The 66245-nt window shown below is 43.8% G+C and overlaps 3 protein-coding genes across 3 annotated transcripts; 1 reads left to right on the top strand and 2 right to left on the bottom strand.

Annotated features, from left to right (window-relative positions):
- Positions 1-14350: 14350 nt before the first annotated feature.
- On the bottom strand, positions 14351-15152 carry LOC120039672 (dynein regulatory complex protein 9-like). Its single transcript, XM_038985089.1, has 2 exons — positions 14883-15152; positions 14351-14548 (listed from the first exon to the last, which is right to left on the bottom strand). Exons 1-2 carry the CDS (start codon positions 15098-15100, stop codon positions 14386-14388), a joined length of 381 nt encoding a protein of 126 aa, XP_038841017.1. The 5' UTR covers positions 15101-15152; the 3' UTR covers positions 14351-14385.
- Positions 15153-30584: 15432 nt separating this feature from the next.
- On the top strand, positions 30585-45834 carry LOC120039675 (DISP complex protein LRCH3-like). The gene is made up of 7 exons (XM_038985091.1): positions 30585-30630; positions 37333-37369; positions 37660-37773; positions 38933-39033; positions 39322-39459; positions 39788-39865; positions 44834-45834. The coding sequence occupies exons 1-7, from the start codon at positions 30628-30630 to the stop codon at positions 44972-44974; spliced, it is 612 nt and encodes a 203-aa protein (XP_038841019.1). The 5' UTR covers positions 30585-30627; the 3' UTR covers positions 44975-45834.
- A 6302-nt stretch (positions 45835-52136) lies between these two features.
- On the bottom strand, positions 52137-56719 carry LOC120039674 (dynein regulatory complex protein 9-like; the record flags this gene model as incomplete). Its single annotated transcript, XM_038985090.1, has 6 exons — positions 52137-52499; positions 52672-52773; positions 54108-54239; positions 55256-55330; positions 56216-56377; positions 56638-56719. Coding segments are annotated over 6 exons (661 nt in total), but the record flags the coding sequence as incomplete, so codon positions are not given.
- Positions 56720-66245: the final 9526 nt, after the last annotated feature.

Raw genomic sequence — 66245 nt, 5'->3', positions numbered from 1 at the left:
AGCTAGATTGGAAGAATGAGACAAACAAGGTGATTTTTTATTGTGTTGTTTAACTCCTGAAAGTATAGTCTTTGCCACAGTGGGCTATAAAGTCTTTTGGAGGACATATTGACCAAATTCAGACAAGGGGGGGGCCACAGCCCACGGAAAAAAAGCACTGAAGGCTCTACACTACCAGTCAAAACTTTTAGAACACCTACTCATTCAAGGGTTTTTCTTTATTTTTACTATTTTCTACATTGAAGAAAAATAGTGAAGACATCAAAACAATGAAATAACACATATGGAGTCATGTAGTAACAAAAAAGTGTTAAACAAAACCAAATATATTCTTCAAAGTATCCACCCTTTGCCTTGATGTTCCCAGGTAGCCTAGTGGTTAGAGCGTTGGACTAGGAACTGAAAGATTGCAAGATCAAATCCCCTAGCTGACACGGGGAAAATCTGTCATTCTCCTCCTGAACCAGGCAGTTAACCCACTGTTCCTAGGCTGTCATTGTAAATAAGAATTTGTTCTTAACTGACTTGCCTGGTTAAATAAAAAAATGTGTATTATTTTGACCTAAATTGCTTTTGTTTTAGAGATGAGTATTGAATTGGATTTAAAATTGTCCCATACAATAAGGGGACCTTCTATACCTATTAGAGGTCGTCTGATTAATTAGGGCCGATTTCATGTTTTCATAACAATCGGTAATCGGCATTTTTGGACGCCGATTACATTGCATTCCACGAGGAAACTGCGTGGCAGGCTGACCAGCTGTTATGTGAGTGCAGCAAGGAGCCAAGGTAAGTTGCTAGCTAGCATTAAACTTATCTTATAAAAAACAATCAATCTTCACATAATCACTAGTTAACTACACATGGTTGATGATATTACTAGGTTAACTAGCTTGTCCTGCGTTGCATATAATCAATGAGGTGCCTGTTAATTTATCATCTAATCGCAGCCTACTTCGCCAAACGGGTGAAGATTTAACATAAGCACAATAGTTGCACGAATGTACCTAACCATAAACATCAATGCCTTTCTTAAAATCAATACACAAATGTATATTTTTTTAAACCTGCATATTTCGTAAAAATAAATTCATATTAGCAGGCAATATTAACAAGGGAAATTGTCACTTCTCTTGCGTTTTATTACAAGCAATGTCAGGGTATATGCAACAGTTTGGGCCGCCTGGCTCGGTGCGAACTAATTTGCTAGGATTTTACATAATTATGACATAACATTGAAGGTTGTGCAATGTAACAGCAATATTTAGACTTAGGGTTGCCACCGGTTCGATAAAATATGGAACGGTTCCGTATTTCACTGAAAGAATAAACATTTTGTTTTCAAAATGATAGTTTCCGGATTTGACCATATTAATGACCAAAGGCTCGTATTTCTGTGTTTATTATATTATAATTAAGTCTATGATTTTATATTTGATAGAGCAGTCTGACTGAGCGGTGGTAGGCAGCAGCAGGCTCGTAAGCATTCATTCAAACAGCACTTTCCTGCATTTGCCAGCAGCTCTTAGCAATGCTTGAAGGACAGTGCTGTTTATGACTTCAAGCCTATCAACTCCCGAGATTGGGATGGGAATACTAAAGTGCCTATAAGAGCATCAAATAGTCAAAGGTACATTAAATACAAATGGTATAGAGAAAATTGTTGACGCGTCATAATTTCTATAATAACTACAACCTAAAACTTCTTAACTGGGAATATTGAACCACCAGCTTTCATATGTTCAGAGCAAGGAACATAAACGTTAGCTTTTTTACATGACACATATTGCACTTTTACTTTGTTCCCAACACTGTGTTTTTGCATTATTTAAACCAAATTGAGCATGTTTCATTATATATTTGAGACTACATAGATTTTAGTTATGTATTATATTAAGTTACAACAATACTAAATGAACACTTTTATTTTAATTGTCATTATTACATACACATATATACACTGCTCAAAAAAATAAAGGGAACACTTAAACAACACAATGTAACTCCAAGTCAATCACACTTCTGTGAAATCAAACTGTCCACTTAGGAAGCAACACTGATTGACAATAGATTTCACATGCTGTTGTGCAAATGGAATAGACAAAAGGTGGAAATTATAGGCAATTAGCAAGACACCCCCAATAAAGAAATGGTTCTGCAGGTGGTGACCACAGACCACTTCTCAGTTCCTATGCTTCCTGGCTGAAGTTTTGGTCACTTTTGAATGCTGGCGGTGCTTTCACTCTAGTGGTAGCATGAGACGGAGTCTACAACCCACACAAGTGGCTCAGGTAGTGCAGTTCATCCAGGATGGCACATCAATGCGAGCTGTGGCAAAAAGGTTTGCTGTGTCTGTCAGCGTAGTGTCCAGAGCATGGAGGCGCTACCAGGAGACAGGCCAGTACATCAGGAGACGTTTAGGAGGCCGTAGGAGGGCAACAACCCAGCAGCAGGACCGCTACCTCCGCCTTTGTGCAAGGAGGTGCACTGCCAGAGCCCTGCAAAATGACCTCCAGCAGGCCACAAATGTGCATGTGTCTGCTCAAACGGTCAGAAACAGACTCCATGAGGGTGGTATGAGGGCCCGACATCCACAGGTGGGGGTTGTGCTTACAGCCCAACACCGTGCAGGACGTTTGGCATTTGCCAGAGAACACCAAGATTGGCAAATTCGCCACTGGCGCACTGTGCTCTTCACAGATGAAAGCAGGTTCACACTGAGCACATGAGCACATGTGACAGACGTGACAGAGTCTGGAGACGCCGTGGAGAACGTTCTGCTGCCTGCAACATCCTCCAGCATGACCGGTTTGGCGGTGGGTCAGTCATGGTGTGGGGTGGCATTTCTTTGTGGGGCCGCACAGGCCTCCATGTGCTCGCCAGAGGTAGCCTGACTGCCATTAGGTACCGAGATGAGTTCCTCAGACCCCTTGTGAGACCATATGCTGACACATGCACATTTGTGGCCTGCTGGAAGTCATTTTGCAGGGCTCTGGCAGTGCACCTCCTTGCACAAAGGCGGAGGTAGCGGTCCTGCTGCTGGGTTGTTGCCCTCCTACGGCCTCCTCCACGTCTCCTGATGTACTGGCCTGTCTCCTGGTAGCGCCTCCATGCTCTGGACACTACGCTGACAGACACAGCAAACCTTTTTGCCACAGCTCGCATTGATGTGCCATCCTGGATGAACTGCACTACCTGAGCCACTTGTGTGGGTTGTAGACTCCGTCTCATGCTACCACTAGAGTGAAAGCACCGCCAGCATTCAAAAGTGACCAAAACATCAGCCAGGAAGCATAGGAACTGAGAAGTGGTCTGTGGTCACCACCTGCAGAACCATTCCTTTATTGGGGGGTGTCTTGCTAATTGCCTATAATTTCCACCTTTTGTCTATTCCATTTGCACAACAGCATGTGAAATTTATTGTCAATCAGTGTTGCTTCCTAAGTGGACAGTTTGATTTCACAGAAGTGTGATTGACTTGGAGTTACATTGTGTTGTTTAAGTGTTCCCTTTATTTTTTTGAGCAGTGTATAAAAATCGTCCGATTTAATCGGTATCAGCTTTTTTTGGTCCTCCAATAATCGGTATCGGCGTTGAAAAATCATAATCGTAAATAGTCAGTTATAAATACTTCTGTCCTAGTTAAAAACAAGTTGTCAGGTGCCTCCCGGGTTGCGCAGTGGCCTAGGGCACTGCATCGCAGTGCTAGCTGTGCCACCAGAGTCTCTGGGTTCGCGCCCAGGCTCTGTCGCAGCCGGCCACGACCGGGAGGTCTGTGGGGCGATGCACAATTGGCCTAGCGTCTCATTGCGCTCCAGCGACTCCTGTGGTGGGCCGGGTGCAATGCGCGCTAACCAAGGGGGCCAGGTGCAGGTTCACGGTGTTTCCCCCGAGACACTGGTGCGGCTGGCTTCCGGGTTGGAGGCGCGCTGTGTTAAGAAGCAGTGCGGCTTGGTTGGGTTGTGCTTCGGAGGACGCATGGCTTTCGACCTTCGTCTCTCCCGAGCCCGTACGGGAGTTGTAGAGATGAGACAAGATAGCGATTGGATACCATGAAAATTAAATTTAAAAAAAGTTCTCATCCATTAGGCTTTAACTACATTTTCAATATCCTCGCCCACGTGGAAATTCTGTAAGAGTAATATATATGCCAAATATTTGATGCTCCGACTGCAATCTGTCCCCTATCAACACTAACTTTTGGTGCCAGAGAGAAAGTAGTCAAGACGACTAAATTGATTGAGCCTCTGCCATGTATATCTCACTAGGTCAGGATATTTAAGCCTCCATATATCCACTAGTTCCAATATATCCATGATATTCGGGATTTCCTTAAGTGTATGAAGGGGATAGTTTGTAGTGTCATTACCTTTACGGTCCATAGCGGTATTTAAAACCGTAATATAATCTCCCACCATGATAATACAGTCTTGTATAGCTTGTATGGTTGATAAACTATTATATATATTTTCAAAGAAGCGTGGATCATCATCATTTGGTCCGTAAAGGTTAATGAGCCATATCTGTTTATGGTCCAATAACATATTTACATTCACCCATCTACCTTGATGATCTGTTTGGACAATTTGCACATTCGGATCAAAATTACTGTTAATTAATATCATTACCCCTTTCGAGTTTCTTTGCCCATGGGAGAAATATATTTCGCCTCCCTAGTCCTTTTTCCACACAACTTCATCTAAAATAGTTGAATGAGTTTCCTGTAAACAATATATATTAAACTTCTTCTCTTTTAGCCAGGTAAATACTGATCGTCTTTTCTTATTATCTGCTAAGCCATTCATTATAACTGGCTATACTTATTTCACCATTTACCATATTGAGATACAAGTTTCAAATCTATTTATCATAATATATGTTTGTAAACTCACCATTTAAAAGTACCATAGTGATTGAGTGTCCATATAGCTATACCATGATATTTGCATTGCTACTAAGTAAACCTCCAATTGTTCCCCACTATTCAGTTGTTCCATCACTGAGCCCAACTCAAGAAAGAACTTGATATACAGTTGAAGCTGTTTGAGAAGGCATGCAAAACGTAGTAATAATAGGGAGATTTGATTAACCATTGTCACGTCCTAGCTGATGAAACTCAGCTACACCCCAACGGTCCCCCGTTGTGACCATATTCCCAAGCATCTCTGTGTTGTCAGACCTTTGCCACCAGGGCCACAATAATATGCCCCCTCTCTGATTGTCCGAGTGTGACCCCCTCCCCATTGGTTACTGCAGCTAGTGTTGCCAGCACTGCCACTGCCTGGGTGGGGACACCCCACTGGAATCTCCACCAGTTAGGTACAAGGTCTTCAAGGTTCTCATTAGCAGCTTTGAGAATTTCCTTGTATATTATGCTCTCCCATCAGGGGGATTTGGCTTTGTAGGACCAACCCTGCCAGGCAGGCTCAGAATCTTGAGTGTGTGGTGCTGCTTTAGTAGTAGGTCTCAGACCACATTCATCTTTCTGATTTGGCTGCGTATAGGCTACTTACGGTAGGTCCATAAAACAGATAAGGACTTCTCCTTAGCGTATGGGTCGCTCAGGTATAGGGTTGGGGATAGGCCAATAAATAAATCAACTACATGTATGATATATTTTAAAATGTATATCCTACATCTGCACAAAATTGAAAGCTCTCATAACCCCTGCTCACAAGCACACATGGGCTCTGGGATTTGCAACCACCATCCTTTTTCACTCACTCAACTCCACACTTTTCCAAACACAAAAACACACACCCCACCATCCATCACAATACTCCAGCACATACCCACCTACTGTGTCCTCTGTGTTTTATCTCTTCCATGTTGATTCAGTACTTTTGTGTTCCAGTTCCTTGTATTTTAAGATGTACAATTTAGTTAATTATCCTTTCTTCAATGCTATCTTATCAATTCATAAAATACAATAAATGGAAAGTCTAATACTAATTATTTTTCCAACATTCCCTACCTAGAATGGTATAGTGTAGTTGTAGTTTATTTATTTAAATTGTTGTATTTTATTGCTTTTCTAGATATTTTTTTAAATTACAATCCCGACCATGGCTAATATTGAGTGTTCCATTATTAGAATCCTCTATGGGAACTTTGTAATATTTAGAATAGCCATGGAGTAGTCTGTGTCTCGGAACATTTGGTTATCAATATACAGTTTATAGACTACGAGAGCTACACTTTTCCTTTTTAATATCTTCTCCTTGAAGATTGGACACAGAGCTTTGCGCCGTTCTGCAATTTCCTTCGGAACTTATCATTCATGCCTATTTTCGTGCCAGTGAGTCTTTTACCCAGGCTTTCAACCATTATTTTATCTTTAAAGAAAGCAAATTTGGCAAAGATTGGGCGCTCATATCTCGGGTCCTCTCTGTCCGAAACAGTGTACACGTTCAAGTTGGATTTTGTCAACAGCTTCGCGTGGGTTCTGAAGCGCTGTAAGAAGGAATTCCTTCACCACATTTTCAGGAACTTCTCCTTTTTCTTGGATAGCAGTAAGTACCATATTTTCTCTCATAGATCTATTCTGTATGTCAAGTAAGGCTTCTCTCAGAAATATGTTCTCCTTTAAGTTCATTTAACGTCCATTTCAATCTTATTGACTGTACCTTTAAGCTTGTTTGTTTCTTTCTCCATTGTCGCAGCTTTTTCGTCACTCGTCTCGAGGCTCGCCTTCAACTCCTTTATATCTTTCCTAACTAATTCAAGTATGCAGTTTGTCGTCGATCGATTTTAACAGATTGGTTTCCACCCTTACCATTCCCGGTAGTGAAAAGCATAAATCGTCTGTGTCCGTCAGTCTCATTTTCTTTTGGAGATTGGTTCTCCTTGTTTACTCTGTCATCTTTGGTGTTGCTTGTTGTTGTAATATTTGTCGATACATTTCTTAAGCCTGATGATTTGTTTTGTGTTATCCAGATTGAAGGTTATTACCCACGAGTATGTAAAGTTCTAATATTTAGTCTTACAGATATTGAATATTATGATTTTATCTTGAGGCAATCTGCACCTGTCACGTTCCTGACCTGTTTTCTCTTGTTTTGTATGTGTTTAGTTGGTCAGGGCGTGAGTTGGGATGGGCAGTCTGTGTTGTTTGTTCTATGTGGGAGTGTTGGTTAATTAGCCTTATATGGTTCTCAATCAGGGACAGGTGTTATTCATTTCCTCTGATTGAGAATCATATATAGGTAGGCTGTTTTACACTGTTAGTTTGTGGGTGATTGTCTTCCGTGTCAGTGTATGTTGCGCCACACGGGACTGTTTCGGTATGTTTGTTCGTTCGGTTTTTGTGTAGTCTATTTTCCTGTTCGTGCGTTCTTCGTGTCATGTAAGTTCGTTTGTTCAGGTCTGTTGACTGCGTTTGTTATTTTGTATATTCTCAAGTGTTTCGTGTTTGTCTATCATTTAAATAAATTCATTATGACTGCATACCTCGACGCGTATTGGTCCGACCCATGCTTCTCCTCTTCAGACGAAGAGGAGGAGAGCAGCCGTTACAGAATCACCCACCAACAAAGGATCAAGCAACGAGGGCGAAAGAAGCAACAACAAACGCAGGATTACAGGAATTGGGAGGAAATTCTGGACCGCGAAGTACCAGGAGAATATAATCGCCCCAAAGCTGAGCTGGAGGCAGCGAAAGCAGAGAGGCGGCGATTTGAGGAGCAAGCACGGAAACAGAAGGTGGAGAGGCATCTGGGTTATAATTCATGGGAGGAGATCGACAGATGGGCGATCGACCCAAGGAGAGTGCCGGAGCCCGCCTGGGATTCAATGGAGCAATGTGCGGAGGGATACCGGAGAGTGGAGGCAGCACGACGACGCGGTAGGAAGCCTGTTAGACAAGCCCAAAAATTTCTTGGGGGGGGGGCTTAAAGGGAATGTGGCGAAGTCAGGTAGGAGACCTGCGCCAACTCCCTGTACTTACCGTGGAGAGCGAGAGTACGGGCAGATACCGTATTACGCAGTAGAGCGCACGGTGTCTCCTGTACGTGTGCATAGCCCGGTGCGGTACATACCAGCTCCTCGTATCTGCCGGGCTAGATTGAGCATTGAGCCAAATGCCATGAAGCCGGCTCTACATATATGGCCTCCAGTACGTCTCCTTGGGCCGGCTTACATGGCACCAGCCTTACGCATGGTGTCCCCGGTTCGCCTACATAGCCCAGTGCGGGTTATTCCACCTCCCCGCACTGGTCGGGCGACGGGGAGTATTCAACCAGGTAAGGTTGGGCAGGCTCAATGCTCAAGGGAGCCAGTACGCCTGCACGGTCCGGTATTTCCGGCGCCACCTTCCCGCCCCAGCCTAGTACCACCAGTGCCTACACCACGCACCAGGCTTCCTGTGCGTCTCCAGAGCCCAGTTCCTCCTCCACGCACTAGCCCTGTGGTGTGTGTCTCCAGCCCGGTACCACCAGTTCCGGCACCACGCACCAAGCTTCCTGTGCGTCTCCAGAGTCCTGTGCATCCTGTTGCTGCTCCCCACACTAGCCCTGAGATGCGTGTCCCCAGAGTCCTGTGCATCCTGTTGCTGCTCCCCGCACTAGCCCTGAGATGCGTGTCCCCAGCCCGGTACCACCAGTTCCGGCACCACGCACTAGGCCTAATGTGCGTCCCCAGGGTCCAGTATGCCCTGTTCCTTCTCCCCGCACTAGCCTGAAGGTGCGTGTCCTTAGCCCGGTGCCTCCAGTTCCGGCACCACGCACCAGGCCTACAGTGCGCCTCATCCGGCCAGAGCCATCCGTCTCCCCAGCGCCATCTGAGCCATCCGTCTCCCCAGCGCCATCTGAGCCATCCGTCTCCCCAGCGCCATCTGAGCCATCCGTCTGCCCAGTGCTATCTGAGCCATCCGTCTGTCCCGAGCCATTAGAGCCGCCCGTCTGTCCCGAGCCGCTAGAGCCATTCGTCAGTCAGGATCTGCCAGAGCCGCCAACCAGACAGGATCTGCCAGAGCCGCCAACCAGACAGGATCTGCCAGAGCCGCCAACCAGACAGGATCTGCCAGAGCCGCCAACCAGACAGGATCTGCCAGAGCCGCCAACCAGACAGGATCTGCCAGAGCCGCCAACCAGACAGGATCTGCCAGAGCCGTCAGCCAGCCATGAGCGTCCAGAGCCGTCAGCCAGCCATGAGCGTCCAGAGCCGTCAGCCAGCCATGAGCGTCCAGAGCCGTCAGCCAGCCATGAGCGTCCAGAGCCGTCAGCCAGCCATGAGCGTCCAGAGCCGTCAGCCAGCCATGAGCTACCCCTCAGCCCAGAGCTGCCATTAATCCTGAACTGCCCCTCAGTCCAGAGCTGTCTCTCTGTCCGGAGCTGCCCTTCAGTCCGGAGTTGCCCCTCTATCCTGAGCTACCTCTCTATCCTGACCTACCTCTCTGTCCTGAGCTATCTCTCTGTCCTGAGCTACCTTATCCCGGTGCTGCCCCTTATCTCAACGGTACCCTTTAAATTAAGTGGGTGGAATAGGAGGGTGGTCATTCAGAGGGGAATACGGAAGCTGGGATTGACTATGGTGGGGTGGGGACCTCGCCCAGAGCCTGAGCCACCACCGTGGTCAGATGCCCACCCAGACCCTCCCCTAGACTTTGTGCTGGTGCGCCCGGAGTTCGCACCTTAAGGGGGGGGTTATGTCACGTTCCTGACCTGTTTTCTCTTGTTTTGTATGTGTTTAGTTGGTCAGGGCGTGAGTTGGGATGGGCAGTCTGTGTTGTTTGTTCTATGTGGGAGTGTTGGTTAATTAGCCTTATATGGTTCTCAATCAGGGACAGGTGTTATTCATTTCCTCTGATTGAGAATCATATATAGGTAGGCTGTTTTACACTGTTAGTTTGTGGGTGATTGTCTTCCGTGTCAGTGTATGTTGCGCCACACGGGACTGTTTCGGTATGTTTGTTCGTTCGGTTTTTGTGTAGTCTATTTTCCTGTTCGTGCGTTCTTCGTGTCATGTAAGTTCGTTTGTTCAGGTCTGTTGACTGCGTTTGTTATTTTGTATATTCTCAAGTGTTTCGTGTTTGTCTATCATTTAAATAAATTCATTATGACTGCATACCTCGATGCGTATTGGTCCGACCCATGCTTCTCCTCTTCAGACGAAGAGGAGGAGAGCAGCCGTTACAGCACCGCTGTGTAGAGTCTGCCATCTTACCTCCGTTCCCATCTAGTGGATTTTTTTTTAACACCGGCTATTTCTTTTCACTTTGTCATACAGGCCAGGAATATGGAGTGAATGCAATGTTGTTGATCTCTTTGTATTTCCAAGTATTGGGATCATGTTATGGGTATGCTTGTCACCGGCAGGAACTGAGGAGTTTGTTAGGATCAAAATAAATATGAAAGAAGAAAAGCCCAGTTAAAAAGTTACAGAGAAACCCACCTCAGTCTTCTGTGAACAACTACACAAATTTTTATGCAAAAGACACCAGAAGGGCTTTCCAAGAGGTGTTGACTGTTCCTGAGTGGTCTAGTCTCAGTCCTGACTTAAATCTGCTTAAAAAAAATCAGAGACGAGGTTTAAATATCGCTTTCCGTCAATGATCCCCAACCAAATGTAATGAACTTTCGCAATTTTGACAAAAACAATGGATATATTTTGCCCTAAGAGTTGTGCAAAGTTGGTAGAATTCACAGCTGTAATGTCTGCCAAAGGTGCTTCCACCAAGTATTTAAGATTTACGTCGGCCTCAGCCCGATCAAATCCTGCCAGTCTGCACAGCGCGATATCAACCCAGAGCATATCGGACTGATTTTTCTCCACGATATCTCCGGATTCCTACCGCAAGCTCTGAAACTTTACACCGGATCATCGCAGCTAGCTAGCTGCTATCCGAGTGGCTAAAACTGGCTAACGTTTATGTCCCGAAGCAAGCACCAGTTAGCCTGGAGCTAGCCTCGAGCTAGGCCCATCACCTGGCTAGCCGCAGAGATCCATCAGTCAATTTCTGGGCTACAATACCTCTTTTGCAATTTGGCCTGGACCCCTTTACTGCCGACACGGATCCACGCTGATCCATTACAACTGGTCTGCCGACGTAACCGTCCGAGGGGGTTTCTACAGGCTCTTCCGTTGCGACGTCCCCCTGAGGCCCATCTGCTAGCCTGCTAGCCCCGGCCTGCTAGCTGTCTGAATTGCCGTGTCTTCAGCTCGCCAACTTACTCAATGGACCCTATGATCACTCGGCTACACATGCCTCTCCCTAATGTCATTATGTTGGTTAGTGATTATTGTCTTATTTCACTGTAGAGCCTCCAGCTCTGCTCAATATGCCTTAGCTAGCCCTTTTGTTCCACCCCTCACACATGCGGTGACCTCACCTGGCTTAAATGGTGCCTCTAAGAACAAAACCTCTCTGATCGTCACTCAATGCCTAGGTGTACCTCCACTGTACTCACATCCTACCATACCCTTGTCTGTACATTATGCATTGAATCTATTCTTCCGCGGCCAGAAATCTGCTCCTTTTACTCTCTGTTCCAAACACACTAGACGACCAGTTCTTTTAGCCTTTAGGCGTACACTTATCCTACTCCTCCTCTGTTCCTCTGGTGATGTAGAAGTTAACCCAGGCCCTGCAGCCCCCAGCATCACTCCCAATCCCCATGCGCTCTCATTTGTTGACTTGGTTTCATGCATGTTAACATTAGAAACATCCTCCCTAAGTTTGTTTTATTCACTGCTTTAGCACACTCCGCCAACCCGGATGCCCTAGCTGTGTCATAATCCTAGCTTGGGAAGGCCACCAAAAATCCTGAAATTTCCATCCCTAACTATAACAGTTTCCGACAAGGTAGAAGTGCCAAAGGTGACGGAGTTGCAATCTACTGCAGAGAGAGCCTGCAGAGTTCTGTCATACTATCCAGGTCTGTGCCTAAACAATTCGAGCTTATACTTTTGAAAATCCACCTTTCCAGAAACAAGTCTCTCACCGTTACCGCTTGTTATAGACCCCTTCAGCCCCCAGCTGTGCCCTGGACACCATATGTGAATTCATCGCCCCCATCTATCTTCAGAGTTCGTACTGTTAGGTGACCTAAACTGGGACATGCTTAACACCCCGGCCGTCCTACAATCTAAGCTAGATGCCCTCAATCTCACACAAATTATCAAGGAACCTACCAGATACAACACTAAATCCGTAACCAACCTCTTAGATATCATCCTGACCAACTTACCCTCTAAATACCTCTGCTGTCTTCAACCAGGATCTCAGTGATCACTGCCTCATTGCCTGCGTGCGTAATGGGTCCACGGTCAAACGACCACCCCTCATCACTGTCAAACGCTCCCTAAAACACTTCAGCGAGCAGGCCTTTCTAATCAACCTGGCCCGCGTATCCTGGAAGGATATTGACCTCATCCTGTCAGTAGAGGATGCCTGGTTGCTCTTCAAAAGTTCTTTACTCACCATCTTAAATATGCATGCCCCATTCAAAAAATGTAGAACTAAAAACAGATATAGCCCTTGGTTCACCCCAGACTTGACTGCCCTTGACCAGAAATGTGCATCCTGTAGCACTAATTCCAAAAAGTTTTGGGACACTTAAGTCCATTGAGAATAAGAGCACCTCCTCCCAGCTGCCCACTTCACTGAGGATAGGAAACACTGTCACCACCGTTAAATCTCCGATAATCGATAGTTTCAATAAGGATTTTTCTACTGCTGGCCATGCTTTCCACCTGGCTACCCCTACTCCGGCCAACATCTCAGCACCCCCTGCAGCAACTTGCCCAAGCCCCCCCCCCCCCCCCCCCCTCGCCGCCTCCCCCACCCAAATACAGACAGCTGATGTTCTGTAAGAGCTGCAAAATCTGGATCCCTACAAATCAGCTGGGCTAGACAATCTGCACCCTCTCTTTCTAAAATGATCTGCCGAAATTGTTGCAACTCCTATTACTAGCCTATTCAACCTCTCGTATCGTCTGAGATCCCCAAAGATTGGAAAGCTGCCACGGTCATCCCACTCTTCAAAGGGGGAGACACTCTAGACCCAAACTGTTATAGACCTATATCCATCCTGCCCTGCCTTTCTAAAATCTTCAAAAGCCAAGTTAATAAACAGATCACTGACCATTTCAAATCCCACCATACCTTCTCCACTATGCAATCTGGTTTCCGAGCTGGTCATGGGTGCACCTCAGCCACGCTCAAGGTCCTAAAAGATATCATAACCGCCATCGAAAAAAGACAGTACTGTGCAGCCGTCTTCATTGACCTGGCCAAGGCTGTCGACTCTGTCAATCATCGCATTCTTATCGGCAGACTCAATAGACTTGGTTTCTCAAATGACTGCCTCGCTTGGTTCACCAACTATTTCTCTGATAGAGTTCAGTGTGTCAAATTGGAGGGCCTGTTGTCCAGACCTCTGGCAGTCTCTATGGGGGTGCCACAGGGTTCAATTCTCGGGCCTACTCTTTTCTCTGTATATATCAATGACGTCGCTCTTGCTGCTGGTGATTCTCTGATCCACCTCTACGCAGACGACACCATTTTGTATACATCTGGCCCTTCTTTGGACATTGTGCTAACAAACCTCCAAACGAGCTTCAAAGCCATACAACACTCCTTCCGTGGCCTCCAACTGCTTTTAAATGCTAGTAAAACTAAATGCATGCTCTTGAACCGATTTCTGCCCGTACTCTCCCGCCCGACTAGCCTCACTACTCTGGACGGTTCTGACTTAGAATATGTGGACAATTACAAATACCAGGTGTCTGGTTAGACTGTAAACTCTCCTTCCAGACTCACATTAAGCATCTCCAATCCAAAATTAAATCTGGAATAGGCTTCCTATTTCGCAACAAAGTCTCCTTCACTTATGCTGCCAAACATACCCTCGTAAAACTAACTATCCTACCGATCCTTGACTTCGGCAATGTCATTTACAAAATAGCCTCCAACACTCTACTCAGCAAACTGGATGTAGTCTATCACAGTGCCATCCGTTTTGTCACCAAAGCCCCATATACTACCCACCACTGCGACATGTTTGCTATGCTCTCGCTGGCTGGCCCTCACTACATATTTATTTTTGGGGAAAATGTTCTATAACTTTCTTTCACTTTGAAAATGTGGAGTAGGTTGTGTAGATCTATCGGAAAAAACATCAAATGTAATCCCTTTTTAGATTGAATTTTAAGGCAGACACTGTATGCAAGTCCTATAATAAGCAAAGACAAATTATAGCTCTGTTTTCAATCAAAATAAAACAGGCTCATAGAAATGGCTGGAACGGTATCATACACATCCATGCATTTGATACCATTCCATTTACAACATTCCAGATATTATTACAAGCCACCCTCCCCTCAGCAGCCTCCTCTTTGTGTGGGATTTGAAAGAATTTGACTATTGCCTGCACAGACAATGAATTATTAGCCTACATATTCATATTGACCATAACCTGACCTGATTATTATGTCCTGGAGGTTGGCCTTCCTTCTTTTCTCTTCTTCCACAGCGAAAAGCAAGCTGTGAAAGGTCCCTTTCTCTTGCAGCTCTGCCAACACATCAGCAATCACGTGACCCACAAACTGACTGTATGCCAGGAAGACAGAGAGAGAGAGAGAGCATGATCGTTATGTATGAGGTAGATGGCATACAGGGTACTTTTTGGATTCACAGTTAATACAGTCTGCTCTGCACCTTGGAAATGTTTGACAAATGTAAACAATGGCAATGTGTTTAGTTCAGTGGTTAACCTGAAAAAGATCCCAATGAAAAGTTGTCTCGTGTGCATAATAAATCATAATACATCTCTGTTTGAAGCACAGAGTTGTGGGCTTCTATTTTATTAAATTGTCTGGAACCTAGCTCTGGTCCAAGTCGGAACGTGCACTAAAGCCCCGAACAAGAGCTATCTGGAACCCACCTGTCTCTCTGCACCTTGGCCAGGTTGTCAGGGGACAGTGGGTCCTCCTCTAGCGTGCGGTTCAGTTCCTTCTGGGATCTGTGCAGCTCACGGGTGGCATCTGACAGTCTCCCAGACTCTCTCTCAAACTGACGGGCTGCTTTCAGGTTCTGCTCTGCCCCTTTCTGCTGTTCAAGGACCTGTCCAATGTCGGCTGACACAAACTTCCACAAAAACATATGAATACGGGCTGAATAGGAGAAAATTACAGCTTAGATAGCAAGCATACCATTAATTTGCTAAAGACGCATCATCGCTTGAAAAAGCCAATTGACATTAGCTCCGCGTATAATGTTAGCTGAGGATAATCAGATAATACCTTATCAGCTTCTGGACGACCCCTGTAGGTGTCGGGCATGATGTGACCCAGCACTGACAGCTGTGCCTCACAGTCCTGGAGCACTGTACACACGCTGAGCAGCTCTACCCCAGACAAAGGAACCGACATCCTGATGGTCTGTGAACACTGAATTCGAGCGAAATTAGCCAAGCAATTTACAACATCACCTATCTAGCTAGCTACTAACGATACCGTTTTCTAACTGTGACATTTTTGTGTTAGAAAATATCCTGGGCAAAATGCTCAATAACACAATCAACAGATTCGTAGCTAGGTATATTTCTTACGTGTCTTCACGGAACGTGTTGAAGTTTACTAGCTATATTTATGCACAATAAAAGGCCAGTAGTTTAACGAGAGCATAGTTTAGCTTGTCTAGCAGCACACTTGGTAGTTTACCCCGGTTACCCTGGTAACGCACAACATTTGATTATTGTTTTCAAAAAATGACAAATTCTTATCTACTTTGATTATTATGTTGTGTGAAACGCACGAGAATGCAATAAAGTGACAGTTAAATAGTTAGATACAAATAAATACATGTTTTGATTATGCGTTTCTGTCGTAACCGACTACGTGAATTTCCCAGCATTCCATTCCAATTTCCTTTTCTGCCATTTTTCTTACAGTGAAGGTGAGAATTACAAAAGGCCACTTTTATAAAATCGAAATGTCTATGTTATTAAGTCTACATTTGGCATAATGTAGTATAACTCACTCACACAAACACGAGTCCAGCTCTTTGGCAGATTTTCAGTCTGTGTTGTCTCTCTGTTCAGTTTTTCACAAATGTTTTTTGGCCTCCTCCACGTCTCCTGATGTACTGGCCTGTCTCCTGGTAGCGCCTCCATGCTCTGGACACTAAGCTGACAGACACAGCAAACCTTCTTGCCACAGCTCGCATTGATGTGCCATCCTGGATGAGCTGCACTACCTGAGCCACTTGTGTGGGTTGTAGACTCCGTCTCATGCTACCACTAGAGTGAAAGCACCGCCAGCATTCAAAAGTGACCAAAACATAAGCCAGGAAGCATAGGAACTGAGAAGTGGTCTGTGGTCACCACCTGCAGAACCACTCATTTTTTGGGGGTGTCTTGCTAATTGCCTATAATTTCCACCTTTTGTCTATTCCATTTGCACAACAGCATGTGAAATTTATTGTCAATCAGTGTTGCTTCCTAAGTGGACAGTTTGATTTCACAGAAGTGTGATTGACTTGGAGTTACATTGTGTTGTTTAAGTGTTCCCTTTATTTTTTGGAGCAGTGTATTAATACATGGCTATAATCAGTAGGTGTTATATGTAGAGTTAGCGACCAAGCCTATGTGTTGAGGTGCTCCCACAATAATGTGATTTGTACCACATCTAGGGCTGTGGCGGTCATAAAATCTTGTCAGCTGGTTGTCATGCAAAAGCTGCCTGTCTCACGGTAATTTACTGTTAATTAACATCAACACGTTTAACATTTCCAGGTATCCATGCAAACATGACGCCGATGCACACCTTTGGAACATCTACATTTAAAAAAACGTATAATAAATCAATTCAATATACACCATCACAGTAAATCCATGATTTGTTCTAGGCAGGTCTAAAGAAACATGATGATATGAAGAAAATGTATTTCAGAAGAACAGAACATGAGTTAGCCTACTGTATGTTATCTGGCTGTGAGCCATGCCATAGGCTGTAGGTTTGTTCATTTAGCAGACAAGATACTTTTGTATATATAGTGTATGTGGACACCCGATGAATGAGTGGATTTGGCTATTTCAGCCACACCCTTTGCTGACAGTTGTGTGAAATGGAGCACATAGCCATGCAATCTCCATAGACAAATATTGTCAGTAGAACGGCCTTTCTGAAGAGCTCAGTCACTTTCAATGTGGCACCGTCATAGGATGCTATGGCTATGTTGAGCATAAAAGTGATAATTTGAACAGGTCCTATACACTAGATTTAGAGTTATTTGGCAACGGTTGACAGCCCCTCTGCATGCTGGAGAAAGGAATGAAGGAGAGAGGGGAGGAGATAAACGCACGGTGGTGAGATTCTGTAGCGAATGGTAATGTAATGCCTATTAATTATGAAAACATTTTTTTAAATATATTACTAGCCTATTCAAAATCAAATACAAATTCTCTATAATTGTAGGGTAACGCTGCATTTATTTAATTTAGGCTAGACCAATTATGTACCAAAGATATCTTAAATCAGTATTTATTTGTATGTTTTTCTGCCATGTGTAATATGCGGTAGGCTATATTTTGTATAATGGCACAATCATTATAATTCAGGATTTTTGGGGGGCTTGGGCTCATATATAGGCCAATGCGTAATCATAAGCTCTAATATGCATATACAGTGCATTCGGAAAGTATTCAGACCCCTTGACTTTTACCACGTTTTGTTAGTCTTATTCTAAAATAGATTAAATACGTTTTTTCCCTTATTAATCTACACACAATACCCCATAATGACAAAGCGAGAATAGGTTTTTAGACATTATTGCACATTTATATAAAATTTTAAAAAACAGATACCTTATTTATGTAAATATTCAGACCTTTTGCTATGAGACTCGAAATTGAACTCAGGTACATCGATCACCCTTGAGGTGTTTCTAACTATGGTAAATTCAGTTGATTGGACTTGATTTGGAAAGGCACACACCTGTCTATATAAGGTCCCAGAGTTGATAGTGCATGTCAGAGCAAAAAAACAAGCCATGAGGACAAAGGAATTGTCTGTAAGCTCCGAGTTAGGATAGTGTCAAGGCACAGATCTGGGGAAGGGTACCAAAACATTTCTGCAGCATTGAAGGTCTCCAAGAACACAGTGGCATCCATCATTCTTAAATGGAAGAAGTTTGGAACCACCAAGACTCTTCCTAGAGCTGGCTGCCCGGCCAAACTGAGCAATCGGGGGAGAAGGGCCTTGGTCAGGAGGGTGACAAATCAAATTTATTTATATAGCCCTTCTTACATCAGCTGATATCTCAAAGTGCTGTACAGAAACCCAGCCTAAAACCCCAAACAGCAAGCAATGCAGGTGTAGAAGCACGGTGGCTAGGAAAAACTCCCTAGAAAGACCAAAACCTAGGAAGAAACCTAGAGAGGAACCAGGCTATGAGGGGTGGCCAGTCCTCTTCTGGCTGTGCCGGGTGGAGATTATAACAGAACATTGCCAAGATGTTCTAATGTTCATAAATGACCAGCATGGTCAAAACACAGTGGCATCCATCATTCTTAAATGGAAGAAGTTTGGAACCACCAAGACTCTTCCTAGAGCTGGCTGCCCGGCCAAACTGAGCAATCGGGGGAGAAGGGCCTTGGTCAGGAGGGTGACAAATCAAATTTATTTATATAGCCCTTCTTACATCAGCTGATATCTCAAAGTGCTGTACAGAAACCCAGCCTAAAACCCCAAACAGCAAGCAATGCAGGTGTAGAAGCACGGTGGCTAGGAAAAACTCCCTAGAAAGACCAAAACCTAGGAAGAAACCTAGAGAGGAACCAGGCTATGAGGGGTGGCCAGTCCTCTTCTGGCTGTGCCGGGTGGAGATTATAACAGAACATTGCCAAGATGTTCTAATGTTCATAAATGACCAGCATGGTCAAAAAATAATAATCACAGTAGTTGTCGAGGGACTTGCAACAAGTCAGCACCTCAGGAGTAAATGTCAGTTGGCTTTTCATAGCCCATCATTCAGAGTATCTCTACCGCTCCTGCTGTCTCTAGAGAGTTGAAAACAGCAGGTCTGGGACAGGTAGCACGTCCCGTGAACAGGTCAGGGTTCCATAGCCGCAGGCAGAACAGTTGAAACTGGAGCAGCAGCAAAGCCAGGTGGACTGGGGACAGCACGGAGTCATCATGCCAGGTAGTCCTGAGGCATGGTCCTAGTGCTCAGGTTCTCCGAGAGAAAGAAAGAGAGAATTAGAGAGAGCATACTTAAATTCACACAGGACACCGGATAAGACAGGAGAAGTACTCCAGACACATAAACTACTGCAGCATAAATACTGGAGGCTGAGACAGGAGGGATCAGGAGATATTGTGGCCCCATCCGATGATACCCCCGGACAGGGCCAAACAGGCAGGATATAACCCCACACCCTCTGCCAAAGCACAGCCCCCGCACCACTAGAGGGATATCTTCAACCACCAACTTACCATCCTAAGACAAGGTCGAGTATAGCCCACAAAGCTCTCCGCCACGGCACAACCCAAGGGAGGGCGCCAACCCAGACAGGAAGATCACGACAGTGACTCAACACACTCAAATGACGCACCCCTCCTAGGGACGGCATGGAAGAGCACCAGTAAGCCAGTGACTCAGCCCCTGTAATAGGGTTAGAGGCAGAGAATCCCAGTGGAGAGAGGGGAACCGGCCAGGCAGAGACAGCAAGGGCGGTTCGTTGCTCCAGAGCCTTTCTGTTCAACTTCACACTCCAAGGAACCCAATGGTCACTCTGACAGAGCTCCCGAGTTCCTCTGTGGAGATGGGAGAATCTTCCAGAAGGACAACCATCTCTGCAGCACTCCACCAATCAGGCCTTTATGGTAGAGTGACCAGACGGAAGCCATTCTTCAGTAAAAGGCACATGACAGCCCACTTGGAGTTTGCCAAAAGGCACCTAAAGGAATAAGGCTGTGATGTAACAAAATGTGGAAAAGGTCAAGGGGTCTGAGTACTTTCTGAATGCACTGTATATAGAGGTCTATAGAGCCTGTCTGCATTCCTGATTTCTGTAAGCTCCAAAGCCCTAGATGCAGTGCAAATCACATTATTGTGGAAGCACCTCCTCTAAGAGTATGAATTAGGCTGTTTGAGAAGGTTTGAATCGTAAGCAACCTGCATACACATTGTTTGAAGTACAGTAGATCAACATAGCTACTGTAGTAGGTCAAAGTTGTGTACTGGAAAATTGTTTTATTTTTACTGCGCAAAGGTTGTTTAAGCAAGCAATGATGTTGTTAACCAGTCAGCGTAAATGTGTATTATAAATGACAAAAATAAAATTGCATTGACAGAGGGTGTCAATGCATACTGAGTCTATGCATAAGGTATAGGCTGTAACATTAGCTAGCTACATTGCTTAGCAATGGTAGAGCATTGGTTTCGTAGGCATTGTGTGAATTGTCTTTCTGCTTCAGACCAATGCCTACTTCTCACTTAAAACACATTATTTCCATGGTTGTTGCAACATTCTCATACAACATAACACAACAATACAAGTAAAAAATACACAATGACAAATGACAGAAGTAATGTAGTTATTAGAATTTATTTAATATTAACAGCTGATTTTACAGACGGAAGTGAAAAACCAGAAACGTATCTAAGCCAATATTTTAACAAGAAAATCAACATGTAGCCTACCCATTACTTTACTGACTTTATTGTCCCCGTGGGGAAATTGTTGCAGTGTCATGTACACGTTTAGTGACATTTAAATACAAAACAAATTGACAATACAACTTTCATAATAGTTACCTTTATTTATTCATTTAACCTTTATTTAACTAGACAAGTCAATTAAGAACAAATTCTTATTTTCAATGACGGCCGACCGTGGGTTAACTGCCTTGTTCAGGGGCAGAACGACAGATTTTTACCTTGTCAGCTCAGGGATTCGATCTAGCAACCTTTTGGTTACTGGCCCAACGCTCTAACCACTAGGCTACCTGCCGCCACTGGTTTGATTACATACCAATAAAAAGAGACCAGCCTGCTGGCCTTACTGGGTGGATAGGAACATTAAACCACTGCTATTTTTATTTTACTTACATTTTTATTTGATGTGAACGAAAAAATGATTACCTACCTGTGTTGACCGGCTTCTTCAAGCTTTGCGAAAATAACAAATTTCTACATTTGCCTGCTCTATTCCAAAACGGACAACTTTTGACTGCTATAATGTGTACATTTTGTCAGGTTAGAGTTGATTTTACAGGGAGTTTTTTTTTGTCTGGCACAAATGATTGTCTAGTTGTGTTTTTCCTGCTGAGGGGTGCCCTATACCTGCGCCCAGAGGGGAGTAGTTCAAAGTCCAGGTACAGGGGGTGGCTTTGGTCTAAAATTATTATGTGAGCCTTGCGGAGGGCCCTGACCTTAAAGATCTCATCCAGGCCTGTCTGTTTGACTCCAAGTACCTTGCTTGCTGTGGTGATAATCCTTCTCAGCATATTTCTCTGGCTGACAGTGGCATTGCCAAACCAACAAACAATACAAAAAGTTAAAATACTCTCAATGAAAGATTTGTTAAACAGAGTTAATATAGTACAGTCTACATTAAAAGATCCCAGCTTTTTGAGAAAGTACAGTCTCTGTTGGCTCTTTTTGTAGATCAGGTCTGTACATTTACTCAACTGAAGCTTATTGTCCAAGAGGACACCCAGATATTTGTATTCCTCTACAATCTCTATATTCTGACCTCTGATAGATGTTGCAGAGGTAGGTGTTGTACACTTCCTGAAGTCTATGCACATCTCTTTGGTCTTATTGGTATTGAGGACCAAATGTGATTCGTCACACCACTCTACCAAGTCATTTAGGACCGGCCATGGTGTTCCTCGTCATCATGCAACAGGCTGATCAAGGCAGTGTCATCAGCGAACTTAACAAGGTGTGTCAGGATGGGAACTAGTACAACTATTAGTGTACAAGATGTACAGGAGTGGGGACAAAACGCATCCCTGAGGAGAGCCAGTGTTGGTGTTGCGTATGTCTGACACTTGGGGACCTATTTTGACCTGCTGTGACCGTTGGCTCAGGAAGTCCAACAGCCACAAAACCAGCCCTCCGTCTGAGAAGTCCCGAATGAGTCTCTGTGCCAGAATGTAAGGCTGGATTGTGTTGAAGGCAGAAGAAAAGTCAGCAAACAAAACCCTGACATGGGATTTGGCACCCTCTACATGTCTGTAGACCATGTTGATGAGAGTAAGAATGGCATCATCAACTCTGCTGGGCTGAGGAGGAGCTTCTGGGTGATGCTGAGAATGACAATTTACCAATTTCATTACTAAGGTTGACAAGGCGGTAGTCATTCAGCACAGAGGGATTAGAAGCTTTAGGAATTGGTATAATTGAGTTTTTACACAATACTGGCACGTGTTGCTGGTCGAGTGAGGATTGGAAATTGTCTGTAAAAACACCAGCAAATTGTTCAGCACAGTGCTTTAACACATGTCCACTTATTTTGTCTGGGCCTGGGCTTTTGTGTGCGTTACATCCCCTGAACAACTTCAAAACATCAGCCTGTTTAACAACAACCCTCTCAAACATTTGTAATGATGCTTCCATTTGTTTTACCTCCGACACAAAGTTGTCTGATTCAAATCTTGAGAATAAAACATTCAGTTGATTAGCCATGTTCTGGTCCTCATGTCTCCCAAGGTCAGCATGGTTTTCCCGCTGCCTATGTGGGGGGCACTAGCCAGGGATTTAATCCCTTGCCAGGCCACCCTTGAGTTTCCTGAGGAGAGGCTCCTCTCCACCCTTTGCTTGTATGCCTCCTTGTCCACCAGTATCTGTCTTTTTATCTCACATTGTACATCTCTTAAAGCCTGTCTATCACCCTCAGCATAAACTGCCTTCTTCCTATTAAGTTGTGATTTTAGATTTTTTTTGATACCCAAGGCTTATTGTTAGGGACGATTTTACAGGTTTTAGTAGGCACAACTGACTCAACACAGAAGTTTTCATAGTCTTAAACAACATCTGTGAGTTCATCAAGATCAGAGCTGCTGTCCTCAAATACCTCCCACACAGTACAGTCAAAACACACCTGGACACCAAATACCTCCCACATAGTACAGTCAAAACACCCCTGGAGACCAAATACCTCCCACATAGTACAGTCAAAACACCCCTGGTGACCAAATACCTCCCACACAGTACAGTCAAAACACCCCTGGAGACCAAATACCTCCCACGCAGTACAGTCAAAACACCCCTGGAGACCAAATACCTCCCACATAGTACAGTCAAAACACCCCTGGTGACCAAATACCTCCCACACATTACAGTCAAAACACCCCTGGACACCAAATACCTCCCACACAGTACAGTCAAAACACCCCTGGAGACCAAATACCTCCCACGCAGTACAGTCAAAACACCCCTGGAGACCAAATACCTCCCACACAGTACAGTCAAAACACCCCTGGAGACCAAATACCTCCCACATAGTACAGTCAAAACATCCCTGGAGACCAAATACCTCCCACATAGTACAGTCAAAACACCCCTGGTGACCAAATACCTCCCACACAGTACAGTCAAAACACCCCTGGAGACCAAATACCTCCCACGCAGTACAGTCAAAACACCCCTGGAGACAAGTGGTACTGTTGTCCTTCCAGATCTGGACAGTCTTAACTGTGGGTTTCTCCCTCTCCAGGAGGCGACAGTAGATTGGCCTGAGGTAGACAACATTGTGGTCTGATGTCCCCAGGGGAGGTCTGGTGGTGGCAGAGAACGCATTTGGTATTGTCCCATAGCACATCAAGTCGAGTCTTATTTTTCCTAGTGTGACATTTCACATACTGGTGGTATGTGCGCAGGACTTTGTACAAAGTACAGTTGTTAAAATCCCCTAAAATAAATTTGGTTGCGTCGGGGGAGATGGAGTCCAGTTTCTGTGACAGATTATAAATAATCTCTGATGCCTTTGTTATATTAGCTTTAGGTTGAATGTACACAACGGTAACAAACAATTGGGGCAACAGTAGGGTCGCAGTGACACAGAAAGCAGTTCAATGTCGGGGGTACAGAGATCTTACCAGGATCCATTTACACCACTGGTCCCTGAAAGCAGGCAGACATGCCAGCCGTGATTTTTCGGTGTGACTATCAGATCACGGTCCGCTCTGACCAGTGTAAAGCCGGCCATCTCCACTTCCCTGTCCGGGACTCTGTCATCCAGCCAAGTCTCAGTAAACGCCAGCAAACAGGCCTCCCGGTATTTGTGTTGGAAGCGCAGATTCGCTGACAGCTCACCCGCTTTCCCCCTCAGTGACTTGATCAGCAAGGTGGTGGGTAAGGGGAGTTGGTTCTTTAATTTCTGAAGTCTTTGTCTGATTCCCCCTCGTTTTCCAGGTTTGCATTTGGGTTTGTAATCCACTCACAGACAATCAGGGATTAGATGGTGTATGGTGTATTGGATTCCGCTGCCAGATGCGTTTTCATAATTTAGTCCGTTCGTAGCGGGTATGTACACGATCAACAAGATCAGTCCAACACCCCACCACTGTAAATCCATGGTTGGCAGATTGCTTGTAAACTAAGTGTACAAATTGAAAACATAAAAGAACGGCACACGAAACGCCACGCCACACTGCAGGTCACACCAGAGCCGCGCCCCCCATGAACTATTTACATACATTATTGACTGTCACATTAGGTGGCTCAGAGAGCAAGGCATGAAATGGTACAAACTACTCGATGTTCTGCACCAGCAGAGGGCCTGTGCTACTACTCCCCCTGACATCATAGTCATCCACCTCAGTGGAAATGACTTGAATACACCAACGGGTATATCTGCCGCACCAACGGGTGCGAATGTTTCCCTGGACAACAGTGGTCTTCTCTGATATCGCGCAGTGGAGGAGCTGGATGTTCCAGTAGGAACAGAAGTGCATAAAGGGGGTCCAGCGCTCCCTCAATCAGCTGGTGTAGGCATTTAAGGGAACACAATCTACCACCCTGCCATTAAGCAGTGTGTCCCTGGGATGTACCGTAGGGGTGGAGTGCATCCTGACGGATGAGGGCAATGACGTATTCCTTGAGAGTTGGTCTCAAGTCTCCACCGTTCTCTCCTTCTTAGTAGGAAGACGGAGAAGGGTGCAATTACGGCCTGCAATTCGGGGCGTTCCTGCATGTGGGCATTCCTGTATCTGCAGGAATCCCTCTCTATACTTCTATTGGTCCATTTTTAAGATCGTACTCCAATACACAGGTGGGAGTGCTCCAATACACTGTGGTGGTAATGCAACTTAACCTGTTTGGGCTGCAGGGGCAGTATTGAGTAGCCAGATAAAAGGTGCCCATTTCAAACGGCCTCGTACTCAATTCTTGCTCGTACAATATGCATATTATTATTACTATTGGATAGAAAACACTCTCTAGTTTCTAAAACCGTTTGAATTATATCTGTGAGTCAAACAGAACTCATTTGGCACAAACTTCCTGACCAGGAAGTGGAAAGTCTGAAATCGAGGCTCTGTTCTACTTCCTGCCTATAAATGGGCATGATACGTATTAGTATACATGCACTTCATAGACCTTCCCCTGGATGTCAAGAGGCGGTGAGAGAAGAAATTGAGTGTTTATCTTGGTCTGAAGTGGAATACAAGCTCTTTGTATGACGTGTCCCCCATTTCCTGTTTTCTGGAGAGCGCGAGGAGGTACCTGGATTTGCCTTCTGTTGAGCTGCCGTTATAGGCGACTACTATCTCCGGCTTTGATTTTATTTGATACATGTGACCATATCATCGTAAAGTATGTTTTTTCAATATAGTTTAATCAGATTATTGAAATTTTTTCGGGAGTTTTGCCGTGTTCCGTTCTCTGACTTTGTTGACGATGGAGAGATTCGCGCCACTTGGCTAGTGTGCTTGCTAATTCAAGAGGGAAAGTGGCCGTTCTAAATCCAAACAACGATTGTTCCCGACAAAGGACCCCTTGTCCAACATTCTGATGAAAGATCAGCAAAAGTAAGAAACATTTTATGATGCTATTTCATATATCTGTCGTACATGTGAACTAGTCGTCGGCGCCCAACTTTTGGGTACTCTAGCTATACCGAAGCTGGATGTCGTAATGAAGTTATTTTTTAGAATTCTAACACTGCGATTTCATTAAGAACTAATGGATCTATCATTTCCTATACAACATGTATTTTTTAGTTATGTTTATGACTAGCTATTTGGTCAGAATATGTGTGTCAGAAAAAGTGTCAGAAAAATATCCGGACGTTGTGGAAAAAGTAGCTACGATAGCACAATGTATAACCACTGATTTCAGCTCTAAATATGCACATTTTCGAACAAAACATAAGTGTATGTATAACCTGATGTTATAGGACTGTCATCTGATGAAGAATATCAAGGTTAGTCAAAAATTATATATCTTTTACTGGTTTGTTACGATCGCTAACTTTTACTGCTGGGAAATGGCTTGTGTTTCTGGCTATTGTGGTAAGCTAATATAACGCTATATTGTGTTTTCGCTGTAAAACACTTAATAAATCGGAAATATTGGCTGGAATCACAAGATGCCTGTCTTTCATTTGCTGTACACTATGTATTTTTCAGAAATGTTTTATGATGAGTAATTAGGTATTTGACGTTGGTGTCTGTAATTATTATGGCTGCTTTCGGTGCAATTTCTGATTGTAGCTGGAATGTAAACTATGATTTATACCTGAAATATGCACATTTTTCGAACAAAACATAGATTTATTGTATAACATGTTATAAGACTGTCATCTGATGAAGTTGTTTCTTGGTTAGTTTGGTTGGTTCTTGGTTAGTTAGGTTGGCTTTGTGCATGCTACCTGTGCTGTGAAAAATGTCTGTCCTTTTTTGTATTTGGTGGTGAGCTAACATAAATATACGTGCTGTTTTCGCTGTAAAACATTTTAAAAATCGGACATGTTGGCTGGATTCACAAGATGTGTACCTTTCATTTGCTGTATTGGACTTGTTAATGTGTGAAAGTTAAATATTTAAAAAATATATATATTTTGAATTTCGCGCCCTGCACTTGAGCTGGCTGTTGTCATATTGTGGGCGGCCTCGGGCTGCAGCCATAAGAAGTTTTAACATTGGATGCTAACTTCCGATAAACCCCACAGTAGAAGATGCACGGATGACAACGCCGTTAGCTAGCTAGCTAGGACAACTGTAGACAGTGTCCTTTGCCCCTGCTGTCAGGTACTGTTTTTCCTCAGTTCTGTTAATGGCGAGGGCAAGTGTTAGCAAAGGACACTGGGTGCTAGCTTGCTAGTTAAAGCTTCTTACGGCTGAAATCCTGTTAACGGGATCGATTAGACAACAGCCAGTGAAAGTGCAGGGCGCCAAATTCAAACAACAGAAATCTCATAATTAAAATTCCTCAAGCATACAAGTATTATACACCATTTTAAAGAAACTTGTTTTTAATCCCACCACAGTGTCCGATTTCAAAAAGGCTTTACGACGAAAGCATACCATGCGATTATGTTAGGTCAGCGCCAAGTCACAGAAAAATACAGCCATTTTTCCAGCCAAAGAGAGGAGTCACACAAAGCAGAAATAGATAGAGAATTAGTCACTAACCTTTGATCTTCATCAGATGACACTCATAGGACTTCATGTTACACAATACATGTATGTTTTGTTCGATAAAGTTCATATTTATATCCAAAAATCTCAGTTTACTTTGGCGCGTTATGGTCAGTAATGTTTTACTTCCAAAACATCCGGTGATTTTGCAGAGCCACATCAATTTACAGAAATACTCATCATAAATGTTGATGAAAATACAAGTGTTATGCATGGAATTAAAGATATACTTATCCTTAATGCAAACGCTGTGTCAGATTTTAAAAAAACTTTACGGAAAAAGCACACCATGCAATAATCTGAGTACAGCGCTGAGGCACCAAAACAAGCCATACAGATACCCGCCATGTTGTGGAGTCCACAGAAGTCAGAAATAGCATTATAAATATTCACTTACCTTTGATGATCTTCATCGGAATGCACTCCCACGAATCGCAGTTCCACAATAAATGTTTGTTTTGTTTGATAAAGTCCATAATTTATGTCCAAATACCTCCTTTTTGTTTGCGGGTTTAGTTCACAAATCCAAATTCACGAGGCGCAGGCACTTAGCCCAGAAGAAAAGTCAAAAAGTTCCATTACAGTTCGTAGAAACATGTCAAACGATGTATAGAATCAATCTTTAGGATGTTTTTATCATAAATCTTCAATAATATTCCAACCGGACAATTCCTTTGTCTTTAGAAATGAAAAGGAACGCAGCTCACTCTCACGGGCCGCGTGCATGACTTAGCTCATGGCATTCTGCCAAACCTCTTAGTCAAACAGCCCTTATTCGCTCCCCCTTCACAGTAGAAGCCTGAACCAAGGTTCTAAAGACTGTTGACATCTAGTGGAAGCCTTAGGAAGTGCAATGTGACCAATATCCCACTGTATGTTCGATAGGCAATGATTTGAAAACCTACAAACCTCAGATTTCCCACTTCCTGGTTGGATTTTTGCTCAGGTTTTTGGCTGCCATATGATTTCTGTTATACTCACAGACATCATTCAAACAGTTTTAAAAACGTCAGAGTGTTTTCTATCCAAATCTACTAATAATATGCATATCTTAGTTTCTGGGCCTGAGTAGCAGGCAGTTTACTCTGGGCACCTTATTCATCCAAGCTACTCAATACTGCCCCCCAGCCATAAGAAGTTAACTAGTTAGGACTCCGGTGCACAGCTAGTGGGAAAGGTAGCTAGCTAACATTAGCTAGGACACCGGTGGACAGTGTCCTTCGCCCCTGCTTGTCGAACACTGTTCTCCCGCAGTTCCGTTAACAACAGCGAGGGCAAGGTGTTCAGCAGGCATTGGCGAAGAGCACTAGGTGCTAGTTAGCTATCTAACTAGGACTCCGGTACACAGCAGGTGGGATAGCTAGCTAGCTCGCACACCGGTAGACAGTGTACTTCCCCCCCCCTGCCTGTCAAGCACTGCTTTCCCGCAGTTCTGTTAACTACGGCGAGGGCAGGTGTTCGGCAGGCGGAATCAAAGCGAATTAGCTAGGTAGCTTGGAGGACTTGTGTACACAGTAGGCGGGAGGCGAGGGTGACACCGGTAGACTGTGTCCTTCGCCTCCGAAAAACTCAGATAATACTTCTATTTCCCTTTTCTTTTGACTCACATTTAATCGCATAGACAATCAGGTGAAATCTCGAATATCAAGGGTAACAAAAGCATGAAGAGGGCGTGTGTGGGGTGTATGCAGGAACCAATAGGATGCTCGAGGGGGGTCACAATGACACACTATAAGCAAGATGCTCGCATAGTCCCTGTCCATTGTCACAATGATGCTATCTATAAGAGCCCACTAATAATTGAAATTAAGCACACACCGTGTGTGTGAAAGAATACCATGTCATTTTTTCAGAGAGCACAATTATGAACTTGAAAATGTATCAATAAACCAGTTAGGCACATTTGGCAGACAATACATTTTGAAAAGTAATGCAATGCTTCAGTCTAAAACTTTGCACATAAACTGCTGTCATCTAGTGGCCAAAATCTAAATTGTGCCTAGAGTCCTCAATCATATAATGACCTTTTTCTTGCATTTCAAAGATGATGGAACCAAAAGAATATAGAAAATACATATTTTTTTTCTTTGTTATCCTTTACCAGATCAAATGTGTTATATTCTCCTACATAAATTTCACATTTTCACAGACGTCAAAGTGTTTCCTTTAAAATGGTATTAAGAATATGCATATCCTTGCTTCAGGTTCTGAGCTACAGGCAGTTAGATTTGGGGATGTCATTTTAGACAAAAACCAATCCCTTAAGCAATAAGGCACAAGGGGGTGTTGTATATGGCCAATATGCCACGGCTAAGGGCTGTTCTTAGGCACGAAGCGGAGTGCCTGGATACAGCCCTTAGCCATGGTATATTGGCCATATATCACAAACCCCCAAGGTGCCTTATTGCTAGTTTAAACTGTTTACCAACTTAATTAGAGCAGTAAAAATAAATATTTTGTCATACCTGTGGTATACGGTCTGATATACCACGCTGTCAGCTAATCAGCATTCAGGACTCGAACCACCCAGTTTATAATTGTGCTTATTACATGCAAGTGTCAAGGCCAACAGTTTACACAGATCACTTCAGCCATGTGGAAAAACCTTACATAGCTAAATGTATTTAGCTTCCTTTCTCTCATCCGACTGGTGTTAGCCAGCTACTACTGGTACTGTTTCTGTGTAACCCAAGTGCTTTGGTCCGGTTTTAGAACTCTGAGATTCAAGTTGTTAGCACTGTCACTTCTTTAATAAAGCATTGTGAATGACTTTATAAGGTGCTGACTCAAATATATTCCATTGTGTGATGCGGCACACATTTTTGGGCTGGTGGCACCAACTGAAAATGTTAGTGACACCAGGGGAAAATGTTAGTCTGGAGCCCTGGCTATATATCCTAGCTATATCCCCCTCCTCTCCATCCTCACCTCCTGTCTTCTTGTGTGTTCTGTCCTCATTCCCTCTCTTCCACTCCTCCCTGCCAGAACGCGTACCCCTCCAGGCGTTCCACCCACACGGACGACTCAGCCCTCTTCATGGTAAGGCCCCGGGGCTGTGCTCCCATTCTCTTCTTCCCTTCACTCCTCCTCCACTGATTTTAAAACAGTGGTCAATTTAGGTTTTACATCAACAAATAACCTTCGATTCATTGCATGTACATCTCTTATTAAAGTGAAAAGAAACCAATGAATACTGTATTTACTCAATACAATTTTATTTTTCAAGTAATATTTCTCAAACATTTGTATATCATTCCATACAATAATCTGTACTCGTAAAAAAATATATATATACTTGGCGACCCCCCCCCCCCCCCCTGCAATTCCCGGTCGCCCCCACATGTGGTGTTACCTGCTCTCTTTCCGTCCTCTAACCACCCGTCAACACCCAATAACCTTTCATTGTCCTCCCTCCTTCTCTAACTAGTCTTCCAGGGTTGGATTGACACTCTTGTCTGATTTATAGTGTGAATGTGTGTAGCTATATAAACAATCTATAGACTTACAGGTAACTGACAAATGAGGGATACAAAGTATATTAAAAGCAGGTGCTTCCACACAGGTCTGGTTCCTGAGTTAATTAAGCAATTAACATCCCATCATGATTAGGGTCATGTATAAAATGCCCAGTTAAACATTATTTTGGCCCTCATGGCTAGAAGAAGAGATCTCAGTGACTTTGAAAGAGGGGTCTCAAAGGAGCATATGGGGTTTAAAGTGTGTGTGTGTGTCTCTCAGTCACCAGATCTCAACCCAATTGAACACTTATGGGAGATTCTGGAGCGGCGCCTGAGAGTGTTTTCCACCACCATCAACAAAACACCAAATGATGGAATTTCTCATGGAAGAATGGTGTCGCATCCCTCCAATAGAGTTCCAGACTTGTAGAATATCTAACTGTGACGTTTTCATTACGCACCAAACTGCCAAGTGGGACTAAGATGAAACGCTCATTTTCATTTTCTGTCAAGTGCCTAATGAACACCACCCTGGCTATTATACATTTTTCACACAAACGTTCCTCTGACCCAAACTGTACTCCTCTGGCTCACTTTTCTCTGAGCACAGTATGGTCTAACCCAAGGATCAGCCTGCTTTGTTACACACAGCTTATTTAAAGCCTGGTTTGGGCGGGACATGGCGAGCTAACCATGCCCCTCTGCTCACTTAAGGAAATGTAAAATGTAAATATCCACACCAGCACGGTATGGTTTGGGTCGGCACGATAGTGTGAAAATGCTGTTAGTATAGTTATTAGATGACCTGCTGCTATTGGATTCCTTGCCTGTCCCCTTCTTGGTTTCATTCACCTGTTCAATAGACAATGGTCATATCCCAAATGGCACCCTGTTCCCTATATAGTTCACTAATTTTCTATGGAGAGCCCATGGGCGCAGCAAATAGGTCTCTTTGTCTTCCTGGCGCATTGTAACCAGCTTACATCTGTCCTGGCTTAACCCCTCCACTTCTCCACTTCTTTCCCTTCTGATTCCCCTCTTTCTGTATTTCTTTTCTGTCTCTCTCTCTCTCTTCCGTCTCCGGCTGGTTCACTGTTAGAGCGAGTACCAGCCTCGCATGGTGTTTGAGATAGACACTGACACCAACACTATAAAGAGGAGGCCTGGCATTTACAAGCAGGTGAAACACTTTTGGTTACAGTACTTCATACGCACAAACATTTGACTTGTTTCACACGCACATTTAGGGAGCAACTATGTGTACACAGCATACATACACACACGCAGTCACACATTGTTGGATTAATGATACACAGCAATACATACAAACAAACCAAGTCATAATTGTTTCTGTAAATTGCTCTGGATAAGAGCATTTGCTAAAATACTAAAATGTAAAATGGTGTACATGCGCTGTCTGCAAACATACACTACAGTGCATTCGGAAAGTATTCAGACCCTTAAACTTTTTCCACATTTTGTTATGTTACATCCTTATTCTAAAGTGGATTAAAAAATAATGTTAATTTCATCCATCTACACACAAAACCCCATAATGACAAGGCACACATTTGCAAGTTTATTCAAAATATTTACTAAAGTATTCAGACCATTTGCTATGAAACTCGAAATTGAGCTCATGTGCATCCTGTTTCCATTGATCATCCTTGATGTTTCCGCCGTGCATGTCATAGCAAAAACCAAGCCATGAGGTCGAAGGAATTGTCTGTAGAGCTCAGAGACAGGATTGTGTTGAGGCACAGATCTGGGGAAGGGTACCAAAAAATGTCTGGCGCATTTAAGGTCCCCAAGAACAGTGGCCTCTATCATTCTTAAATGGAAGAAGTTTGGAACCACCAAGACTCTTCCTAGAGCTGGCCGCCCCGCCAAACTGAGCATTCAGGGGAGAAGGGCCTTGGTCAGGGAGGTGACCAAGTACCCAATGATCACTCTGACAGAGCTCCAGAGTTCCTCTGTGGAGATGGGAGAATCTTCCAGAAGGACAACCATCTCTGCAGCACTCCACCAATCGGGCCTTTATGGTAGAGTGGCAAGACGGAAGCCACTCCTCAGTAAAAGGCACATGACAGCCCGCTTGGAGTTTGCCAAAAAGCACCTAAAGGACTCTGACTATGAGAAACAATATTGTTTGGTCTGATGAAACCAAGATTGAACACTCTGGCCTGAATACCAAGCTTCACGTCTGGAGGACACCTGGCACCATCCCTACAGTGAAGCATGGTGGTAGCAGCATCATGCTGTTGGGATGTTTTTCAGCAGCAGGGACTGGGAGTCAGGAACAAGGGAAACCTGAGAGATCCTCAGGACCTCAGACTGGAGGGCGAAGGTCCACCTTCCAACGACCCTAAGCACACAGCCAAGACAACGCAGGACTGGCTTCGGGACAAATCTCTGAATGTCCTTGAGGGGCCCAGCCAGAGCACAGACTTAAACCCCATCGAACATCTCTGGAGAGACCTGAAAATAGCTGTGCAGCGACACTCCCCGTCCAACCTGACAGAGCTTCAGAGGATCTGTAGAGAAGAATGGGAGAAACTCCCCAAATACAGGTGTGCCAAGCTTGTAGCGTCATGCCCAAGAAGACTTGAGGCTGTAATCGCTGCCAAAGGTGCTTTAACAAAGCACTGAGTAAAGGGTATGAATACTTATGTAAATGTGATATTTCAGTTTTTTTTTAATACCTTTGCAAATAATTCTAAAAACCTGTTTTTGCTTTGCCATTGTGGGTTATTGTGTGTGAATTGATGAGGATTTCTTTTAAAATACATTTTAAAACAAGGCTGTAGCGTAACAATGTGGGAAAAGTCAAGGGGTCTGAATACTTCCAAATGCATTGTGTATATATATATATATAAAAGTATGTGTACACCCCTTCAAATTAGTGGATCTGGCTATTTCAGCCACACCTGCTGCTGACAGGTGAATAAAACTGAGCAAACAGCCATGCAATCTCCATAGACAAACGTTGGCAGTAGAATAGCTCACTGAAGAGCTCAGTGACTTTCAACATGGCACCGTCATAGGATGCCACCTTTCCAATAAGTCCATTTGACAAATTTCTGCCCTGCTAGAGCTGCCCCGGTCAACTGTAAATGCTGTTATTGTGAAGTGGAAATGTCTAGGAGCAACAATGGCTCAGCCGCTAAGTGTTATGCCACACAAGCTCACAGAACGAGACCGCTGAGTGCTGAAGCGTATAGCCCCAACATTCACTACCAAGTTCTAAATTGCCTCTGGAAGCAATGTCAGCACAATAACTCTTAGTTGGGATCTCCATGAAATGGGTTTCCATGGCCGAGCAGCCGCAAACAAGCCTAAAATCACCATGCGCAATGCCAAGCGTCGGCTGGAGTGGTGTATAGCTCGCTGCCATTGGACTCTGGAGCAGTGGAAACGCGTTCTCTGGAGTGGCGTATCTGGGTTTGGCGGATGCCAGGAGGACTGCCCCAATGCATAGTGCCAACTGTAAAGTTTGGTGGAGGAGGAATAATGGTCTGGGGCTGTTTTTCATGGTTCGGACTAGGCCCCTTAGTTCCAGTGAAGGGAAATCTTAACGCTACAGCATACAATGATATTCCAGAAGATTCTGTGCTTCCAACTTTGTGGCAACAGTTTGGGAAGGACCTTTCCTTTTTCAGCATGACAGTGCCCCTATGCACAAAGTGAGGTCCATACTGAAATGGTTTGTCGATCGGTGTGGAAGAACTTGACTGGCCTGCATAGAGCCCTGACCTCAACACCATCGAACACCTTTGGGATGAAGTGGAACGCCGACTGCGAGCCAGGCCTAATCACCTAACGTCAGTGCCCGACCTCGCTAATGCTCTTGTGGCCGAAGTCCCCGTAGCAATGTTCCAACATCTAGTGGAAAGCCTAGCCAGAAGAGTGGAGGCTGTTGTATCAGGTGTCCACATCATTTGTGTCATGTAGTGTACCATCACACAGACGCAAACACCCACAAACACAGTTGTTGTTTTGTTGCCCTTATCTGTGCAGCATGCTGTTTCCACTGTGCTTACTCAATTAGCAGAATAGTACTCAATGTTCTCTTTATCTTTATCAGCATTTAATAGTCTCTTTTTATCTTATTTTTCTTGAGTTACATTTTTATTTAAAAAAATCCTTCAATCCACCTTTTGGCTTTACTCTCTTGTCTCTCTCCTTTTATATTTTTGTCCCCCCCACCCCAGTCTCTTTCCGGGTCTGGGATGTCCATAGATATCGTCCCCACGTGTCTACTGCAGGTACTGCGAACTTGTACGTCTTCTTTTCAACCTCCCTTCGCTGTCTCTTTCTCTTTATTTCCTTATACTTTGGGTGTTAAAGCATGTTGCTAAACACTGGCCCAGGGCCAGTTAGGTGATTGTTAGGGTTTGGCTAGCGCATGTGTGGTGCGCTCTCCCTTGCAAAATGGCTGCCGTGGCATCACCCAGGTGTGAGCTGAGGTGTTTCCCCTGTACAATGTAAAGCACTTTGAGCATAGGTGTATATAAATCCAATCCATTAGAGATCGACCAATTATTGGAGGACCAAAAATATCCGATACCGATTAATCGGACGATTTTTATATATATATTTGTAATAATGACAATTACAACAATACTGAATGAACACTTTTATTTTAACTTAATATAATACATAAATAAAATCTATTTAGTCTCAAATAATGAAACATGTTCAATTTGGTTTAAATAATGCAAAAACAAGGTGTTGGAGAAGAAAGTAAAAGTGCAATATGTGCCATGTAAAAAAGCTCAAGTTTAAATTCCTTACTCAGAACATGAGAACATATGAAAGCTGGTGGTTCCTTTTAACATGAGTCTTCAATATTCCCAGTTAAGAAGTTTTAGGTTGTAGTAATTATAGGACTATTTCTCTCTCTACCATTTGTATTTCATATACCTTTGACTATTGGATGTTCTAATAGGTACTTTAGTATTGCCAGCCTAATCTCGGGAGTTGATAGGCTTGAAGTCATAAACAGCACAATGCTTGAAACACAGTGAAGAGCTGCTGGCAAACGCAGGAAAGTGCTGTTTGAATGAATGCTTACGAGCGTGCTGCTGCCTACCACCGCTCAGTCAGACTTCTCTATCAAATATCAAATCATAGACTTAATATAATAAACACAGAAATACGAGCCTTTGGTCATTAATATGGTAAAATCCGGAAACTATCATTTTGAAAACAAAACGTTTATTCTTTCAGTGAAATACGAAACCGTTCCATATTTTATCTAACAGGTGGCATCCCTAAGTCTAAATATTGCTGTTACATTGCATAATTATGTACATTTCTGGCAAATTAATTACGGTCTTTGTTAGGAAGAAATGGTCTTCACACAGTTCGCAACGAGCCAGGCGGCCCAAACTGCTGCATATACCCTGACTCTGCTTGCACAGAACGCAAGAGAAGTGACACAATTTCCTTCGTTAAAATACATTCATGTTAGCAGGCAATATTCACTAAATATGCAGGTTTAAAAAAATATATACTTGTGTATTGATTTTAAGAAAGGCATTGATGTTTATGTTTAGGTACACATTGGTGCAACGACAGTGCTTTTTTCGCTAATGCGCTTGTTAAATCATCACCCGTTTGGTGAAGTAGGCTATGATTTGATGATAAATTAACATGCACCGCATTGATTATATGCAACGCAGGACAAGCTAGTAATATCATCAACCATGTGTAGATAACTAGTGATTATGTTAAGATTGATTGTTTTTTATAAGATAAGTTTAATGCTAGCTAGCAACTTACCTAGGCTCCTTGCTGCACTCGCGTAACAAGTGGTCAGCCTGCCACGCAGTCTCCTCGTGGAGTGCAATGTAATCGGCCACAATCGGCGTCCAAAAATGCCGATTACCGATTGTTATGAAAACTTGAAATTGCCCCTAATTAATCGGTCAACCTCTACAATCCATGAATATTATTGTTATTCTAAGCTAACTCTAAGGAGCACTCTACCTACCTGCAGCCAGAGAGCCTGCTCTATGCCCATAGTCCACCCTCTCTTATGTAACAGTTGCCCATCTTTGCGCTAAAAGATAGGTCTGTAAACACCAAACAGTCAAGTGATGTTTACAGGCCTTTACCCTCCCCCATTACATCTCTGGTGTCAAAGGAGGGGTGAGACCGGAGTATTGTTGAGGGAACTGTATATGCATGAATGGTGTTTTCGTCTTGACTCAAATTACATGAACTCTCTCTCTCTCCCTCTCTTTGTTTGCTCTCCGCTCGGACTCGACTGGCCACTCAGCAGGGCGAGGATCGCTCCTCCTCCCTGTCTCCCACAGGTAAGACACCAGTCACACTATTCCTCCATTTCCCTCTACGGTTACATCACGGCTGCCATACACTGCTCGGTGCAGCTTGTCCTACTGGCTTCCAGGGAAACCAGATTATAAATGGATGTGAACTTGAGCGGCTTCCAACACACTCCTCCCTCTCTTTACTAATTTACTAATTTCTGTATTCCAAATTGACCACTACCCCCTAGACGTTCCTGTGGATCTGAAAGGATTTTACTCCACTGTCTATTCACTCTGCCGCTCTCCCACCTGCTCACATCCTGTTCTGCTTGCAGCCCTCCAATCACCTTCTTACCCCGGCCCTGTTGCCCCGCCCTCCTGCCAGGGGCCCGCCCAGCGGCCAGACAGCTTCCTGTTTCGCCTCAGCCAGAAGGAAGAGCAGAGGAGAGGTATGTCACCGGATCACAACCTCTGGATCTTGGCTGCATGGCCTTGGGAGCTTTCAGAAGAGAGTGTTGGTACCTCTTGAGCGTGCAATGCGCATGTCACAATTGAGTGTCTTATGTGACATTGTTCTGGTAACTGTGTCTAGGCTGATAGGCATGTCTGGATGGGATCCTGCAAAGTCACTGAGCAACACTGTAGATAGTTGATCAAAATAGAAGGGGGGCAGTGGGGAATAATTTTCAACATGGACAGATTTCTATGTTTTAAATGGGGGAGGGGAAATTGTCGGCTTTTTGACTTGTATGTATGATGTTCAGCTCTGTTGGTTTTCTGATCCCATCTGTTACTTTGAGTGCTGTCTGACTATAGGTCACAGCCTGTCTGTTGCTGTAGAGTTCCGCCTGTCTGTTGCTGTAGAGTTCCGCCTGTCTGTCTGCTGTAGAGTTCCGCCTGTCTGTCTGCTGTAGAGTTCCGCCTGTCTGTCTGCTGTAGAGTTCCGCCTGTCTGTCTGCTGTAGAGTTCCGCCTGTCTGTCTGCTGTAGAGTTCCGCCAGTCTGTCTGCTGTAGAGTTCCGCCAGTCTGTCTGCTGTAGAGTTCCGCCAGTCTGTCTGCTGTAGAGTTCCGCCAGTCTGTCTGCTGTAGAGTTCCGCCAGTCTGTCTGCTGTAGAGTTCCGCCAGTCTGTCTGCTGTAGAGTTCCGCCAGTCTGTCTGCTGTAGAGTTCTGCCAGTCTGTCTGCTGTAGAGTTCCGCCAGTCTGTCTGCTGTAGAGTTCCGCCAGTCTGTCTGCTGTGGAGTTCCGCCAGTCTGTCTGCTGTAGAGTTCCGCCAATCTCTCTGCTGTAGAGTTCCGCCAGTCTGTCTGCTGTGGAGCTCCGCCTGTCTGCTGTAGAGTTCTCTAGAGTTCCGCCTGTCTGCTGTAGAGTTCCGCCTGTCTGCTGTAGAGTTCTCTAGAGTTCCGCCTGTCTGTCGGCTGTAGAGTTCCGTCTATCTACTGTAGTTTGTCTTCTGCATTGTTTGCCAGGCGTCTGATCATGCCATTGTATCTGTAGAGAGCTGGACTTCACCCTCTTCAGAATAAATGATTAGCACCCATTCTGCTTTCACCAGCTTTTGATCTTGTATATGTATGTTTGAGCCTGTCTGGTTCTGCCTTCCCCCCCAGGTGATGGTGCCGCCCCCAGGCCGGAGCCTGAAGAGGTGACCCCTACCCAGCCTCAAGGCCCCATGGGAGAGGAGGCTGCTCTGGTGGAGCAACTGCGGAAGGTGAACAACACCCGACAAACAGATTCTCCCGCCTTTTGACCAAGCCATTAGGGCCTGGAGTTTCTACTGGGTTCCTTGGCCCATATTCATAAAGCATTTCAGAGAAGTGCTGAAATAGAATCAGTCTTTCCTTTCAGATCATAATTAGATGGACATGGGATCTGATCCTAGAACATCACTCCTACTCTAAGATGCTTTATGAGCCCAGGTCAGATCACAAGGTCAGGAAAAACTCCTGGCCCTACTTGTGCTTATCCCCCTGTAATTGTGTTCTGCTCTATTTTGTAGAACATAGAGTCGCGTCTGAAAGTGTCCTTGCCCAGCGACCTGGGAGCAGCACTGACCGACGGGGTCGTCCTCTGCCATCTGGCAAATCATGTGCGGCCACGATCCGTACCCAGCATCCATGTGCCCTCCCCTGCTGTGGTGAGTGTTTGTGTGTGCACTTTATGCGTGTGCTGTGCGTGCATACCATACGTGCATTAGTGAGATGTCAGTTTTAGAATCAATTTAGTCAGTCAGGAACACTACACTTCAAGCATATCAATACAACAATGCTCCTTTTTACTTTGCCATACATTTGCATTTGGGTTATGATCAGACACTGCTTATGTCCCAAATTGCACCCTATTCCCTACATAGTGCACTACTGTGACCGTAGGCCCTGGTCAAAAGTAGTGCACTATACAGGTAATAGGGTGCTATTTGAGACAAGCAGCTGTCGTTGTGCTTATCGTTGTCTCTGTCCATCAAGCCCAAACTGACGATGGCCAAGTGTCGGCGGAACGTGGAGAACTTTCTGGAGGCGTGTCGCAGGATCGGGGTTCCACAGGTAAGACCTTCACACTAGTTGAATAAAGGACTGGTATACAACTCACTAGTCCTCATGCTAAAACGTCTGTGTGTTTGTGATGGGTTAGAAAAAGCATGTGATACAAGAGAACCTGTACTGACGGACTGTTCTTCAGATTTTAATTTGCTAGCAGCAGACGGTGACCTCACCAATGTAATTAAATACCTAAAGGCTACTGTCAGTGCAGGTTTTTCTCTTCTGTCATAAGATTTCTTCCCTCTACTACGCTGCTTGTTGTATCAACACTAAAGTTTAGCCTAGTTCTCTGTCCCTGCTCTTTTTATCAGTTGACTCCAGCTAACTCAACTGGCAACCTGCAGAGCTTTTGTAAACTTGACTTGGAGAGCCGCTTGCCTGTTACTAACAGTAGCTTTCTCTTTCTGCTCCTCCGCTCTTCTTCCTTTTAACCGTAACACTTCCCCCTCAAACTCATCTTCCATCTGTCCGTCCAAACACACAACTCCCCTATCTATGTAATTGTATCCTTTGCCTGCCCATTCTCTCCCCTGCTTCATCTCCCATGGGACAGGAGAGGCTGTGCACAGTGGAGGAGGTTCTGGATGGCCGGGGAGGCTGTGTTTACGGGACGCTGGGGGTCCTGCTTTCCATGGCTCCTCCCCCCCTCCTAATGCCTTCTCCCCCGGCCCAGCTGGCAGGCTTCGCCCTCTTCTATCTGTCCACCATGTCTGTGCTGTGTGCCCTGTACTGCAACCTGGTGCCCCACCTCTGAACTGTCTGTCTGGACCACACAACCCCTTCCTCACCTTACCCAACTGGCTCTCCACCACTCGTACACACACATGCGCGCTCACACACCACTCGCACTCCTACGCGCTTCTCATTTCATATTGCGCCGACTCCCATCACCACAGCGGTATCCATTCAGACGCAGCAGAACTCGACAAGGGAAAAACGCAAGAATGAGAGTGGACCTCTCTGTCCCACTCTACCATAACAAAGAGGAGCGCTCGCCACTGCCTGGTTTGCCATCCACTGAAAAGGGAACAACTCCATATGCCAAAAGCCATATAGTAGGTTTTATCTTTTGTTGTTCCAGTTGTTTGTTGGGGAAGGTTACTTGCTTCCACTCAAGGAGTGGCGAGGTGGACCTTCAATGCTCCCTCGTTACCCTTCTGTGATGTACTGGCACTGCCCCCATTGAGAGAGACAGCGAGACCCGGAGGTTGCTATGTTGTCAATGAGCTGTCTGCTACTGTACCTACCTACTGAACCTCCTTCTGTGCCTTAAGTTTGTCCGCTTGCCGCCGTGTGTGCGTGTGTTTTTTAGATGGAACCTTCCCACCCGAAAGCGCTTCCATTGCACAGATAACATCAAAGTAGGAGTGCTTGTCATATGTAGCCTACGTGCTTCCTCCTCCCCGACTGCCTCTGAGAAGAAACAACCACGAGTAATCTGACCATTCAACGCCCTATCGCTTCTCTTCTTTCCTGACTCGAACACGGCTTCGCCTTAGCTTCAAAGTCAGTCGGACGTTTTTGCCTAATCAAGAAGAGAGCAGGTAGCCGAGGGTAATTTGTAAGCCTTTGAGTCCTTGCTGACGCACAATCAAGTATCCTACAGGCACCTTTTTCTCCTTGACTGTCTGTGATCGAGCCCCCCTCTGTCCTAACGCTCATTTTGTGGCTCCGGGGTGATGTTACCCCTAGGTACAGATCTAGGATCTGCTTCCCCAATCCTAACCTTAGTGGAACTGAAATGCTCAAATCAACCTACATTTTACATGTCGACATTAGGTAACGTTGTTGAACGTGATGTTATGAAAATGCTTTTAAAACATATGATAGGTTTTGGAGCACCTAGCACAAGCTTGGAAAGATGTGGCCACAGCCATATTGAAAAAAACGTCATGGGAATGGTAGAGCGTCTGCACCGAACTGTACGCATGGCTTTTTGTTCAAGAAGTGAATAAACGAAAAGAGATGAGATGGAACAACAATAAAACAATAACAATCATGTTAACAAGCCTGTATTGTCCTGTCAAAAAATCCACTTGCATAAGTTTTGAGCTTAGTCAGATGTAGGCTATATAATTGTAATTTTCACATGGGCAGGGGCATCGGATCTACTGTTTCCCGACATTAGTAAGGAGCTAAATACATGACGTCCACAATAGCAAAGCAGTTAGCTAGCATTGAATAAACTTGTATAGTCCAGTCAATAACCCAATTGCACATGTTTCTGTGTTCATTCAGCGAGCAAGGTCTAGCTGTGTTAAACATTACAGTAGTTTAGACGGGCATCGATCGTACTGTTAGCCGAAGTTAGCCATCAAGCTAGCTAAGAGCAAAAAGCTTAGCAAACCGCATGGTAGTGCCCACAATAATAGTCACTTTTGTAGGCACATGGTGTACACTATGCATAAAACAGTATTCAATATGGTTTGCAGTGAGGGACTTCAGATGTGCCAAACCTAAGCGAGGCTAGCTGGGCTAGAAACAGCTGACTAGTAAAACAAGTATTCAGTTAATGCAAGCTAACGTTAGCTACAGACATGTAGGTTGTTAAATGTCCACTCCTATTAAATCAATTGCAGCTAGTAGTCAGACTTACCACACGATGCTGCCAGTATCCATAGTAAAATTCTGCACTGTCGCAAGCTGTTCTGATAACATCGCTAGCTAACTAACAAAATATCCATCAATGATAGCTGAGCTTGGAGTGGTTTTGGTCTTACTACCTAGCTATGATAGCCCAACTTGCACAAGTTCATTTTTTATTTAACTACGTAAGTCAGCTAAGAACAAGTTGTTATTTACAATGACTGCCTACCAAGAGGCAAAATACCTCCTGTGAGAATGGGGGATAAAAAATTATAATGTAGGACAAAACACACATGACGACGAAAGAGACAACTACACAACATGACAGAACAACATAGTAGCAACACATCATGACAACATCGCCACATGGTAGCAGCACAAACATGGTAGATAACAATAGATTGTGTTAAGCAACCACAAGTGTCAGTAAGAGTGTCCATGATTGAGTCTTTGAATGTTGAGATTGAGATAAAACTGTCCAGTTTGAGTGTTTGTTGCAGCTCGTTTCCAGTCGCTAGCTGCAGCGAACTGAAAAGACGAGCGGCCCAGGGATGTGTGTAATTTGGGGACCTTTAACAGAATAGGACTGGCAGAACGGGTGGAGTATGTGGAAGATGAGTGTTGCAGTAGGCATCTCAGATAGGGGGAGTGATGCCTAAGAGGGTTTTATAAATAAGCATCAACCAGTGGGTCTTGCGCTGGGTATACAGAGATGGGAGTATAGAGTGCAAGGATGTGTCCTATAAGGAGCATTGGTGGCAAATCTGATGGCCGAATGGTAAAGCACATCTAGCCACTCGAGAGCACCCTTACCTGCTGATCTATAAATGACGTCTTTGTAATGTAGCATGGGTAGGATGGTGATCTGAATTAAGGTTAGTTTGGCTGCTGGGGTGAAAGAGGAGCGATTACAATAGAAAAAAACAACTCTAGATTTTACCTTAGCCTGCAGCTTGGATATGTGCTGAGAGAATGACAGTGTACTGTCTAGCCATACTCCCAAATACAATTTATAGACATGTCTGGAAGCCACTCAAGTTCACACGGCACGCAGTAGTCAATGAGGCAATTTTCTAATGTTTTTTTTTGTACTGGTTTAAGGGTTTGAACTTGCTTCTTTATCACATTTGGTTATCAAAAGCCCTTTTAACTTACTACAATGTTTCACTTTGTCTTTAACCTTTAGTAGGTAAAATGCTAAACTGACCCAAGATCAGTGTAGGGGCAACTTCACTCTACCCCCATTTTGTGTCTCTGGTGTGTGATGAATGTGTTTAACACTAGCCTGGTTCCAGATGTGTTTGTGCGGGTAAGATGGCACAAACAGATCTGGGACCAGTCTATGTAGGCACAAGCTGTGGTAACAATCAGCCCCAGGATATGGCAGGACTACAGTGCCTTCCGAAAGTTTTCACACCCCTTAACTTTTTCCACATTTTGTCACAAAAACTTATTGATTTCAGCGTTAAATTTTTAATTAAAAACATAATTCCACTTTAACATTATGGGGTATTGTGTGTGTTCCAACAAAATGTGGAAAAAGTCAAGAGGTGTGAATACTTTCTGAAGGCACTGTATATCGCAATGAGTGCTCTTATACCGTTCTATACGAAGACAAAGCACATATTTTGTGAGACAGAGTGAATCTGTGGTTTGTTCCAAATAGGACCCTATTCTTTATAGTGCACTACTTTTAATCAGATTCCTATGTGCCCCCTGGTTAGAAGTAGTGCACTCAATAGGGAATAGGGTGCCATTCGGGAGACGCAGGCTGTGTGTGTAGTTTGTTGTTGGTCTATGCTGAATGACAAGGAGTAATGTCTCCTCTGGCTCTGAAGAGCGGTGTGTATGTTCTCTCTGTCGGTGGTCTGTTTGCTTCCAGTGTGTGTAACCACGTGTCTATCTCTCCTGTGTCTTCTGTTGTTGACCTTTCAACTCTTTCCCAGAGCTCCTCCTTTCACAATAAAATGAACCAAATATTTGGTGTGACTTCCTTCCTCTTTGCCGCCTGTCTTCTCTCCTCGCTACTTCTGCTTGTGTTCAGCTTGTTCTCTCTCTCTCCTGCTCCCTCCATATTTGCTCCTGTGGGATATGTTGTTCAGTGGGTGTCTCAGTTCACAAGTTCCTACTTATTGTAACCCTGTGCCTGTGTTTGCACACCTGCTCCCTGCTCCGCTTCCATGCTCTCCTCAAGGTCATGCCGTTTGGATCCCATTCACCTCCTTTTCCATCTTGTGTTGAGTTTGTCTTTCCATTTGTGTTGATTTCTGTTATCTTTTGGTAGTTTGTTATTATTTACCCATCCATTGACATACCCTTTTTTGTTCTCCCGTTTTCCCTCCTCCCTTTGTTGTCTGTGTGCGTGTGCTCTTCATCTGGCCTCAGACCCAGCTGTGCCTGCCCCTCCACATCCTGGAGGAGAGAGGGCTCCCCCTGGTGGCCGGGATGGTACGTGCGCTCCTGGAGCTGGCCCCGCCCAAATACACAACCTCCCCTGCCACCACCACTAACCCTCTGGCCATGTAGGGCAGCAGAGTTCCACACTCACTCATGGATGGACAGATACAGGACCCACCCTCTCGCTCTCCGAATGTACGTTATATGGCTTTCCCTCTCGACCACCCCCCACTTCCCCTCAACCCTAGACCCCCCCCCCCCCCTCAACCATACAGGGTCACCCAGCCTTCCCAGACAGGTCTTCCCCAATGAAGAGAGAAGAGGGAGCACGAGTACGTCAAAGAAAGGGATGACTGTCTCTTCCTCTGTGTCCTCACACAGACTGCTTACGACTTGCAGCCTTACGGACGAACAGATGGACAACCGAGATTGTCCCAGACAAACAGTCAGTTGGACGGCGAGTAAGAGTGGTTTTTTATTTTCTATTATTAGTCATTTGACTTCTCTCTCCATCCTCCTCTTATCTATGTTCAGTAGGGGTTGTTTTATTTTCTATTATTATTTCATCTTATTTTTCATATTCCTTTTACTTTCACATGTTAGATCCTTGCATGTCAGAGGGGTTGGGTGGGTGTATGGGGAAGGGTTAGGAGACTAGGAAGTTGTCGGTTGCATAAGTAACCTTTTAAGGTCATGTGCTACAAAGAGCAACAATAACGGTGGTGGTCTGTCGTCATGGGAACATTGATGCTGCCAACACTTAAAATGAACCCGTCTTTTTTTTGTTTTGTTATTGTGGTCAAATCACGAGCTGGCTGAATCAAAAACCGATGCTGGATTAGAGAGAGAGAGGGCGCTCCGGGAATCTACGCTTTATACTTTCTCAAAATGTGTACAAAACATTACGAACACCTTCCTAATATTCAGTTGCACCCCCAGAACAGCCTCAATTCGTCAGGGCCTAGACTCTACAAGGTGTCGAAAGCATTCTACAGGGATGCTGGCCCATGATGACTCCAATGCTTCCCACAGTTGTCAAGTTGGCTGGATGTCCTTTGGGTGGTGAACCATTCTTGATACACACTGGAAACTGTAGAGTGTAAAAAAAACAGCAGAGTTGCAGTTCTTGACACAAACCGGTGAGCCTGGCATCTACTACCATACCCCGTTCAAAGGCACTTCTTATATCTTATATCTTCTTGCCCATTCACCCTCTGAATGGCACACATACACAATCCATGTCTCAATTGTCTCAAGTCTAAAAACTCCTTCTTTAACCTGTCTCCTCCCCTTCATCTACACTGATTTGAAGTGGATTTAATAAAGGATCAGCTTTCACCTGGTCAGTCGGTCATGGAAAAGGAGGTTTTCTTAATGTTTTGTACCCTCAGGGTCATTATACAGAAGTGGTGCAAACTGGGACAAAAAAAAAATCGCATTTGTATCCTATTTTTCCCCAACTTTCAGCACACGTCTTCCAACATATTTCAGGTGGACATATATACTACTCACACACTTTGTTTGTATTGCATATTTGAAATATTTATCTGAATTTACCTTACCCCCCCCCCCAAAAAAGTGTTATTACAAAACACAGTGAAAAAGTTGCAATAAAGGAAGAACCATGCACAATAGTGATTATTTTGATTAACCTTCCATTATAGATTCATTGGAGAAATATTTTGCAAACCAAATTGACAAAATAACAGGCGTTTCGGTGGCAAGGGTGTCAATCATAGACATAAATGGAGGACTCCGATAGATATAACTCGTTTCAGTATAGACATTACCATTGAGGGCTTCCACTATTTAAAAGTAGTCAACTGTGTGGGGATTCCTATGGGTTTGGAAGTGATCAGCCAATGATCAGAGAGCATTGGCTTCTTCAAATTGGGTTGCCTATTGTTTGTAAACCAAAGAGTAAGGTAATATCCAGAAGCCAAGACCAAGATTTCTACCAGGACTTTGTTGGTCCCAAGATCCAGACCCAGTGAGTTGAGACCATGACAAGTTAAAGACCGAATGTGGTCTTGGGGGGGGGGACTCAGTCAGGCTTTCAATTTACTCCTGAACATTCTAGTAGTATAATGCACAAGGTGCAATTTTGAAAGTGGGTACATGGTGGTCCTCTGTAGCTCAGTTGGTAGATCATGGCGCATGCAACTTTAAAATGAAGATGGCCTCAATGGCACTGCCCGTGCTGTCACAGATGCCATAATGGCATAGATACAAAGATGAAACCTCTGTATATCTCCATGGTGTCAATTGTTTCGGTTGTGACTTTTTCAGTTTGACTTATTTTGAACATCAAATGAGGTTGGTGGCACCTTAATTTGGGAGGACGGGCTTGTTGCAATGGCTGGAGCGGAATGTATGGAATGGTATCAAACACATGGTTTGTTGCCATTCCATTTGCGCTGTTCCAGCCATTTATGAGCCGTCCTCCCCTCAGCAGCCTCCACTGGCTAACATATTGCTAGCTATCTTTAATTTCCACATCTTCTTACGTTACAGCCTTATTCTAAAACATACAGTATTTTTTCACCTCATCAATCTACACACAATACCCCATATTAACAACGCGGAAGCATTTTTTTTGTTTTAAAATGTATCTAAAAAAATATTTTTTAATGAAATATCTTATTTACGTAACTATTCAGATCTTTTGCTATGAGACTCGAAATTGAGCTCAGGTGCATCCTGTTTCCATTGCTCATCCTTGAGCTGTTACTACAACTTGAATGGGCATGATTTGCAGAGGCACACACCTGTCTATATAAGCTCCAACAGTTGACAGTGCATGTTAGAGCAAAAACCAAGCCATGAGGTCGAAGAAATTGTCCGTAGGGGAAGGGTACCAAAAAATGTCTGCAGCATTGAAGGTCCCCAAAAACACAGTGGCCTCCATTATTCTTACGTTTGGAACCACCAAGTCTCTTCCTAGAGCTAGGAGGTGACCAAGAACCCAATGGTCATTCTGACAGAGCTCCCGAGTTCCTCTGTGGAGATGGGAGGACCTTCCAGAAGGACAACCATCTCTGCAGCACTCCACCAATCAGGCCTTTATGGTAGAGTGGCCAGACGGAAGCCACTCCTCAGTAAAATGCACTTGACAGCCAGGGTTTGAGTTTGCCGAAAGGCACCCAAAGGACTCTCAGACCATCAGAAACAAGATTCTCCGCTCTGATGAAACCAACTCTTTGGCCTGAATACCAAGTGTCACGTCTGGAGGAAACCTGGCACCATCACTAAGGTGAAAGATGGTGGTGGTGGCAGCATCATGCTGTGGGGACATTTTTCAGTGGCAGGGACTGGGAGACTAATCAGGATCGAGGGAAAGATGAACAGAGCAAAGTACAGAGATCCTTGATGGAAACCTGCTCCAGAACACTCAGGACCTCAGACTGGGGTGAAGGTTTACCTACCAACAAGACAATGACCCTAAACGCACAGCCAAGACAACGCAGGACTGGCTTCAGGACACGTCTCTGAATGTCCTTGAGGGGCCCAGCCAGAGCCTGGAATCTCTGGAGAGACTTGAAAATAGCTGTGCAGCGACGCTCCCCATCCAACCTGACAGAGCTTGAGAGGATCTGCAGAGAAGAATGGGAAGAAACTCCCCAAATATTGGTGTGCTAGGCTTGTAGAGTCAAGGCTGTAATCGCTGCAAAAGGTGCTTCAACAAAGTACGAAATAAAGGGCCTGAATACTTAGGTAAATGTGATATTTCCATTTTTTTATACATCTGCAAAAATGTTTTTAAAAAACAGTTTTTGCTTCGTCATTATAGGGTATTGTGTGTAGATTGATGAGTGGGAAAAAGTCATGGGGTCTGAATACTTTCTGAATGCACTGTATGTACATCCCAAAAGCGTACTTTACACATTTCTTGATATATGAGATGTTTGGTACTGACACTATTTAAAAATAGATGAAGATTTACCAACTTGCTCAAAAATGTTATCGGAAATGTTTGCAGATAGACTACTCACCATGTGGTCATGCTGGAGAGGGGTGCAATCCCAACACCTGGTGATATTTGTAGGAGTTGCTTAAGGCACAGTCTTTTATTGTGTGTGTTTAGTTAGTGATGTCAAAATGTGGGACAGCATTCTTTTTTTGGAAAGATGTTTAAAAATAAACAACTGCTTATTAGATCAGTATCTTTCAATATAATAGAACACCTCTCAAAAGAAATGTGTATAAACAATTACTTTGTACTATATTAATTTAACAATATATTTGGTATTGCCTTAGAACATATTGTGATGTATATAGATGTCCTAAGTTTGGAGACTTAGCTTTTTATTTTTTATATATATATATTTTTTTTCGGGGTGGGATTGCAATTTGCACCGCTTCTGTAGAATCACCCATGTATAAAGCTGTAATTCATGTGTTTTTCCACAAGGAGTTGCGTTCTCGTGTAGCTACATGGATTGGACGATGTCCCTAAGCGCTGGGCCAGGGAAGTAAAATAAAAAGTACTATAAGAAAAGAAAACAGGCCTCTTAAAAGGTTAGCGTTACGAGTGGGATTGGTTCAAGCTGATCCTAGACCAGCGTTTACAGGCAACTTCTTCCTTGAGCACAGCTCAGTCAAGTCTCTAATCAAGGGTGTATGTATGGGCAGGTTGACTGACAGCATATGGGCAGGTTGACTGACAGCATGACATCAAGGCCTGCAACTTTGCATTAGTATCTGTGTTTTTATCTTGCAGTAACGGTTATTTCTTATTGTAGTCCACTCTACTGATGAGCTGTTGGGGCCGGCCAGGTTCTGGGGCTAAGGCACTGGGGATAAACATACACTACCTTTTTTATTTTCTACAAACAAACGTTTCTTTTTTTCTTGTATTTTTTTACAAACCACCTCATCACCTTCACATTTGAGTTCAACATGGTGTGTTGAGACCGTAGACAAGTAGTAGTGAATATGACAGTGTCTCCCTCATGCACAGAACTAACCTTTTTATCACTACATGTAGCCAAGTTTGTATGACATTCAAATGGATCTACAGATTTAACTATTGACAGTGTTCAAGACACCTTTCCAATTCTTCTCATGATCAAGTTGTTTTTGGTGAATTGTTCAACCACATCTTAAAGACACAAATGTGGATCTTGCTACACACACAGGTGTGCATATTGCTAATTTGGTCTGGCAGCGGTTACAGTAATCTGCCAGACCGGAACAGTATTTATTTGTCACTAGCGCTGTCCTTAGTGAACCCCATTGACAAGGTCGTGTTCATTAGGCACCAAACAGAAGAAAACACACTGAAACAGGGATTACCTGTACTTGTCCAATAAGAAACATTGCAGTTCAGTTGCATGCCCTAATGAACATGGCCCAGCTCTACTTAGAGCAGTGTTACCCACAGAAAGTCAGGTTAACGGACTGACTCTTAGTTCTAATGAGGCAGACACAACCTCTCGTTCCCAGGGAGGGGGATGAGGGAGTGCTAGCCTTAGAGCTGACAATAATACTCTGGTGAAGATAGACCCAAGGACCACTGATTGATGGGGTCGGGGATCTTGTAGGCAGATTCCCAGCCTCCCTTTTCAGAACTCTTATCTAAAAGAAAGTTAAAATAGTAAAAACATACCTCTGATATATTTTTCCTTTCAGAAGCTACGTAGGCTGCCTAGTTTGATGCACATCCCTACAGTAAAAGCTACGTAGGCTGCCTACATAGATGCACATCCCTACAGCAAAAGCTACGTAGACTGCCTACATAGATGCACATCCCTACAGTAAAAGCTACGTAGGCTGCCTACTTAAAAGCACATCCCTACAGTAAAAGCTACGTAGGCTGCCTACATAGATGCACATCCCTACAGTAAAAGCTACGTAGACTGCCTACATAGATGCACATCCCTACAGTAAAAGCTACGTAGGCTGCCTACTTAAATGCACATCCCTACAGTAAAAGCTACGTAGGCTGCCTACATAGATGCACATCCCTACAGTAAAAGCTACGTAGCATGCCTACTTAAATGCACATCCCTACAGTAAAAGCTACGTAGGCTGCCTACTTAAATGCACATCCCTACAGTAAAAGCTACGTAGACTGCCTACATAGATGCACATCCCTACAGTAAAAGCTACGTAGGCTGCCTACTTAAATGCACATCCCTACAGTAAAAGCTACGTAGGCTGCCTACTTAAATGCACATCCCTACAGTAAAAGCTACGTAGGCTGCCTACATAGATGCACATCCCTACAGTAAAAGCTACGTAGACTGCCTACATAGATGCACATCCCTACAGTAAAAGCTACGTAGCATGCCTACATAGATGCACATCCCTACAGTAAAAGCTACGTAGGCTGCCTACTTAAATGCACATCCCTACAGTAAAAGCTACGTAGGCTGCCTACTTAAATGCACATCCCTACAGTAAAAGCTACGTAGACTGCCTACATAGATGCACATCCCAACAGTAAAAGCTACGTAGCATGCCTACTTAAATGCACATCCCTACAGTAAAAGCTACGTAGGCTGCCTACATAGATGCACATCCCTACAGTAAAAGCTACGTAGGCTGCCTACATAGATGCACATCCCTACAGTAAAAGCTACGTAGGCTGCCTACATAGATGCACATCCCTACAGTAAAAGCTACGTAGGCTGCCTACATAGATGCACATCCCAACAGTAAAAGCTACGTAGCATGCCTACTTAAATGCACATCCCTACAGTAAAAGCGATGTAGACTGGGAATCTGCCTACATAGATGCACATCCCTACAGTAAAAGCGATGTAGACTGGGAATCTGCCTACATAGATGCACATCCCTACAGTAAAAGCGATGTAGACTGGGAATCAGCCTACGTAGCTTCTGAAGTGAAAAAATATATCAGAGGTATGTTTTTGCCATTTTAACTTTGTTTTGATAAGACTCAGAGTTCTGAAAAGGGAAGTTAAAGGTGATTTTAAATATATTATAAATGTTTTGTTTAGATATTTCCCCCCCTCCTAACTTATGTCGACTGACTTGGGCTTTCTCCAGCAGAAATCATGTGCCCCTACTGCTGGGTCTGGACCCTGTGACATTTGTACAGTAAAATAGATACATTCCATATGTTTACAAGTAGGTACCAGATAAAGAGAGGACCTTCTTTCATGACCGCAACATGGTCTTTTTAACTTTTTACACCGTTTGCTGAGAAATTGTCCCTGAAAACATGTACAAAATTGAATTATTATTTTCTGGAATTAATATTTGGAATTCTTTAAAGTGCATTAATAAAAGTTACCCATTTCAGTCTCATGAGTACGCTTGTTTATTACCATTCTTGCCCTTGTTAGACTGCATATAAGTAAGAACCTGGCAATGGTGGTAGTAGTATTCAAAATGACCATGCCAACTTTACTCTGTTAAAGAAAAAAAAAGCTTTTCTCATTGAAGATATATTTGCCTACAGGCCAGTGTCGACTTAGATTGTCTGTAATCAGGAATTGAACATTGATGAAAAGTAACATGTCTGTATTGAGAATTTTTTTGGGTTTCCTTTCACTGGAGCTCTTGAAGAAGGGACACCTCACTTTTTCTTCTTTCCCTTCTTTCCCTCCTTGGACTTGGGCTTCTTGCCTTTCTTATAGGGGCCCAGGCCGCGTCGCACTAATGTTCCCCTCCACCACGACTGGATCTGCAAGTGACAGACAGGGAATAAGAAAATGATTTAGTGTAATGAACAAAAGAAGAGGGGAGTACAGTTGTGAACAAGATGCATGGCATTAAACACTGCACTGCCACTGGATGTGATTGGTTTCCTTGCTGGGCAGGTGGTGGTGATTTATTAAAGATTGTTCAATGATTACCTTGGTGGCTGCGTCTCGCTCCATATGTTCCTTCTCCAGCTTCCTGCGTAGGGCCTCTTTCTCCATCCTGTCCTCGATGACCACCTGCTCAATGTCTCTGTACTGGAACAGAAGAAAGTACAAAGACCGAGTCAATATCCAGAGTACAATTTCTGTTCCATACGGGTATACTTTCTAAAAGCGGCAATTTGCAGTCTATTTTAGTAAAAAGCTATGTATGGAAACTCATTACATGGAGCTCCTGATGAACAGTTCTTGTGCTGACGTTGCTTCCAGAGGCAGTTTGGAACTCGGTAGTGAGTGTTGCAACCGAGGACAGACATTTTTACGCGCTTCTGGACTCGGCGGTCCCATTCTGTGAGCTTGTGTGGCCTACCACTTCGCGGCTGAGCTGTTGTTGCTCCTAGACGTTTCCACTTCACAATATGAGCACCTACAGTTGACCAGTGCAGCTCTAGCAGGGCAGAAATTTGACAAACTGACTTTTTGGAAAGGTGGCATCCTATGACAATTCCACGTTGAAAGTCGCTGAACTCTTCAGTAAGGGCCATTCTACTGCCAATGTTTGTCTATGAAGATTGTGTCACAGAACAATGAGACAGATATTTCACCAGATGTGAAGCATCTGCTTGGCGTTTCCACTCAGTACCAAATATGGTAGTGAGAGGAAGCCCACTGACCTGCAGTTGGAGAAGGTGGATTTTGGCCGTCATTCTGCACATTTTCTCCTTGATGAAACATTTGATCTCAATACAGTTTTCTGTTCCCAAAACTACAATCTGTTATGAACAGAGTGGACTATGTTTTGTAGACTTTGCAAAAGGGTAAAAGTTTTTTAAAATTGCGTTGTTTAGGAGTGCAAGGGTGAATTGAGTTATTGCACAGGCGCACTTCACAGAGTAGGCGTTCCCCGACGGAAATATGCAGATGCATGCTAGAACGCGCCAATATATTGAAAACGACAGACTGTGGTCTATCTCGGGTTTAGTTATAGAATCCACTACTTTGAAGGGGTGTCCACATACTTTTGGCTATGTAGTGTACAATTCATTTAAAAGTTAAAAAAACGTATGTAGCAACTGTAGATTTCCCCTTTAATGATCTGAGGACTTGTAATAACAGTTTATTTGCAGGTGGGATGTGCAACTCAATAATAGGACGGTGTTCCTAATGTTTGGTATACTCAGTGTATATCAGGCCTACTATCCTATTCATTACCTAGTGTCAGTGCGCTAAACCGTATACTACAGAAAGAAATGGGTTGTGAGCCATGCAGACCAGGCTTGTATTCATTAGGGCACACCGAAGCAAAACATTATTCAACGGAAAATGAAAACTACTGTTTCTTTTTAGAAAAGTCCAGGTGGTCCCTCCCTATTTCAGTCTGTTTTTCCCTGTTTGGTGCCTAATGAAATCAACCCAGGCTTTGTCCTCACCTTCTTGGCCAGCTCCTGGAGCTGGGAGAGATTGTTAGCTTTTTTGTTCCTCAGGCTGTTGAGCTCCTGCTGCTTGTCCTCCATGTCTCTCTCATAGCGCTCCATCCACACCTCCAGCTTCTCATCCAGACTCTGAGAGGTGCACACAAACACACATTGTTGCAGCTTCACCTGACAGACAAATATGGCTCTGCTGACGGCCGCTGTCCACTGTTTTGTGGTTCTGAAAGTCAGATTTTGCAGTGATTTGATCTGCAGCTATTCGTGGTGCTAAATCCCAGCTATGGCCGCTATTGCTCTAGAGACAAGGGCTCATCAATTTCTTGTACAGCTCCCCCAACACATTTTTTGTGATTAAAAATGTTTTAATTGCTATTGCTGTCGTAAAGGTTGCCGAACCCTGAATAGGTGCTAGGGATTGATTTGGGATTCTACTATTGCAATAAAATAACAGCATTTAGATGCCAGCTCCAGCTCCTAACCTACTCATTCAAGGGTTTTCCTTTATTTTTAACTATTATCTACATTGTAGATTAATAGTGAAGACATCAAAACTATGAAATAACACATATGGAATCATGTTGTAACCAAAAAAGTGTTCAAATAACTCATTATATTTTATACTTTAAATAGCCACCATTTGCCTTGATGACTGCTTTGCACACTCTTGGCATTCTCTCAAACAGCTTCACCACCTGGAATGCTTTTTCAACAGTCTTGAAGAAGTTCCCACATATGCTGAGCACTTGTTGGCTGCTTTTCTATCACTCTGCGGTCCGACTCATACCAAACCATCTCAATTTGGGTAAGGTCGGGGTTTTTGTGGAGGCCTGGTCATCTGATGCAGCACTCCATCACTCTCCTTCTTGGTCAAATAGCCCTTACACAGCCTGGAGGTATGTTGGGTCATTTTCCTGTTGTTTTTTAATACTTTTTTGGTTACTACATGATTCCATGTGTTATTTCATTGTTTTGATGTGTTCACTATTATTCTAGAATGTAGAAAATTAGTAAAAATAAAGAAAACCCTGGAATGAGTAGGTATTTTAACACTTTTGACCGGTACTGTATATGTCACACAAAAGATAAATTATGCTCCTATACACAAGTCATGTCATGCCATTTTCCAACCACCACTGCACACGTACTGTCTGATGTTTCTTGAGGAAAGTCTCCGTCTCCATATGAACTCTCCTCTCCTCCTCCAACCTCTCCTGCAGTAGCTGAGGACAGAGGAACAATGATTACACAGATGCACATGTAGTGGTAACCATCTCTGTACAGCCAAACCTCACAGTTACTACAAAGTCTGTAGCCAAGTCACACCAAAGGCTCTGTCCAGAAACACCCCCTAGCCACTTGTGTAGATCTGAAAGGATGGGATAGCTACAAGAAATGTGTAGGTATTAGCAAAAAGCAATACCTACCCAATTCTATGAGATCTTCATGGGTGGACTGGAACAAGAATTCATCCCTGGCATTTCATCCACACCAGCCCCCATCACTACATGCGCCGCCAACTAACCCCCCCCCCCCCCCCCCCCCACACACACACCCTGACCCTACACACCCTAATTAGACACTGGGAGCAGTGTTGACACATGACATTTAAATACATATGTGCACTAAGTAATATCATAGGCTAATTAACTTGAGGTTCAACATCAGAGGAAGTGGAAACTCAATACACATTAACTAGATGGCTGTTGCCCACTGGTCAGCCAAAAGCTCATTATAGATTAGTAGAACATAGAAATTGCGCAAAACTCTGTACAACAAATCTTAACAGGCCCATGGGCCGCCGGCCATGTCTTTATATAAAAATATATATTTGTGTGTGTGTGTCAATTTCGACCAGCCTACCCAACAACAAAAATGGTCCAGCCCATCTGGCATTTGTCAGAATTGCCAATCCGCCACTGCATGAGGCACTTAGACTGCGTTTACACAGGCAGCCCAATTCAGATCTTTTACCACTAATTGGTCTTTTGACCAATAAGATCAGATGTTTGCCACTAATTGGGCAAAAGATCAGATTTGGGCTGCCTGTGTAAACACAGCCTTAGGGGCTAGGGGATGATTCTGGACAGTACCACAAAGACACACACCCTGATCTCTTCCTCCAGCTGCTTCTCAGAGTGTGTGTTGATCTTCTGTCCCTGGTACACCAGCAGCTCCGCGCTGCTCTTCACATACTTCCTCTCCAGCCCAGTCTTAGCCTTAATCTCCTGTAGCTGGTCCTTCAGGTGGGCAGTCATCTCCTCACGTCGCTAAAGGGACAACATTAAGACAGTTTGCGCAAAGTATTACATAAGTTGCCAATACTTTGTCATGTATTTACCTGAGAATGAAAAACCGGGAGGCACCCCGATTTTCAAAGACATCGACGTCTGACACCCTCAAGGAATTTGGAGCACCACCAAGAGTCAGTCAATGTGTAGCCTAATTCTAATCTTGCCCATTACTAGATTGAAAATCATATCGGGCACGTGAAGGAATGTGTCTCCGTTGTCTTCCTCAGTTATGGTACCTGCAGCTCCAGAGTTTTTTCCTTGCGGATGTCAAGCAGCTGTCTCTGAAGAGCTTTGATCCTCTGCCGGCTGCCCTCCTCCCTGCAATACACACAGACAGCAATCAGGCTCAATGTGTAAGTGTGAGTAGACTCCTGGCATTCTCTCAACCAGCTTCATGAGGTAGTCACCTGGAATGTATTTCAATTAACAGGCGTCCCTTGTTAAATTGTTGAATTTATTTCCTTCTTATTGCATTTGAGCCAATCAGTTGTGTTGTTTCAAGGCAGGGGTGATATACAGATGATAGCCCTATTTGGTAAAAGACCAAGTCCATATTATGGCAAGAACAGCTCAAATAAGCAAAGAGAAACGACAGTCCATCATTAAGACATGAAGGTCAGTCAATGTGGACATTTTCAAGAACTTTGAAAGTTTCTTCAAGTGCAGTCGCAAAAACCATCAAGCGCTATGATGAAACTCTCTCTCATGAGGTCCGCCACAGGAAAGGAAGACCCAGAGTTACCTCTGCTGCGGGGGATAAGTTCATTAGAATTACCAGCTTCAGAAATTGCAGCCCAAATATATGCTTCAGTGTTCAAGTAACAGACACATCTCAACATCAACTGTTCAGAGGAGAATGTGTGAATCAGGCCTTCATGGTCGAATTGCTGCAAAGAAACCAATACTAAAGGACACAAATAATAAGAAGAGACTTGCTTGGGCCAAGAAACACGAGCAATGGACATTAGACTGGTGGAAATGAGTCCTTTTGGTCTGATGAGTCCAAATTTGCGATTTTTGGTTACAACCGCCGTGTCTTTGTGAGACGCAGAGTAGGTGAACGGATGACCTCTGCATGTGTGATTCCCATCGTGAAGCATGGAGGAGGAGGTGTGATGGTGCTTTGCTGGTGACACTGTCAGTGATTTATTTAGAATTCAAGGCACACTTAACCAGCATGGCTATCACAGCATTCTGCAGTGAAACACCATCCCATCTGGTTTGCGCTTAGTTCCACTATCATTTGTTTTTCAACAGGACAATGACCCAACACACTTCCAGGCTGGGTAAGGGCTATTTGACCAAGAAAGAGAGTAATGAAATGCTGCATCAGTTGACCTGCCTCCACAATCACCCAATCTCAACCCAGTGATTACTACATGATTCCATATGTGTAATTTCATAGTTTTGATGTATTCACTATTATTCTACAATGTAGAAAATAGTAAAAATAAAGAAACCCTTGAATGAGTAGGTGTGTCCAAACTTTTGACTGGTACTGTAAGTATTCAGACTCTTTACTCAGTACATTGTTGAAGTACCTTTGGCAGCGATTCCCACAGCATGATGCTGCCACCACCATGCTTCACTGTAGGGATGGTGCCAGGTTTCTTCCAGACATGGCACTTGGCATTCAGGCCAAAGAGTTCAATTTGGTTTCATCAGAGCAGAGAATCTCGTATCTCATGCTCAGAGTCCTTTAGGTGCTTTTTGGCAAACGGGCTATCATGTGCCTTTTACGGAGGAGTGGCTTCCGTCTGGCCACTACCATAAAGGCCTGATTGGTGGAGTGCTGCAGAGATGGTCGTCCTTCTGGAAGGTTCTCCCATCTCCACAGAGGAACCCTGGAGCTCTGTCAGAGTGACCATCGGGTTCTTGGTCACCTCCCTGACCAAGGCCCTTCTCCCCCGATTGCTCAGTTTGGCCGGGCGGCCAACTCTAAGAAGATTGTTGGTGGATCTAAACTTATTCCATTTAAGAATGGAGGCCACTGTGTTCTTGGGGACCTTCAATGCTGCAGAATTTTCTTTGGTACCCTTCCCCAGATCTGTGCCTTGACACAATCCTGTCTCGGAGCTCAACGGACAATTCCTTTGACCTCATGGCTTGTTTTTGCTCTGACATGCACTGTCAACTGCGGGACTTTATATAGACAGGTGTGTGACTTTCCAAATCATGTCCAATCAAATGAATTTACCACAGGTGGACTCCAATGAAGATGTAGAAACATCTCAAGGATGATCAATGATAACAGGGTGCACCTGAGCTCAATTGCGAGTCTCATGTCAAAGGGTCTGAATACTTATGTAAATAAGGCATGTTTTTTTATTTTTATAAAAAAATTGTTCACGTCATTATGGGGTATTGCGTGTAGATTGAGGATTTTTAAAATTTTGAATAAGTCTAACGTAACAAAATGTGGGAAAATCAAGGGGTCTGAATATTTTCAAAATGCCTTGCACAGTGCTTATTCTACATTTTATTCTGTTACTGCCTGAATTCAAAATGTATTAAATAAATAAAAATGCTCACGATGTACACACAATAACCCTTTTTTTTTTATTTTTTAGAAATGTTGGCAAATGTATTTAAAATTACACCTACTCATTCAAGGGTTTTTCTTTGTTTTTACTATTTTCTACATTGTAGAATCATTTTGAAGACATCAAAACTATGAAATAACACATATGGAATTATGTAGTAACCAAAAAAGTGTTAAACAAATCATTTGAGATTCTTCAAATAGCCACCCTTTGCCTTGATGACAGATTTGCGCACACTTGGCTTTCTCTCAACCAGCTTCATCTGGAATGCTTTTCCAAAAGTCTTAAAGGAGTTCCCACATATGCTGAGCACTTGTTGGCTGCTTTTCACTCTGTGGTCCGACTCATCCTAAACCATCTCAATTTAGTTGAGGTCGGGGGATTGTGGCGGGCCAGGTCATCTGATGCAGCATTCCATCACTCTCCTTCTTGGTCAAATAGCCCTTACACAGCCTGGAGGTGTGTTGGGTCATTGTCCTGTTGAAAAACAAATGATAGTCCCACTAAGCCCGGGTGGCAGGTAGCCTAGTGGTTAGAGCGTTGGACTAGTAACTGAAAGGTTGCAAGATCGAATCCCCGAGCTGACAAGGTAAAAATCTGTCGTTCTCCTCCTGAACAAGGCAGTTAACCCACTGTTCCTAGGCTGTAATTGTAAATAAGAATTTGTTCTTAACTGACTTGCCTAGTTAAATAAAGGTTCAATTAAAAATATATGTATTATTTTGACCTAAATTGCTTTTGTTTTAGAGATGAGTACTGAATTGGATTTAAAATTGTCCCATACAATAAGGGGATCTTCTATACCTATTAGAGGTCGTCTGATTAACTAGGGCCGATTTCATGTTTTCATAACAATCGGTAATCAGCAGCATGCTCGTAAGCATTCATTCAAACAGCACTTTCCTGCATTTTCCAGCAGCTCTTAGCAATGCTTGAAGCACTGTGCTGTTTATGACTTCAAGCCTATCAACTACCGAGATTGGGATGGGAATACTAAAGTGCCTATAAGAGCATCAAATAGTCTAAGGTACATTAAATACAAATGGTATAGAGAGAAATAGTCGACGCGTCATAATTCCTATAATAACTACAACCTAAAACTTCTTAACTGGGAATATTGAACCACCAGTTTTCATATGTTCAGAGCAAGGAACATAAACGTTAGCTTTTTTACATGACACATATTGCACTTTTACTTTGTTCCCAACACTGTGTTTTTGCATTATTTAAACCAAATTGAGCATGTTTCATTATTTATTTGAGACTACATAGATTTTAGTTATGTATTATATTAAGTTAAAATAAAAGTGTTAATTTAGTATTGTTGTAATTGTCATTATTACATACACATATATATAAAAAATCGGCCGATTTAATCGGTATCAGCTTTTTTTGGTCCTCCAATAATCGGTATCTCGGCGTTGAAAAATCATAATCGGTCGACCTCTAAACCTACAGTGGGGCAAAAAAGTATTTAGTCAGTCCACCCAAACTGTGCAAGTCTTCCCACTTAAAAAGATGAGAGAAAGGCCTGTAATTGACATCATAGTACACTTCAACTATGACAGACAAAATTTGGAGAAAAAAAATCCAGAAAATCACATTGTAGGATTTTTAATGAATTTATTTGCAAATTATGGTGTACAAACAAGCAAGATTTCCGGCTCTCACATAACAAAAGTTTATCTCAATACTTTGTTATATACCCTTTGTTGGCAATGACAGAGGTCATTAAAGGTTAATAAGCCATATCTGTTTATGGTCCAATAACATACACTGCTCAAAAAATAAAGGGAACACTTAAACAACACAATGTAACTCCAAGTCAATCACACTTCTGTGAAATCAAACTGTCCACTTAGGAAGCAACACTGATTGACAATAAATTTCACATGCTGTTGTGCAAATGGAATAGACAAAAGGTGGAAATTATAGGCAATTAGCAAGACACCCCCAATAAAGGAGTGGCTCTGCAGGTGGTGACCACAGACCACTTCTCAGTTCCTATGCTTCCTGGCTGATGTTTTGGTCACTTTTGAATGCTGGCGGTGCTTTCACTCTAGTGGTAGCATGAGACGGAGTCTACAACCCACACAAGTGGCTCAGGTAGTGCAGCTCATCCAGGATGGCACATTAATGCGAGCTGTGGCAAGAAGGTTTGCTGTGTCTGTCAGCGTAGTGTCCAGAGCATGGAGGCGCTACCAGGAGACAGGCCAGTACATCAGGAGACGTGGAGGAGGCCGTAGGAGGGCAACAACCCAGCAGCAGGACCGCTACCTCCGCCTTTGTGCAAGGAGGAGCAGGTGGAGCACTGCCAGAGCCCTGCAAAATGACCTCCAGCAGGCCACAAATGTGCATGTGTCTGCTCAAACGGTCAGAAACAGACTCCATGAGGGTGGTATGAGGGCCCGACGTCCACAGGTGGGGGTTGTGCTTACAGCCCAACACCGTGCAGGACGTTTGGCATTTGCCAGAGAACACCAGGATTGGCAAATTCGCCACTGGTGCCCTGTGCTCTTCACAGATGAAAGCAGGTTCACACTGAGCACGTGACAGACGTGACAGAGTCTGGAGACGCCGTGGAGAACGTTCTGCTGCCTGCAACATCCTCCAGCATGACCGATTTGGCGGTGGGTCAGTCATGGTGTGGGGTGGCATTTCTTTGGGGGCCGCACAGCCCTCCATGTGCTCGCCAGAGGTAGCCTGATTGCCATTAGGTACCGAGATGAGATCCTCAGACCCCTTGTGAGACCATATGCTGGTGCGGTTGGCCCTGGGTTCCTCCTAATGCAAGACAATGCTAGACCTCATGTGGCTGGAGTGTGTCAGCAGTTATTGCAAGAGGAAGGCATTGATGCTATGGACTGGCCCGCCCGTTCCCCAGACCTGAATCCAATTGAGCACATCTGGGACATCATGTCTCGCTCCATCCACCAACGCCACGTTGCACCACAGACTGTCCAGGAGTTGGCGGATGCTTTAGTCCAGGTCTGGGAGGAGATCCCTCAGGAGACCATCCGCCACCTCATCAGGAGCATGCCCAGGCGTTGTAGGGAGGTCATACAGGCACGTGGAGGCCACACACACTACTGAGCCTCATTTTGACTTGTTTTAAGGACATTACATCAAAGTTGGATCAGCCTGTAGTGTGGTTTTCCACTTTAATTTTGAGTGTGACTCCAAATCCAGACCTCCATGGGTTGATAAATTTGATTTCCATTGATCATTTTTGTGTGATTTTGTTGTCAGCACATTCAACTATGTAAAGAAAAAAGTATTTAATAAGAATAGTTCATTCATTCAGATCTAGGATGTGTTATTTTAGTGTTCCCTTTATTTTTTTGAGCAGTGTATTTACATTCACCCATCTACCTTGATGATCTGTTTGGACAATTTGCACATTCGGATCAAAATTACTGTTAATTAATATCATTACCCCTTTCGAGTTTCTTTGCCCATGGGAGAAATATATTTCGCCTCCCTAGTCCTTTTTCCACACAACTTCATCTAAAATAGTTGAATGAGTTTCCTGTAAACAATATATATTAAACTTCTTCTCTTTTAGCCAGGTAAATACTGATCGTCTTTTCTTATTATCTGCTAAGCCATTCATTATAACTGGCTATACTTATTTCACCATTTACCATATTGAGATACAAGTTTCAAATCTATTTATCATAATATATGTTTGTAAACTCACCATTTAAAAGTACCATAGTGATTGAGTATCCATATAGCTATACCATGATATTTGCATTGCTACTAAGTAAACCTCCAATTGTTCCCCACTATTCAGTTGTTCCATCACTGAGCCCAACTCAAGAAAGAACTTGATATACAGTTGAAGCTGTTTGAGAAGGCATGCAAAACGTAGCAATAATAGGGAGATTTGATTAACCATTGTCACGTCCTAGCTGATGAAACTCAGCTACACCCCAACGGTCCCCCGTTGTGACCATATTCCCAAGCATCTCTGTGTTGTCAGACCTTTGCCACCAGGGCCACAATAATATGCCCCCTCTCTGATTGTCCGAGTGTGACCCCCTCCCCATTGGTTACTGCAGCTAGTGTTGCCAGCACTGCCACTGCCTGGGTGGGGACACCCCACTGGAATCTCCACCAGTTAGGTACAAGGTCTTCAAGGTTCTCATTAGCAGCTTTGAGAATTTCCTTGTATATTATGCTCTCCCATCAGGGGGATTTGGCTTTGTAGGACCAACCCTGCCAGGCAGGCTCAGAATCTTGAGTGTGTGGTGCTGCTTTAGTAGGTCTCAGACCACATTCATCTTTCTGATTTGGCTGCGTATAGGCTACTTACGGTAGGTCCATAAAACAGATAAGGACTTCTCCTTAGCGTATGGGTCGCTCAGGTATAGGGTTGGGGATAGGCCAATAAATAAATCAACTACATGTATGATATATTTTAAAATGTATATCCCACATCTGCACAAAATTGAAAGCTCTCATAACCCCTGCTCACAAGCACACATGGGCTCTGGGATTTGCAACCACTATCCTTTTTCACTGACTCAACTCCACACTTTTTCAAACACAAAAACACACACCCCACCTTCCATCACAATACTCCTGCACATACCCACATACTGTGTCCTCTGTGTTTTATCTCTTCCATGTTGATTCAGTACTTTTGTGTTCCAGTTCCTTGTATTTTAAGATGTACAATTTAGTTAATTATCCTTTCTTCAATGCTATCTTATCAATTCATAAAATACAATAAATGGAAAGTCTAATACTAATTATTTTTCCAACATTCCCTACCTAGAATGGTATAGTGTAGTTGTAGTATATTTATTTAAATTGTTGTATTTTATTGCTTTTCTAGATATTTTTTTAAATTACAATCCCAACCATGGCTAATATTGAGTGTTTCATTATTAGAATCCTCTATGGGAACTTTGTAATATTTAGAATAGCCATGGAGTAGTCTGTGTCTCGGAACATTTGGTTATCAATATACAGTTTATAGACTACGAGAGCTACACTTTTCCTTTTTAATATCTTCTCCTTGAAGATTGGGTACAGAGCTTTGCGCCGTTCTGCAATTTCCTTCGGAACTTATCATTCATGTCTATTTTCATGCCAGTGAGTCTTTTACCCAGGCTTTCAACCATTATTTTATCTTTAAAGAAAGCAAATTTGGCAAAGATTGGGCGCTCATATCTCGGGTCCTCTCTGTCCGAAACAGTGTACACGTTCAAGTTGGATTTTGTCAACAGCTTCGCGTGGGTTCTGAAGCGCTGTAAGAAGGAATTCCTTCACCACATTTTCAGGAACTTCTCCTTTTTCTTGGATAGCAGTAAGTACCATATTTTCTCTCATAGATCTATTCTGTATGTCAAGTAAGGCTTCTCTCAGAAAGATGTTCTCCTTTAAGTTCATTTAACGTCCATTTCAATCTTATTGACTGTCCCTTTAAGCTTGTTTGTTTCTTTCTCCATTGTCGCAGCTTTTTCGTCACTCGTCTCGAGGCTCGCCTTCAACTCCTTTATATCTTTCCTAACTAATTCAAGTATGCAGTTTGTCGTCGATCGATTTTAACAGATTGGTTTCCACCGTAACCATTCCCGGTAGTGAAAAGCATAAATCGTCTGTGTCCGTCAGTCTCATTTTCTTTTGGAGATTGGTTCTCCTTGTTTATTACTCTGTCATGTTTGGTGTTGCTTGTTGTTGTAATATTTGTCGATACATTTCTTAAGCCTGATGAGTTGTTTTGTGTTATCCAGATTGAAGGTTATTACCCACGAGTATGTAAAGTTCTAATATTTAGTCTTACAGATATTGAATATTATGATTTTATCTTGAGGCAATCTGCACCGCTGTGTAGAGTCTGCCATCTTACCTCCGTTCCCATCTAGTGGATTTTTTTTTAACACCGGCTATTTCTTTTCACTTTGTCATACAGGCCAGGAATATGGAGTGAATGCAATGTTGTTGATCTCTTTGTATTTCCAAGTATTGGGATCATGTTATGGGTATGCTTGTCACCGGCAGGAACTGAGGAGTTTGTTAGGATCAAAATAAATATGAAAGAAGAAAAGCCCAGTTAAAAAGTTACAGAGAAACCCCTCAGTCTTCTGTGAACAACTACACACATTTTTATGCAAAAGACACCAGAAGGGCTTTCCAAGAGGTGTTGACTGTTCCTGAGTGGTCTAGTCTCAGTCCTGACTTAAATCTGCTTAAAAAAAATCAGAGACGAGGTTTAAATATCGCTTTCCGTCAATGATCCCCAACCAAATGTAATGAACTTTCGCAATTTTGACAAAAACAATGGATATATTTTGCCCTAAGAGTTGTGCAAAGTTGGTAGAATTCACAGCTGTAATGTCTGCTAAAGGTGCTTCCACCAAGTATTTAAGATTTACGTCGGCCTCAGCCCGATCAAATCCTGCCAGTCTGCACAGCGCGATATCAACCCAGAGCATATCGGACTGATTTTTCTCCACGATATCTCCGGATTCCTACCGCAAGCTCTGAAACTTTACACCGGATCATCGCAGCTAGCTAGCTGCTATCCGAGTGGCTAAAACTGGCTAACGTTTATGTCCCGAAGCAAGCACCAGTTAGCCTGGAGCTAGCCTCGAGCTAGGCCATCACCTGGCTAGCCGCAGAGATCCATCAGTCAATTCCTGGGCTACAATACCTCTTTTGCAATTTGGCCTGGACCCCTTTACTGCCGACACGGATCCACGCTGATCCATTACAACTGGTCTGCCGACGTAACCGTCCGAGGGGGTTTCTACAGGCTCTTCCGTTGCGACGTCCCCCTGAGGCCCATCTGCTAGCCTGCTAGCCCCGGCCTGCTAGCTGTCTGAATTGCCGTGTCTTCAGCTCGCCAACTTACTCAATGGACCCTATGATCACTCGGCTACACATGCCTCTCCCTAATGTCATTATGTTGGTTAGTGATTATTGTCTTATTTCACTGTAGAGCCTCCAGCTCTGCTCAATATGCCTTAGCTAGCCCTTTTGTTCCACCCCTCACACATGCGGTGACCTCACCTGGCTTAAATGGTGCCTCTAAGAACAAAACCTCTCTGATCGTCACTCAATGCCTAGGTGTACCTCCACTGTACTCACATCCTACCATACCCTTGTCTGTACATTATGCATTGAATCTATTCTTCCGCGGCCAGAAATCTGCTCCTTTTACTCTCTGTTCCAAACACACTAGACGACCAGTTCTTTTAGCCTTTAGGCGTACACTTATCCTACTCCTCCTCTGTTCCTCTGGTGATGTAGAAGTTAACCCAGGCCCTGCAGCCCCCAGCATCACTCCC

Source organism: Salvelinus namaycush, unplaced genomic scaffold (genome assembly GCF_016432855.1).
Source record: "Salvelinus namaycush isolate Seneca unplaced genomic scaffold, SaNama_1.0 Scaffold291, whole genome shotgun sequence".
Lineage (NCBI taxonomy): Eukaryota > Metazoa > Chordata > Actinopteri > Salmoniformes > Salmonidae > Salvelinus > Salvelinus namaycush.
The sequence above is the reverse complement of the archived record's forward strand: the minus strand, read 5'-3'. Positions and strand labels throughout refer to the sequence as shown.

What these genes read in the sequence shown, in the direction of transcription:
- LOC120039672 (XM_038985089.1), bottom strand. Translation starts at nt 15,100, where the DNA reads ATGTTTTTGTGGAAGTTTGTGTCAGCCGACATTGGACAGGTCCTTGAA. An exon ending in GCCAAGGTGCAGAGAGACAG is followed by an intron (nt 14,549 to 14,882) that starts GTGGGTTCCAGA and finishes CCTGGCATACAG; the next exon opens with TCAGTTTGTGGGTCACGTGA.
- LOC120039675 (XM_038985091.1), top strand. An exon ending in TGGTGGAGCAACTGCGGAAG is followed by an intron (nt 39,034 to 39,321) that starts GTGAACAACACC and finishes TCTATTTTGTAG; the next exon opens with AACATAGAGTCGCGTCTGAA. An exon ending in GCAGGATCGGGGTTCCACAG is followed by an intron (nt 39,866 to 44,833) that starts GTAAGACCTTCA and finishes ATCTGGCCTCAG; the next exon opens with ACCCAGCTGTGCCTGCCCCT.